This window comes from Lolium rigidum, chromosome 7 (assembly GCF_022539505.1).
Source record: "Lolium rigidum isolate FL_2022 chromosome 7, APGP_CSIRO_Lrig_0.1, whole genome shotgun sequence".
NCBI lineage: Eukaryota > Viridiplantae > Streptophyta > Magnoliopsida > Poales > Poaceae > Lolium > Lolium rigidum.
Window position 1 is genome coordinate 338,110,265 of NC_061514.1, and position 72,089 is coordinate 338,182,353.

Consider the following 72,089-nt stretch of genomic DNA (forward strand, 5'->3'; position numbering starts at 1 on the left):
GCAAGTTTCCCTTAAGTGAATCACCCAAGGTTTATCGAACTCAGGGAGGTAGAGGTCAACGATATCCCTCTCAAGCAACCCCGCAATTACGATACAAGAAGTCTCTTGTGTCCCTGATAACCCACAAGTATAGGGGATCGCGGTAGTCTTCGAGGGAAGTAAAACCCAAATTTATTGATTCGACACAAGGGGAGGTAAAGAATACTTATAAGCCTTAACAACTGAGTTGTCAATTCAGCTGCACCTGGAAAAGCACTAGTAACAGGGGTGATGTGAAAGAAACAATAATATGAGAGCAATAGTAACAGTAACACAGCAACGGTAATAGTAACACAGAGGCAATGGCACCAGAAAATAGTTGATACTACTTCCAATGACATATAGAACGAGTATATAATGATGAGAGATGGACCGGGGTTCCCAACGATCTACACTAGTGGTAACTCTCCAATAAGTGACAAGTGTTGGGTGAACAAATTACAGTTGGGCAATTGATAGGATTGATAAAGCATTAAGAAAGAACATCAATTCATTAATCATGTAGGCATGTTTTCCATGTATAGTCGTACGTGCTCGCAATGAGAAACTTGCACAACATCTTTTATCCTACCAGCCGGTGGCAGCCGGGCCTCTAGGGAATCTACTGGATATTAAGGTACTCCTTTTAATAAAGTACCGGAGCAAAGCATTAACACTCCGTGAAAACATGTGATCCTCACATCACTGCCATCCCCTCCGGTTGTCCCGATTTCTGTCACTTCGGGGCCTTTGGTTCCGGACAGCGACATGTGCATACAACTTGTAGATACAATCTAAGCAATAATATAGAGCTTAAATCTAAGATCATGCCACTCGGGCCCTAGTGACAAGCATTAAACACAACAAGATTGCAGCAACAATAACTTCACAAACTTTATAGATAGACTAATCATAATGTATCATCCATCGGATCCCAACAAACACAACACCGATTACATCAGATGGATCTCAATCATGTAAGGCAGCTCATGAGATCATTGTATTGAAGTACATGGGATAGAGAGTACCAACTAGCTACTCGCTAGAACCCGTAGTCCATGGGGGAACTACTCACGGAGCATGATGGAGGCGAGTGGCGTCGATGGAGATGGCTTCCGGGGCACTTCCCCGTCCGGCAGGGTGCCGGAACAGAGACTTCTGTCCCCCGAATTGGAGTTTCGCGATGGCGGCGGCGCCCCTGGAGTCTTTCTGGAGTTTCGTCAATTGGTATCGAGTTTTTAGGTCGAAAGGGCTTATATAGGCGAAGAGGCGGCGCAGGAGGGGCGACAGGGTGGCCCCACACCAGGCCGGCGCGGCCAGGGTGTAGCCCGCGCGGCCCACATGTGTGGTGGCCCCCTGGCTCTCCTCCGACTCCCCTTCGGTGTTCTGGAGCCTTCCGGGAAAAATAAGATCTTTGGCGTTGATTTCGTCCAATTCCGAGAATATTGCCCGAACAGCCTTTCTGGAACCAAAAACAGCGAAAAACGAGAGCTGGCACCGTGGCATCTTGTTAATCGGTTAGTTCCGGAAAACACATGAAATCATCATAAAGTGCAAGCAAAACATGTAAGTATTGTCATAAAACAAGCATGGAACATCGGAAATTATGGATACGTTGGAGACGTATCGGCATCCCCAAGCTTAGTTCCTACTCGTCCTCGAGTAGGTAAACGATAAAAAGAATAATTTCTGTAGTGACATGCTACTTACATAACCTTGATCATACTATTACAAAGCATATGAAATGAATGAAGTGACTCAAGGCAATGATTTATAGTTGCTAACAAATAGATAACATATAGCAAAACTTATCATGGATAGTACTTTCAAGACAAGTATCAAAAAGTCTTGTACAAGAGTTAACTCATAAAGCAATAAATTCAAGGTAAAGGCATCGAAACAACACAAAGGAAGATATAAGTTTCAGCAGTTGCTTTCAACTTTAAACATGCATATCTCATGGATAATTGTCAACATAAAGTAATATGATGAATGCAAATATGCAAGTATGTAAGAATCAATGCACAGTTGACACAAGTGTTTGCCTCTAAGATGGAAGGAAGTAGGTAAACTGACTCAACATAAAGTAAAAGAATGGCCCTTCGTAGAGGGAAGCATTGATTGCTATATTTGTGCTAGAGCTTTTGTTTTGAAAACATAAAGAGAGCATAAAAGTAAAGTTTTGAGAGGTGTTTGTTGTTGTCAACGAATGGTAGTGGGCACTCTAACCCCCTTGCCAGACAAACCTTCAAAGAGCGGCTCCCATTTTATTTTATTTTTGGTTGGCACTCCTTCCAACCTTTCTTTCACAAACCATGGCTAACCGAATCCTCGGGTGCCTGCCAACAATCTCATACCATGAAGGAGTGCCCTTTTATTTTAGTTTTATTATGATGACACTCCTCCCCACCTTTGCTTTCTCAAGCCATGGCTAACCGAATCCTCGGGTGCCTACCAATCATTCACATACCATGGAGGAGTGTCTATTTTGGTTAATTAATTTGGGACTGGGAATCCCATTGCCAGCTCTTTTTGCAAAATTATTGGATAAGCGGATGAAGCCACTAGTCCATTGGTGAAAGTTGCCCAACAAGATTGAAAGATAAACACCACATACTTCCTCATGAGCTATAAAACATTGACACAAATAAGAGGTGATAAATTTTGAATTGTTTAAAGGTAGCACTCAAGCAATTTACTTTGGAATGGTGGAGAAATACCATGTAGTAGGTAGGTATGGTGGACACAAATGGCATAGTGGTTGGCTCAAGGATTTTGGATGCATGAGAAGCATTCCCTCTCAGTACAAGGCTTTGGCTAGCAAGGTTATTTGAAGCAAACACAAGTATGAACCGGTATAGCAAAACTTACATAAGAACATATTGCAAGCATTATAATACTCTACACTGTCTTCCTTGTTGCTCAAACACTTTTACCAGAAAATATCTAGACCTTAAGAGAGACCAATCATGCAAACCAATTTTAACAAGCTCTACGGTAGTTCTCCACTAATAGGTTTAAACTACATGAAAAAACTTAATCATGATCTACTTGAGAGCTCAAAACAATTTCCAAGTGTCAAATTATCCAAGACATTATGAGGCATTTTCTGTTTCCAACCAAATACAATAAGTATTGTAGCTTCCAACTTTTGCCATTGAACATTAAAAGTAAAACGAAGAACAAGTGTTCATATGAAAAAGCGGAGCGTGTCTCTCTCCCAAACAAGGATTTCTAGGATCCGATCTTATTCAAACAAAAACAAAAATAAAAGCACACAGACGCTCCAAGTAAAGCACATATGATGTGACCGAATAAAAATATAGTTTCAATAGAAGAAACCTGATAAGTTGATGAAGAAGGGGATGCCTTGGGCATCCCCAAGCTTAGACGCTTGAGTCTTCTTGAAATATGCGAGGGATGAACCACGGGGGCATCCCCAAGCTTTGACTTTTCACTCTTCTTGATCATATATCATCCTCCTCTCTTGACCCTTGAAAACTTCCTTCACACCAAACTTCTCATAAACTTCATTAGAGGGGTTAGTACTCAAAAAATTTGAATCCACCTTGGTCCTGTAGTGACACATTGCAAGAACTCCATAAAACATTAGCTACAGCTCTCCACGTCTAGAAAACCTCGCTTAAAGTCCACAAGAGACAATGCAAAAAACAGAGACAGAATATATCTGAGGAACACACACGTAAATTGGCAGAATTTTCTGAGTTACCTACAGAGAACACAGCCCAGATTCGTGACAGATATAAATCTGTTTCTGCGCAGAAATCCAAATCTAGTATCAACCTTCGATTAGAGGCTTCACTTGGCACAACATTGCAATAAAATAAAGATAAGGAGAGGTTGCTACAGTAGTAACAACTTCCAAGACACAACAAAACAGTAGCAAAATAAACACATGGGTTATCTCCCAAGAAGTTTTTTCTTTATAGCCATTAAGATGGGCTCAGCAATTTTAATGATGCACTCGCAAGAAATAAGAGTTGAAGCAAAAGAGAGCATCAAAAAGCAAATCCATAATACATTTAAGTCTAACCCACTTCCTATGCATAGGAATCTTGTACACAAATAAATTCATGAAGAACAAAGTGACAAGCATAAGAAGATCAAACAAGAGTAACTTCAAAATTTTCAGCATATAGAGAGGTGTTTTAGTACCATGAAAATTTCTACTACCATATTTTCCTCTCTCATAATAATTTCCAGTAGCTACATGAACAAACTCAACAATATAACTATCACATGCAGCACGTTTTTCATGACCCATAAACTCATAATTTTTATCAAGTTCAAGAATAGTGGGATTAAAACTTTCAAACACACTTTTATCAATAATATAACAAGATGATTGATCAATCTCAAGAGATATGGGACTCATAGATAAAGTCAAGAACTCTCCAATCCCATTTTCATTAGTAGTACAATTAATATTATCAAGTAACATAGGACCATCATCTAGAGCTTTATCATAAACATTTGCCACGCAAAATTCTTTAGTACCATGCATTTCGACATCGAGCACAAACAAAGCATTATCATAAGATTTATCAAAGTAGCATGGATTATCATAAATAACAGTAGCATAATTATTCTCACAAGTATTACTCATAGGTACTATTTCAAGAGAATCCACAGGAACATAACATTCAACCTCTTTCGGTAAGCATGGAGGACAATCAAATAGTGTAAGAGATAAAGAGTTACTCTCATTAGAAGGTTGGCATGGGTAGCTAATCCATTCTTCCTCCTTTTGTTCATTACTCTCCTCTTCCTTTTCATCCAATGAGCTTTCAGGTTCATCGATTTCCTCCTCTTTTTCATCCAATGAGCTTTCAGGTTCATCAATTTCTTCTTCCATAGGTTCCTGCAAATTGTGAGTGCATTCTTGTGCATTAATGAGTCTCTCTTTATAATCAATGATATAAGGATTATCAATGTAACTTTCATTGCAAAAATTAAGGATAGAAGAGACATAATCTTTAAGGTCCTTACAAACAACACAAGTTTCATAATTCTTAACCATGAAGGATTCTATCTCAGAGGCTCCCATAAATATGATAAATTGTTCTACCTCTTCGAACCCAAGATGAATATAGTTATTCCAATTATAGTTCTTAATTAAAACTACTTTACTAAAGCCACATTGAAATTTAAGATGTTTAGTATCCTCTTTAGAGCAACAATTTATATCATGGCGTTTAAGCAAAATTTTAGCAATTGTATTCAATTTTTCTATCACAACACTCATCACTTTACCAGTTCTTGATTCTCTATAATTATTATAATATTCTATAAGCTCCAAGTAGGTTGTAGGTTCTCCCATAACAGCAGTTTTTAATTTTTAGGTTTTTCAAATTTTTATGGATTTTTGGGTATATGAGAAAAGTAAAACAAGACAAAAACAAACTAAGCAAAAGTAAACTAAGAAAAATAGTACTAGACAGAAATAAACTAAGCACAAATAAACTAGACAAAAGTAAACTAAGCAAAACAAAATAAAACAAAATAAAAACAGAGAGAGAGGTAGAGTGTACTCCCCAGGTGAACTTATGAGTAGAGCTATGCCTCCCAAGCAACGGCGCCGAAAACGAGTCTTGATAACCCACAAGTATAGGGGATCGCGGCGAGTCTTCGAGGGAAGTAAAACCCAAATTTATTGATTCGACACAAGGGGAGGTAAAGAATACTTATAAGTCTTAACAACTGAGTTGTCAATTCAGTCGCACTGGAAAAGCACTAGTAACAGGGGTGATGTGAAAGTAGCAGTAATATGAGAGCAATAGTAACAGTAACACAGCAGCGGTAATAGTAACACAGAGGCAATGGCACCAGAAAATAGTTGATACTACTTCCAATGACATATAGAACGAGTATATAATGATGAGAGATGGACCGGGGTTCCCAGCGATCTACACTAGTGCTAACTCTCCAATAAGTGACAAGTGTTGGGTGAACAAATTACAGTTGGGCAATTGATAGGATTGATAAAGCATTAAGAAAGAACATCAATTCATTAATCATGTAGGCATGTTTTCCATGTATAGTCGTACGTGCTCGCAATGAGAAACTTGCACAACATATTTTGTCCTACCAGCCGGTGGCAGCCGGGCCTCTAGGGAATCTCATCGGATATTAAGGTACTCCTTTTAATAAAGTACCGGAGCAAAGCATTAACACTTGGTGAAAACATGTGATCCTCACATCACTGCCATCCCCTCCGGTTGTCCCGATTTCTATCACTTCGGGGCCTTTGGTTCCGGACAGCGACATGTGCATACAACTTGTAGATACAATCTAAGCAATAATATAGAGCTTAAATCTAAGATCATGCCACTCGGGCCCTAGTGACAAGCATTAAACACAACAAGATTGCAGCAACAATAACTTCACAAACTTTATAGATAGACTAATCATAATGTATCATCCATCGGATCCCAACAAACACAACACCGATTACATCAGATGGATCTCAATCATGTAAGGCAGCTCATGAGATCATTGTATTGAAGTACATGGGATAGAGAGTACCAACTAGCTACTCGCTAGAACCCGTAGTCCATGGGGGAACTACTCACGGAGCATGATGGAGGCGGTGGCGTCGATGGAGATGGCTTCCGGGGCACTTCCCCATCCCGGCGAGGTGCCGGAACAGAGACTTCTGTCCCCCGAATTGGAGTTTCGCGATGGCGGCGGCGCCCCTGGAGTCTTTCCGGAGTTTCGTCAATTGGTATCGAGTTTTTAGGTCGAAAGGGCTTATATAGGCGAAGAGGCGGCGCGAGGAGGGCGACGGGGTGGCCCCACACCGGGCCGGCGCGGCCGGGGTGTAGCCCGCGCGGCCCACATGTGTGGTGGCCCCCGGCTCTCCTCCGACTCCCCTTCGGTGTTCCGGAGCCTTCCGGGAAAAATAAGATCTTTGGCGTTGATTTCGTCCAATTCCGAGAATATTGCCCGAACAGCCTTTCCGGAACCAAAAACAGCAGAAAACGAGAACCGGCACTGTGGCATCTTGTTAATAGGTTAGTTCCGGAAAACGCATGAAATCATCATAAAGTGCAAGCAAAACATGTAAGTATTGTCATAAAACAAGCATGGAACATCTGAAATTATGGATACGTTGGAGACGTATCAGTCCCCAACACACCTAATACACTGGGTGCACTAGTTCGGCGAAGAGATAGTGAAATACAAGTAATATGGATGATTGTAAGTAGTAATTGCAATCTGAAATAAAAATGGCAGCAAGCGAACATGTAGAAGAACTTGTTGGAAATGGTGTTTCAATGCTTAGAAACAAGGCCTTGGGATCATACTTTCACTAGTGGACACTCTCAACATTGATCACACAACTGAATAAATAAATGCTACTTTCTACACTCTCTTGTTGGATAACAAACATCATTCATTGTGTAGGGATACAAAAGCACACCTCAAGCCGGAGTAAACAAGCTCCACAACATCCGGAGTTCATATTTAAGTAACCTCTAGAGTGCATAATAGACCGTTGCAATTTAGACCGAGTACTAACATAGCATACACACCGTCAACAATAGCTATGAAAGGGGGAATAGATCGCATCAATACTATCATAGTAATAGTTAACTTCATAATCTACAAGAGATTACAATCATAACCTACGCCAAGTACTTCATGATGCACACACTCGTCAACATTACATCATGGAGGAGGAATAGACTACTTTAATAACATCACTAGAGTAGCACATAGATTAATAGTGATACAAAGCTCATGATCACATAAAGATCACACCATGGGAGAGAGAGATGAACCACATAGCTACCGGTAGAACCCTTAGCCTCGGGGGAGAACTACTCCCTCCTCATCATGGGAGACAGCAACAGCGATGAAGATGGCGGTGGTGTCGATGGAGATGACCCCGGGGGCAATTCCCGTCCCGGCGGCGTGCCGGAACAGAGACTTCTGTCCCCCAAAACGGAGTTTCGCGATGGCGGCGGCGCCCCTGGAGTCTTTCTGGAGTTTCGTCAATCGATATCGGGTTTTTAGGTCACGAGGGATAATATAGGCGAAGAGGCGACGCAAGGGGGTGCCTAGGGGTCCCACCCCATAGCTGGGCGCGCCCCCCCTCTAGGCCGCGCCGCCCTATGGTCTGGGGGCCCTGGGCCTCCTCTCCGTCTCCCCTTCGGTGTTCTGGTCCGTCTCGGTGAAATAAGATGTTTGGCCTTTGTTTCGTCGAATTCCGAGAATATTGCCCGAATAGCCTTTCTGGAACCAAAAACAGCAGCAAACAGGAACTGGCACTTCGGCATCTTGTTAATAGGTTAGTTCCGGAAAATGCATAAAATCATTATAAAGTGTGAGCAAAACATGTAGGTATTGTCATAAAACTAGCACGGAACATAAGAAATTATAGATACGTTGGAGACGTATCAAGCATCCCCAAGCTTAGTTCCTACTCGCCCTCGAGTAGGTAAACGATAACAAGGATAATTTCTGAAGTGACATGCTACTTACATAATCTTGATCATACTATTGTAAAGCATATGAAATGAATGAAGTGATTCGAAGCAATGGTAAAGACAATGACTAAACAAGCTGAATCATATAGCAAAGACTTTTCATGAATAGTACTTTCAAGACAAGCATCAATAAGACTTGCATAGGAGTTAACTCATAAAGCAATAAATTCTTAATAGAAGGTTTTGAAGCAACACAAAGGAAGATATAAGTTTCAGCAGTTGCTTTCAACTTCAACATGTATATCTCATGGATGTATATCTCATGGATGATTGTCAACACAAAGTAATATGATGAATGCAAATAAGCAAGTATGTAGGAATAAATGCACACGGTTGGCACAAGTGTTTGCTTCTAAGATAGAAAGAAGTAGTCAAACTTGTGGTGACCCAGCGTACCACTGCATGGTGTAGTACACAAGTCGTTGACATAACACAAGTGAAACACCGTTCCACTCATATTACATCTCTCAGAGTGGTACAACAGAAACATATGCGAGTCCAAGGTATGTCTATAGAAGTACACACTAACTGTTTACATAAGATCCACACAGCCTCCTACTTTACAGTGAGGTAAAACTTCAAATAAAGCTCCAGAAGAACGACCCGTAGTCTATCCTATTGCTAACTCAAGTTTAAGAGCTACTTGGCTTGCTATAGAATTCTAGCTACTTAGGTGCTAGGATTAGGGAAAGATTCCCTTCTATTACTAGTCTAAGTTTCCACTCTAGCTGATGCAGAAGTTGACTCCAATGACTTCTTTGATTGGATTCTTCATCTTGTTGCGAGTTGACTTCTTTGTCTTCGAGTTCCACGGTAGTTTCTCCTTCGGTGCCTTGATCTAAGAAGGGGTTCAAACAAGATAGAATGAGTACGAGCGTACTCAGCAAGTTCATATTAGGAAATAGGTGTATCATGCACTAGCTACAGCCATAGACCAGAAAGTCATAGGCCAATGCAAGTTTTCATAAACATTTCTTCAAAAGGTTTATTTTATTCCGAAAACTATGCCCGTCGGTCTTCACGAGTTGACTAGAACTTCGTGGAGTTCCTTTCCTGCCGCGTTCGCAGTTCCCTTCCCGGAACGAGGAGTGACGAGTCACAATTCTTGATACCCTCTGCGAGGTGCGTTACTTTACCCCACAAGAGATCTTAACCATGTTGCCGGCCGAGAGTATGTCCCCGTCCACACTTCCTTTGGTGTGAGGCCCGAGTATAAGATTCAAGCCAATCACCTGCCTTCTCCGCGACCCCGCAAACCCACCCTTTTGTCCAACCGTACACCTCCGGTAGACTTCCCCGATAATACGGCTTTACTCATGGTGTACTCCGGACAATCCATCATAGATCGTAGAGCCATCATCACTAATGGATGGGGATTTAAAAGGCTATCCCAACCTACGGCAGTGCCTCCAACACCCCGCCGGCTCTACCAATCCGTTGGCGTGCAGAAGGGAAAAGATACAGCTGACTTCCCCAGAGCCATTATAGATCTCATGGATAACGCGATTTGTACGGCGCTAGAATCACTGGACGACATTGGTAATTAATCCTAGGGTGATATAACCCATGCAATGGAACCTCCACCATATCAACACATACCATGGTTCCATTGCCCACCACATAGTCATATTCATAATTGTAAAATAATACTTTGCTTTTCAATGCATGAGTGATAAGTATAGTACTTTGCATATAGTTTGATACAAATAATCAAATGACATGAGCAAGCGATGAACTTGCCTTTCTTGACTGCAAGATTATGCGAGGCAAAAGCTTCGATACGTGATAACTCCAAATTCTGAAATACCATCATCGTCCGGTAAGGACAATGTTTAAAGAACTCGGCAAAGATGCTATAATGCATAGTATGAGATGCAATCGTCCCGAGCGTAACCTAACCTCGATGATTTAGGATGTATGAGTTGTAAAGATTTCTTTAGGGTTGGTTGCACTTTTAGAATGGTTCTCAAACAAGGTTCTTATTAGGGTTTGGTTATATTAGCATCATAACCAAGTGATATAAGACATCATAACAAGTACACACATAAAGAATAGTGGTGGAACAATATGTAAAGAACAGTGGTCAATTTTAAGTTCTACAGGACATGGTTGATGATTATTTATATTATACTTCAAAAGAATAACTTTTGAAGAACATGTTAATTAAGAACTAGCAAGTATTTGCAGGTTTATTACTAAGGTTGATGATGATATCATATCAAAGGATGGTTATCCAGATGGTTCTATAAATTAGCTACTAGGGTTTACTATGGTTTCTCATTTGCTTCACTAAATAATCACTAATAGTTTCTAAGCTAAGTGACTTATCATTTCCTAAGTAGGGTTTATATCTAGGTGGCACTAGTGGATCATATAGGTTTTAATTAAAAATAGGGACATGGAATGATAATCTCATGTGACTTGGTGTTTATGCTAGTGGATCATAAGCATGCATTCAATTGTTGCTTATTAGGGTTCTATATGTTAAGTGAATCTCACATGATCACATGTGACACAAAATTAGGGTTTTAGAGTTGCTTCTAAAGTGTAATGATCACATGGATTAAATCCCTAGGGTTTTAGGTTTACAACTACTATGGATGAACACATGAAATAATGAGATCAATGTCTTACTTAAATTAAAACTAGGGTTCTAAATTATGGTACAACTCCTAAAATGATGAGTGGTAATAGAGTTGTGGTTACTAATTACTTTGAATCACAATTAGTAATGGTTTTAACATTTTATTAATTTTTACAAGATTTAATAATTAGAGTAATTCTTATTTAAGTTTAATTAAGAATCAGGGTTTAATAATTCTTATTAGGTTTGAAGTATTTAACTTGTTGACCTAAAATGTTTAAGTAAACAATTGTTGGGTTACCAAAATAATATTGGCTTATAATATTTTCTTGAGTTATACTATTTAAAGAAAATAGAAAATAGTAATTTGCAAATTAGGGTTTATGAATTACCACTAATAATTAAGTTAATGCAAATATAATAAAATTAATCTTAACATTTTACTTAGTTACTGAATAGTTAAAATTTAATTTTCAAACTTCATTAATTATTGAATTCAAATTGTATTGTAAATAAATGAAATGGCATAATTAATCAGGTTAAAAATAAATGGATTTTTATTTTGTCACACATTTTTGTTTTATATTTTATTTGAATAGAGTTTATTTTTGTGAACATTTTGATATCTTATTCATAATTTTTCTGAGTTGATATGAATTTTCTAGAATTTTGCAAAGTTGCAGCAATTTACTGGTTTTTAAATTAAACCTAAATACTAACCGTACCGGTTCATGTCTAGCCACAGAGACAGACAGGTGGGTTCTATACCAGGTCACCTGCCTCGTTGGTAGTGGACCGAGTCAACACTAGCAACGGGTCCCTCCTCCACGTCACCTCGCCGGCGAGCAACGGCGAGGACGGTACAGGGCACTATAGGCGATGATTCGAGGCGCGTTAGAACCGCGAGTTGATACTGAATAGATGAGCATCAACGCCACCAGAGGTAGGTCACCGGAGCAACCCCGACGAGCATCTCTGCGGCGGCGGGCTCCGGCCAAAATGCTATAATAGGCTACAGACGAGGAGGCGATGCAAAATAGGGGTCCATGGATGCGCAATCTCACCCTGGACACGATGGTGAGGTCGGCGATGTCGATTATCGAGGGAGACGGTGATGAATTCGCCATTACCGGTGATATGCTGCAGAAGGGATCGGCGAAATTCATCAGCTTGGGGAAGATCCAGGACGATTCCTTCCTCCCAGATGATCTACGGCGCCAGGCGCTTCTCCTCGACCACGCGCCTGAGGCTGGGGTGGCCTGTACCGCCGTGTTCTTCCTCGGCTCCGGCGTACTGGCGTGGATGGAATTGAGAGCTAGAGAGGGATAGAGAAGATCTGGAGGAGTGGATGAGATCAAGAAGTGCTCGGCGGTGCTTTCACCCCTATTTATAGGCCGAGGGGAGCACGGAGGCTGCGACACGACGACGATGATGGCCGAGAGGTGGCGGTCTCTGGAAGGTGGTCTGGCGAAGATCTTTTTGCTCCTGCGGATAGACTCGGATGCGAGAGACTTAGAGAGGAGTTCTGGAAGCTTCTACGCGTCCGGGACGTCCTTATCGTCGACGAGGATCGTGGCCTACTGGCGCAAGCTCGCTGTCGACGCCGGGGAAGACGACGGTCGTTTTTTCCTCTCGCACGATTCTTAAAGCACTTGAAACGGTATGGTGGTGGGTTGATTTCTTAAGTGGGCTGGGCTGGTACTGGGCTTGGTCGACGTGGTGGTAATGGGCTGCTGCGGTGCTGAGGTCCAGGTAAGTTTCCCTCCACTTCTTATTTCAAATTTTCATTTCCTTTTTCTGTTTTTATTTACTGTTTTGATATTTGAATTCAAATTTGAATTCTGTTTTGTTTTGCAGGTTCTAAAACATTTGACTATCAATATAACTTGATAACAATGCTCACTGTATTGTTTTGTTGTTAAACAATCATTTTATAATTGATTAAATTTGTGTTCTCATGAGACACAATTCAAAATTGAAACTAGTTATAGATTTAGGGTTCATCTCAATTGCTTTGTTAATTAAGGAATTAAACATGTTTTAATTGATTTGAAATTTAGAACATGTGAATGGTGAACATATTCTATTTTACAAGTGCTTAGCCTAGTGATTATTCATATATAATTTGGGTATAACTAGGGTTTAACAAATGGGAAGGAAAATGGAATTGGGTTTATGATTTTATGTGAAGGATTATTTCTTAGGGTTTAAGAAGATGGTTATATAACCTCTATAATTATCAATCAAGCTTTGACTTAAATTATTTAGGATGAATCCTATAATCCTCATAGTTAATTCAATTGCTCTTGTGGTGATTCTATTTTATAAAAATACTATTTCATTTGGTTCCCAAAGCAAGTACTTGGAAAGCCAAATAGAATTGAATGTTTGTTTCACTCTACTCACCAAATGGCATTTAGTTTATAAGTGTATATGGATTGATTTATACTTGTGATCCATGATAACAAGTTAGGACCTAATATTCTATGTGGTGTGAATTCTACTTGAAAGGTTTAGGGTTTTGCATAAGCTTCACTAAATTGAAGTATAAATAGGCATGAGGTATGGCAGGGTTCTAATTATAATCCAAGTTAATCCATGGGTTGGAACTCAAATGTAATTTAGGGTTTAAGTAGTGATCACCAATGTGATACACAACTAGGATTAGAATATGAGCATAAGCTTTGGTTATGTTTCACTAATGGAACATGGCTCTCATCTACAAGATTAAAGGTTGGTTTAAACAAGTAAGATGTAATACTACTCTAAAATTCTCTAAGATAGACATGGCTATGGTTAGCATCTATAATCTCTCTCACTTCTAAATGTATTGTAATATCCTAAAGTCCTACTCAAGAGATGATGATATGATCCTCTAAATATATGGTTTGCCTAGGGATTCTACCTTGCAATATTCTGTAGCTTGTTCTTCAGGAAATCTGATAAACCTGCATCTTGTGGTATGCCTTCACCTCCTAGTTTCTTCATCTTGATCCTAGCTAATTCATATGAAGTGGCTCTATGTGTTTGTTCCCATGTATCATGCTACAAGATGATGAAATGGATGAAGGGTGTGGCTCTATTTATAGGCTTGGGCAAGCTCTAGTATCATGACACATAGGTGGTGACTCTTGTGTTGGTTTGATGAGTAAGGTGCTTGGGTGTCATGCCCTCATCCATAGCAATCCTTTGAGCATGAGGTGGCATAACTTGGAAAGCAAGTCATGTAGATATTTTCATCCTATGTGGCAAGATCATTATCCTCTCATATGATTTATTTTTGGATAGCCAAGTGGCATTTGTTACTAAATATCTTGTGGATGGTTTTATTATTGTGGATGAGTCACTATATCATATTGGATTGGATTTATATTATAATATTGATCAAAAGATCAAGGTTGAAGGTTATTCCTCAAATTTGGATAGTTGGGTTTGATTTCCCCAAGGCATTATCATATGAGTTTCAAAATACTCATAGTTAGTTTTATTCAAATAGTGTGGACTATAATTTGTAATGTAAATGGATTTAGTTTTATGATATTCCATATACTTAATAAGTTATGATTTAAATAATAATGTGTGGCTTTTCTGCACTTTAGACCCTGTGGTTTACCTTATTTGGTAATAAGTTTAGAAGTGAATTAATTTACATACAAAGGTAGTTGCTAACTTTTAAGTGTTAATAAGTTAGGCTTCGATTCTTAAAGAATGTGTTGATATAAATCTAATTCTATTTGATCTAATCCATAGATCAAATCATCTCTACCCAAAACAAGGTTTTAGCAAAGATCACAGTGAAGTTTATAGCGCTTGACTTGATGATCTACTTAAGTTCCAGCAAGTCAAGTGAAACTTCAGTTACTGTGGTAAGTTTTATTTGAGGCGCGAAAATTCCCCGGATTTTCTATGCATGAATGCAATGCACACTTTGGTGTTCTCTCATTTTATTGCCTCTAAACCTGGGATATTACAAAACTGACTCAACATAAAGTAAAAGAAGGGCCCTTTGCAGAGGGAAGCATGGATTACTATTTTTGTGCTAGAGCTTTTATTTTAAAAATATAGAAACAATTTTGTCAACGGTAGTAATAATTCATATGTGTTATGCATAAGACATCCTATAAGTTGCAAGCCTCATGCATAGAATACCAATAGTGCTCGCACCTTGTCCTAATTAGCTTGGATTTCCATGGATTATCATTGCATAACATATGTTTCAACCAAGTGTCACAAAGGGGTACCTCTATGCCTCCTGTAGAAAGGTCCAAGGAGATAGATCGCATTTGATTTCTGGTTTTTGATAGATCTCAACTAAGAACATCCATACCGGGACAACATAGAAAACAAATAATGGACTCCTCTTTAATGCATAAGCATTCAACAATAGATAATATTCTCATAAGAGATTGAGGATTAATGTCCAAACTGAAACTTCCACCATGATACATGGCTTTAGTTAGCGGCCCAATGTTCTTCTCTAACAATATGCATAATCAAACCATTTGATCATGATAAATCACCCTTCCTTCAGACAGGACGAACATGCATAGCAACTCACATGATATTCAACAAAGGTGTAATAGTTGATGGCGTCCCCAGAAACATGGTTACCGCTCAACAAGCAACTTATAAGAAATAAGATACATAAGCTACATATTCTTTACCACAATAGTTTTTAAGCTACTTTCCCGTGAGCTATATATTGCAAAGACAAAGAATGAAGTTTTAAAGGTAGCACGCAAGCAATTTACTTTGGAATGGCAGAGAAATACCACATAGTATGTAGGTTTGGTGGACACAAACGGCATAGGTTTTGGCTCAAGGATTTGGATGCACGAGAAGAATTCCCTCTCAGTACAAGGCTTTGGCTAGCAAGGTTGTTTGATGCAAACACAAGTATTAACCGGTACAGCAAAACTTACATAAGAACATATTGCAAGCATTATAAGACTCTACATTGTCTTCCTTGTTGTTTAAACACTTCACCAGAAAATATCTAGACTTTTAGAGAGACCAATCATGCAAACCAAATTTCAACAAGCTCTATGGTAGTTCTTCACTAATAGGTGCAATCTACATGATGCAAGAGCTTAAACATGATCTATTTGAGCAAAACAATTGCCAAGTATCAATTATTCAAGACAATATACCAATTACCACATGAAGCATTTTCTGTTTCCAACCAGATAACAATGAACGAAGCAGTTTTCAACCTTCGCCATGAACATTAAAAGTAAAGCTAAGAACACCAGTGTTCATATGAACGAGCGGAGCGTGTCTTTCTCCCACACAAGCATGACAGGATCCGATTTTATTCAAACAAAAACAAAAACATACAGACGCTCCAAGTAAAGCACATAAGATGTGACGGAATAAAAATATAGTTCCACTAGAGGTGACCTGATAAGTTGTCGATGAAGAAGGGGATGCCTTGGGCATCCCCAAGCTTAGATGCTTGAGTCTTCTTGAAATATGCAGGGATGAACCACGGGGGCATCCCCAAGCTTAGACTTTTCACTCTTCTTGATCATATTGTATCATCCTCCTCTCTTGATCCTTGAAAACTTCCTCCACACCAAACTCAAAACAAACTAATTAGAGGGTTAGTGCATAATCAAAAATTCACATATTCAGAGGTGACATAATCATTCTTAACACTTCTAGACATTGGACAAAGCTACTGAAAGTTAATGGAACAAAGAAATCCATTCAACATAGCAAAAGAGGCAATGCGAAATAAAAAGACAGAATCTGTCAAAACAGAACAGTCTGTAAAGACGAATTTTTTAGAGGCACTTAACTTGCTCAGATGAAAAATCTCAGATTGAATAAAAGTTGCGTACATATCTGAGGATCTCTCATGAAAATTGGCAGATTTTTCTGAGTTACCTACGGAGAGGCCTACTCAAATTCGTGACGACAAGAAATCATGTTACTGCGCAGTAATCCAAATCTAGTATCAACCTTACTATCAAAGACTTTACTTGGCACAACAATGCAATAAAATAAAGATAAGGAGAGGTTGCTACAGTAGTAACAACTTCCAAAACACAACAAAACAGTAGCAAAAATAAAAACATGAGTTATCTTCCAAGAAGTGCTTTCTTTATAGCCATTAAGATGGGCTCAGCAATTTTAATGATGCTCACATAAGAATGAGAGTTGAAACAAAGAGAGCATCAAAAATCAAGTATGAAACAAATTTAAGCCTAACCCACTTCCTATGAAAAGGAATATTGTAAATAAACAAGTCATGTAAGCATAACACAACAAGCATAGAAAGGCAACACAAGCGCGACTTCAAGATTCTCAACATAAAGAGGGGAAACTTAATATTATTAAGATGCATATAACCATGTTTCCCTCTCTCATAATAACTTTTAGTAGCATCATGAACAAACTCAACAATATAACCATCACTTAAAACATTCTTATCATGGTTCATATTGATGGCGTGTAACTCACACGTTCGTTGGGAACCCCAAGAGGAAGGTATGATGCGCACAGCAGCAAGTTTTCCCTCAGAAAGAAACCAAGGTTTATCGAACCAGGAGGAGCCAAGAAGCACGTTGAAGGTTGATGGCGGCGGGATGTAGTGCGGCGCAACACCAGGGATTCCGGCGCCAACGTGGAACCTGCACAACACAACCAAAGTACTTTGCCCCAACGAAACAGGTGAGGTTGTCAATCTCACCGACTTGCTGTAACAAAGGATTAACCGTATTGTGTGGAAGATGATTGTTTGCGAGAAAACGAGTAGAACAAGTATTGCGAGTAGATTGTATTTCAGTATAGAGAATTGGACCGGGGTCCACAGTTCACTAGAGGTGTCTCTCCCATAAGACAAACGGCATGTTGGGTGAACAAATTACAGTTGGGCAATTGACAAATAAAGAGGGCATGACCATGCACATACATATCATGATGAGTATAGTGAGATTTAATTGGGCATTACGACAAAGTACATAGACCGTCATCCAACTGCATCTATGCCTAAAAAGTCCACCTTCGGGTTATCATCCGAACCCCCTCCAGTATTAAGTTGCTAACAACGAGACAATTGCATTAAGTATGGCGCGTAATGTAACTAGTGACTACATCCTTGAACATAGCACTAATGTTTTATCCCTAGTGGCAACAACACAACACAACCTTAGAACTTTCTGTCACTGTCCCAGGTGTCAATGCAGGCATGAACCCACTATCGAGCATAAGTACTCCCTCTTGGAGTTACAAGCATGCAAGATCATAAACAACACGTAGATATAACTTTGATAATCAACATAACAAGTATTCTCTATTCATCGGATCCCAACAAACGCAACATATAGAATTACAGATAGATGATCTTGATCATGTTAGGCAGCTCACAAGATCCGACAATGATAGCACAATGGGGAGAAGACAACCATCTAGCTACTGCTATGGACCCATAGTCCAGGGGTAGACTACTCACACATCACACCGGAGGCGACCATGGCGGCGTAGAGTCCTCCGAGAGATGATTCCCCTCTCCGGCGGGGTGCCGGAGGCGATCTCCTGGATCCCCCGAGATGGGATCGGCGGCGGCGGCGTCTCGGAAGGTTTTCCGTATCGTGGCTCTCGGTGCGGGGGTTTCGTCACGGAGGCTATTTGTAGGCGGAAGGGCAGGTCAAGAGGCGGCACGGGGGCCCCACACCACGGGGCCGCGCGGCCAAGGGGGCCGCGCCGCCCTAGGGTGTGGCCCCTCCGTGGCCCCTCTTCGTCTCTCCTTCGGACTTCGGAAGCTTCGTGGAAAAATAGGCCCCCGGGCTTTGATTTCGTCCAATTCCGAGAATATTTCCTTACTAGGATTTCTGAAACCAAAAACAGCAGAAAACGACAAGCGGCACTTCGGCATCTTGTTAATAGGTTAGTTCCGGAAAATGCACGAATATGACATAAAGTGTGCATAAAACATGTAGATAACATCAATAATGTGGCATGGAACATAAGAAATTATCGATACGTCGGAGACGTATCAGCATCCCCAAGCTTAGTTACTGCTCGTCCCGAGCGAGGTAAAACGATAACACGGATAATTTACGGAGTGACATGCCATCATAATCTTGATCATACTATTTGTAAAGCATATGTAGTGAATGCAGCGATCAAAACAATGTATATGACATGAGTAAACAAGTGAATCATAAAGCAAAGACTTTTCATGAATAGCACTTCAAGACAAGCATCAATAAGTCTTGCATAAGAGTTAACTCATAAAGCAATAATTCAAAGTAAAGGCATTGAAGCAACACAAAAGAAGATTAAGTTTCAGCGGTTGCTTTCAACTTATAACATGTATATCTCATGGATATTGTCAACATAGAGTAATATAATAAGTGCAATAAGCAAGTATGTAGGAATCAATGCACAGTTCACACAAGTGTTTGCTTCTTGAGGTGGAGAGAAATAGGTGAACTGACTCAACATTGAAAGTAAAAGAATGGTCCTCCATAGAGGAAAAGCATCGATCGCTATATTTGTGCTAGAGCTTTGATTTTGAAAACACGAAACAATTTTGTCAACGGTAGTAATAAAGCATATGCATTATGTAAATTATATCTTATAAGTTGCAAGCCTCATGCATAGTATACTAATAGTGCCCGCACCTTGTCCTAATTAGCTTGGACTACCGGATCATCACAATGCATTGTTTTTACCAAGTGTCACAAAGGGGTACCTCTATGCCGCCTGTACAAAGGTCTAAGGAGAAAGCTCGCATTGGATTTCTCGCTATTGATTATTCTTCAACTTAGACATCCATACCGGGACAACATAGACAACGAGATAATGGACTCCTCTTTTATGCATAAGCATATAACAACAATTAATAATTTTCTCATTTGAGATTTGAGGATTGTTGTCCAAAACTGAAACTTCCACCATGGATCATGGCTTTAGTTAGCGGCCCAATGTTCTTCTCTAACATATGCATGCTTAACCATAAGGTGGTAGATCTCTCTTACTTCAGACAAGACGGACATGCATAGCAACTCACATGAAATTCAACAATGAATAATTGATGGCGTCCCCAGTGAACATGGTTATCGCGCAACAAGCAACTTAATAAGAGAAAAAGTGCATAATTACATATTCAATACCACAATAGTTTTTAAGCTATTTGTCCCATGAGCTATATATTGCAAAGGTGAATGATGGAATTTTAAAGGTAGCACTCAAGCAATTTACTTTGGAATGGCGGAAAAATACCATGTAGTATAGGTAGGTATGGTGGACACAAATGGCATAGTGGTTGGCTCAAGTATTTTGGATGCATGAGAAGTATTCCCTCTCGATACAAGGTTTAGGCTAGCAAGGCTTATTTGAAACAAACACAAGGATGAACCGGTGCAGCAAAACTCACATAAAAGACATATTGAAAACATTATAAGACTCTACACCGTCTTCCTTGTTGTTCAAACTCAATACTAGAAATTATCTAGACCTTAGAGAAACCAAATATGCAAACCAAATTTTAGCATGCTCTATGTATTTCTTCATTAATGAGTGCAAAGCATATGATGCAAGAGCTTAAACATGAGCACAACAATTGCCAAGTATCACATTACCCAAGACATTTATAGCAATTACTACATGTATCATTTTCAAATTCCAACCATATAACAATTTAACGAAGGAGAAACTTCGCCATGAATACTATGAGTAGAAACCAAGGACATACTTGTCCATATGCTACAGCGGAGCGTTTCTCTCTCCCATAAAGTGAATGCTAGGATCCATTTTATTCAAACAAAACGAAAACAAAAACAAACCGACGCTCCAAGCAAAGCACATTAGATGTGATGGAATAAAAATATAGTTTCAGGGGAGGAACCTGATAATGTTGTCGATGAAGAAGGGGATGCCTTGGGCATCCCCAAGCTTAGACGCTTGAGTCTTCTTAATATATGCAGGGGTGAACCACCGGGGCATCCCCAAGCTTAGAGCTTTCACTCTCCTTGATCATGTTGCATCATACTCCTCTCTTGATCCTTGAAAACTTCCTCCACACCAAACTCGAAACAACTCATTAGAGGGTTAGTGCACAATAAAAATTAACATATTCAGAGGTGACACAATCATTCTTAACACTTCTGGACATTGCATAATGCTACTGGACATTAGTGGATCAAAGAAATTCATCCAACATAGCGAAAGAGGCAATGCGAAATAAAAGGCAGAATCTGTCAAAACAGAACAGTTCGTATTGACGAATTTTAAAATGGCACCAGACTTGCTCAAATGAAAATGCCCAAATTGAATGAAAGTTGCGTACATATCTGAGGATCATGCACGTAAATTGGCTTAATTTTCTGAGCTACCTACAGGGAGGTGGACCCAGATTCGTGACAGCAAAGAAATCTGGAACTGTGCAGTAATCCAAATCTAGTACTTACTTTTCTATCAACGGCTTAACTTGGCACAACAAAACACAAAACTAAGATAAGGAGAGGTTGCTACAGTAGTAAACAACTTCCAAGACACAAAATAAAAACAAAGTACTGTATGTAAAAACATGGGTTGTCTCCCATAAGCGCTTTTCTTTAACGCCTTTCAGCTAGGCGCAGAAAGTGTGTATCAAGTATTATCGAAGGGTGGTACTTCTACAGCGGGGTGTGGGCTTTTCTCAACCAGGCATAGTATATTAGATACATAAGTTTTAGCATCTCCCTTTTCATTAGTCTTAGGCGTGCTACTCTCATCAAACAAATTTTCAGGAACAAGCCAAGCATAGTTATTTTCTAGTGCATCATTCATAGCTAGGAGCTTACATGGTATTGGTGCTTTGATCTCCCCTCCATCATCAATATTATTAGTGTATCTTATTCTATCCATATCCATCTTTTCAAGGAGACTAACAAAATTAGTAGGAGAACCAAGCATATTAAATTTAGCAAACACCTTTCTAGCTTCTCTTGCTAGACCACCAAATTCTCTAAGAAGGGTTTCTAATACAAAATCTTTCTTTTCCCCCTCTTCCATATCGCCAAGTGTGAAAAACATGTGTTGGATTATAGGATTAAGATTAACAAATTTAGTTTCCAACAGGCGAACTAAATGTGCAGCAGCAATTTCATAAGTAGGCGCAAGGTCTACCAAGTGTCTATCTTCAAAATTTTCAATAGTACTAACATGGTTGAAGAATTCTTCTATATTATTTCTCCCAACTATAGACCCACGTCCTACCGGTATGTCTTTTGTGGTAAAATTAAAAGGAAACATGATGAAATAAGTAAAGTAAATGCAAGTAACTAATTTTTTTGTGTTTTTGATAGCAAACAAGATAGCAAATAAAGTAAAACTAGCAACTAATTTTTTTTGTATTTTGATTTAGTGCAGCAAACAAAGTAGTAAATAAAACTAAGCAAGACAAAAACAAAGTAAAGAGATTGAGAAGTGGAGACTCCCCTTGCAGCGTGTCTTGATCTCCCGGCAACGGCGCCGGAAAATATGCTTGATGGCGTGTAACTCACACGTTCGTTGGGAACCCCAAGAGGAAGGTATGATGCGCACGGCAGCAAGTTTTCCCTCGGAAAGAAACCAAGGTTTATCGAACCGGGAGGAGCCAAGAAGCACGTTGAAGGTTGATGGCGGCGGGATGTAGTGCGGCGCAACACCAGGGATTCCGGCGCCAACGTGGAACCTGCACAACACAACCAAAGTACTTTGCCCCAACGAAACAGTGAGGTTGTCAATCTCACCGGCTTGCTGTAACAAAGGATTAACCGTATTGTGTGGCAGTAGAACAAGTATTGCAGTAGATTGTATTTCAGTATAGAGAATTGGACCGGGGTCCACAGTTCACTAGAGGTGTCTCTCCCATAAGACAAACGGCATGTTGGGTGAACAAATTACAGTTGGGCAATTGACAAATAAAGAGAGCATGACCATGCACATACATATCATGATGAGTATAGTGAGATTTAATTGGGCATTACGACAAAGTACATAGACCGTCATCCAACCGCATCTATGCCTAAAAAGTCCACCTTCGGGTTATCATCCGAACCCCTCCGGTATTAAGTTGCTAACAACGGACAATTGCATTAAGTATGGCGCGTAATGTAACTAGTGACTACATCCTTGAACATAGCACTAATGTTTTATCCCTAGTGGCAACAGCACAACACAACCTTAGAACTTTCGTCATCTGTCCCGGTGTCAATGCGGGCATGAACCCACTATCGAGCATAAGTACTCCCTCTTGGAGTTACAAGCATCTACTTGGCCGAGCATCTACTAGTAACGGAAAGCATGCAAGATCATAAACAACACGTAGATATAACTTTGATAATCAACATAACAAGTATTCTCTATTCATCGGATCCCAACAAACGCAACATATAGAATTACGGATAGATGATCTTGATCATGTTAGGCAGCTCACAAGATCCGACAATGATAGCACAATGGAGAGAAGACAACCATCTAGCTACTGCTATGGACCCATAGTCCGGGGGTAGACTACTCACACATCACACCGGAGGCGACCATGGCGGCGTAGAGTCCTCCGGGAGATGATTCCCCTCTCCGGCAGGGTGCCGGAGGCGATCTCTGGATCCCCGAGATGGGATCGGCGGCGGCGGCGTCTCCGGAAGGTTTTCCGTATCGTGGCTCTCGGTGCGGGGGTTTCGTCACGGAGGCTATTTGTAGGCGGAAGGGCAGGTCAAGAGGCGGCACGGGGGCCCCACACCACGGGGCCGCGCGGCCAAGGGGGGGCCGCGCCGCCTAGGGTGTGGCCCCTCCGTGGCCCCTCTTCGTCTCTCCTTCGGACTTCGGAAGCTTCGTGGAAAAATAGGCCCCCGGGCTTTGATTTCGTCCAATTCCGAGAATATTTCCTTACTAGGATTTCTGAAACCAAAAACAGCAGAAAACGACAAGCGGCACTTCGGCATCTTGTTAATAGGTTAGTTCCAGAAAATGCACGAATATGACATAAAGTGTGCATAAAACATGTAGATAACATCAATAATGTGGCATGGAACATAAGAAATTATCGATACGTCGGAGACGTATCACATATGCATAAAAGTATCATTAATTTTGGCGTAAGAAAAACTCTTCTCATTAATAGTAATTGGAGCAGGATCATTATCAAGAATTTGAACATGGTAAATAAGTTGCATACTAAGGGAATTGTTTTTGGCAATCCAATCATAACTATTACAAGTTTCATAAGGATAATTATAACCTTTTTCATAGCATTCTTTATAATAATTGTCAAAGATTGGGGGCATAGTGTCATCATAAGAAATAGAATAGTTATCCTCCACAATATGTTCATCTGTAACCTTACCATCATCGTTACTAGAAGGAGATATATCAAACATATAATCATCAATAGCAAAAGGATTTCAAACACCTCATCCCCAAGCTTAGAGCTCTCTATATCATTATGGCAAGAAGCATGGATAATACTAATACTATGGCAATTATTAACATCATCATTTTCAGAATTAGTTTCCCAGAGATTTTCAATATCAAAAGTAGTGTGCTCTTCTAAATCATGATCACTAATGTAGGTAAAGGGCATAGGAAGATCATTGTACTCAGATTCATTATCATAATAATCATTAGGAGCAACATACTTACGGTTACCTATCATTATCTCATACACGCGGGGATATGTCGTTACCTCTTTCTTTTTATTCCTCCTCTTCTTCTTCTTCTTCGCTCCCTTCTTCTTCTTCTTCTTCTTTTCCTTCTCCTCGTTCCCTTTTTTAGGAGGAATAGGCTTGAAGGGAGGCTTCTCCACATAACCTGATTTATTTCCAGAAACAATAGAAGAAACTTGGGAGGGTTCCTCCTTTTCATTAATAAGTTTAAAACACAGATCGATCCTATCATATTTTGGCAAAGTGTCATCTTCTAAAATATTTTTTATGTAAGTATTTGTATGGCAATTATCAATGCAATAAGAAAGAAACCCATGCAGGACACTATTAATATCAAGATCACTCATATCTAACAAAGAAAATTTTCTTGATAACTCTTCACACCACAAAAATAAAGTAAGTTCATCATGCTGATTAGGAGTAATTTCATCATCACAATACAAATTTGCAGCACTCATGGGGTTCGAATTATCATTGGAGGAGCATTGAAAATTAAAATGACCCACTCTATGGAAAAGTTCACAAATAAAAGGATAGAGGGCACAAACTTTTTCACCAAGATCATCTAGAGCCCTAGACCACTTTCTAGTTTTTTCATTCCTATGATGGATACAATATTCATCTTCGATTTGATTAATTCCACAAGGTCTGTGCATTCCATAAAAATTAACATGCTTATAAGAAATAGTATTTTCAGAAGTTTGGGCATGTTTATTGCAATCATTAACAACAATTTCATTTTCCATGCAAGTGTCTTTAAAAGGTTCATGATACATGTACCAATTTTCTTTAGGAACATTAATATGAGAAGAAAAGGCTCTATAGCAATCGACCATAATTTGAGGATCAAGACCATATTTAGCACTAAGCTCTTGAAAATCAACAGTTTCAATGAAAGACTTAATGCATTCCTGTTCATAGTTTATACCTGATTCTTTACCTTTGTCGTTCTCCCAATCTTTAGTATTCTCCTTAATTCTTTCAAGAAGATCCCATCTAGCTTCAACCTCCTTGCTTGTGAAAGATCCCTCCAAACAGGCATCTAGATAGTCCTTGTGGTGTCCTGAAAGCCTTGCATAAAAATTATTAATAATAACATTACGGGGGAGCTCATGAATGGGACATTTGAGCATTAGTGACTTCAATCTCCCCCATGCTTGGGAAATACTCTCTCCATCACGAGGATAAAAGTTATAAATGTAATTCCTATCAATATGCACTTCATGAGGAGGATAAAATTTAGAATAAAAGAGAGGTACAATTTCCTCCCAACCAAGAGATCGACCATTCTTCAGCATCTTATACCATTCCGCAGCTCTGCCCTTCAGAGATATAGAGAATAGCTTCCTCTTAACTTGGTCTTTTGAAATACCTGCACTCTCGAACAACTGGCATAATTCATGTATAAAGAGTAAATGATCACTAGGATGGACAGTTCCATCCCCTTCATAGCGGTTATCCATAACACGTTCAATAATTTTCATAGGTATTTTATATGGAATACTTTCAACAGGTGGATTTAAAATATCATAAGCATCATTAGAGTTATCGCATATGGGAGATAAAGTATTATCAGAGCAAATTTTCTCCCCTAAAGATGGGAAGCTAAAAAGATCATAAAAATTAGCTTCCCCAAGCTTAGACTTCTCCATAGCATTAGCAGTAATTGCGTTCATACTAATAACATTGCTACTAGCATGCAAAAAAGGTTCGATAGGTTTTTAATTTTCGCATCACACAATTCATGTCTTAACTCAGGAAATAGATTAAAAAGCTCACTATTGTTTTCCATTATGCCTAACTAGTGAAAAATAAAAACAAGAAACAAAAAGATGCAATTGCAGGATCTAAAGGAAATAGCTTCGAGCACTCACACACCGGCAACAGTGCTAGAAAATAGCTTAGTAGTCGGAGGATGTGAATACCTTTTACCTTACCTCCCCGACAACGGCGCCGAGAAAATAGCTTGATGTCTACGCACGCTTCTATTCACTGTAGACGGTGTTGGGCCTCCAAGAGCGAGAGGTTTGTAGAACGGCGGCAAGTTTTCCTTAAGTGAATCACCCAAGGTTTATCGAACTCAGGGAGGTAGAGGTCAAAGATATCCCTCTCAAGCAACCCTGCAATTACGATACAAGAAGTCTCTTGTGTCCCCAACACACCTAATACACTGGGTGCACTAGTTCGGCGAAGAGATAGTGAAATACAAGTAATATGGATGATTGTAAGTAGTAATTGCAATCTGAAATAAAAATGGCAGCAAGCGAACATGTAGAAGAACTTGTTGGAAACAGTGTTTTAATGCTTAGAAACAAGGCCTAGGGATCATACTTTCACTAGTGGACACTCTCAACATTGATCACATAACTGAATAAATAAATGCTACTTTCTACACTCTCTTGTTGGATAACAAACACCATTCATTGTGTAGGGCTACAAAAGCACACCTCAAGCCGGAGTAAACAAGCTCCACAACATCCGGAGTTCATATTTAAGTAACCTCTAGAGTGCATAATAGACCGTTGCAATTTAGACCGAGTACTAACATAGCATACACACTCGTCAACAATAGCTATGAAAGGGGAATAGATCGCATCAATACTATCATAGTAATAATTAACTTCATAATCTACAAGAGATTACAATCATAACCTACGCCAAGTACTTCATGATGCACACACTCGTCAACATTACATCATGGAGGAGGAATAGACTACTTTAATAACATCACTAGAGTAGCACATAGATTAATAGTGATACAAAGCTCATGATCACATAAAGATCACACCATGGGAGAGAGAGATGAACCACATAGCTACCGGTAGAACCCTTAGCCTCGGGGGAGAACTACTCCCTCCTCATCATGGGAGACAACAACGGCGATGAAGATGGCGGTGGTGTCGATGGAGATGACCCCGGGGGCAATTCCCCGTCCCGGCGGCGTGCCGGAACAGAGACTTCTGTCCCCCGAAACGGAGTTTCGCGATGGCGGCGGCGCCCCTGGAGTCTTTCTGCAGTTTCGTGAATCGGTATCGGGTTTTTAGGTCACGAGGGATAATATAGGCGAAGAGGCGGCGCAAGGGGGTGCCTGGGGGTCCCACCCCATAGCTGGGCGCGCCCCCCTCTAGGCCGCGCCGCCCTATGGTGCAGGGGTCTGGGCCTCCTCTCCGTCTCCCCTTCGGTGTTCTGGTCCGTCTCGGTGAAATAAGATGTTTGGCCTTTGTTTCGTCGAATTCCGAGAATATTGCCCGAACAACCTTTCTGGAACCAAAAACAGCAGCAAACAGGAACTGGCACTTCGGCATCTTGTTAATAGGTTAATTCCGAAAAATGCATAAAATCATTATAAAGTGTGAGCAAAACATGTAGGTATTGTCATAAAACTAGCATGGAACATAAGAAATTATAGATACGTTGGAGACGTATCATCAACCGTCGAGGAAGCCGGTCAACCGGGCCAGGGACCGGGCCGTCCGGTTCAGGACCCGGTCAGACCGGGCGAGGGACCGGACCAGCCGGTCCAAACCGGGGTAGGGACCGGACCGAGACTGGAACTAGGAATTGACTCTCAGTAGTCCACCCGGATTGCATCAGTGTAGGATCCGGTTGGCGCCGGGGCTCCCGGCCGTGCACCCGGTCGACCGGGCGGCAGACCGGAACCGGCCGGCGCAGGACCGGTCCGACCGGGTCCATGACCGGGTGAGCAGGAAAACATGTTATACAAAAACTGTGATAACTTTTGTGTCCGGATCCTGATTGACATGAAACCAATTTTGTTGGAAATATAGAGACTCCTCACAGAACATTTTAGATGATTTTAGAGAGGGAGTCACCCACCGTCAAGAAACGGTGAAGACGTCCGAACTCGAAAACGCAATAGAAGATGCATGCGGATTCCGTTTTCGATGAACTTGGGCTTGTTGTAAAGCTAGCAACAAGCTCAAGAACCTCTCACAGAGAAACAGCAAGAAGCAATAGGGATATGCAAAGTATGCAAAGGAATGAGCTCCCTAAGATGATGTGATCAAGTTACCCAACCGAAAGCCCCTCTTGATAGTGCGGCTATCTATCCTATAATCCGGTCTCCCATCAACCACCTTGAGACCGGTAAAAGGAAAACCTAGCAAGGCCATACCTTTGCCTTGCGCATCCCGCTTGAACTTGATGATAACTCTTCAAGCTCTACTCAAGCCGGAATGCCACACTTGATCATCATAACTTCGTGAAGACTCACAAATGCTCCCCCATACACTATGATGCGAAAGCTTCATTGAGACACATCTTCACATGTCCATTATCACCAAATGGACGGCAAGCTTCAAGCATGTGATACACTTGAGATGATCATCTTGAACTTGCCCAACTCAACCTTATATCTTCTCATACTCACTTAAGATAGAGCATGGCTAATATTGAGTTCCACATAAAAACTCCATCTTCATTTCTTCTTCTTGATCATATCACATATATGTCTTCAAATCGATGATCTTGATGCCAACACACAAGATGTATCTTTATTTACATGGCATCCATACTTGAATCCAACACATGGAATACAAGTAGAACCTATGGAATATTCCTTCATATAAACTCAATGAAAACATTAGTCCATAGGGGTTGTCATTAATTACCAAAACCACACATAGGGACAATGTACCCTTACAGCTATTCATTGCTTTGCATGATGGTGTAACTAATTGAAGCTATCAAGAAACTCCCGTTGCATGATGGTTAACTCGTATATTTTACCATATGCTTGATTTGGTATGAAGACGAACTTGGATATACTTGGAAACTAGCACCGGGAAATATTTCCCAAATACCTCTTGTCCTAGGACAATTGGTAATCTATTATGAGGTAGATATTTATTGATCATCTTTACATTGGCTCTTGTGTTTAATTTCTTCATTTCTTGCCATGAAATGGTTTTTCATTTGACTCCCATGTGTTTTACTTGCATATTATGGATATAATTTGTGTACTTTTATTATAGTTTTATTAAATAAAGGTAGAGTTATGATCCCATTTTTGTGCATTTTGTAAATACAAAATCCTAAATAATGCACTAATCTTGGGGGAGATCTCCTATTTGTGTTAGAATGCTACTTTTATGATCCTATCATTTCATTACTTGATCTTTATCAAGTATTTGATGTTGCAAGACAAACCTTTTCTTTTTGGTACTTGTGCCATCATGAAAAGTGTGAGGGTCTGGTTTATTTGTTCGAACCTTGCTCTCTTGGGAGTTGGTTATCTCATTGCTTGTTTTGGGTTTAATTAGCTTCTTGTAATGAGATAAGTCTTTGGAATCAATCTTGTGTCGAATTGGTTCTTTAATATAATTTGGGCAACTATTGTTCTTGAATTAATTGGTGTTTCATCCAAATTGTATTTCCGTTTGGTTCTTGAGTGTATCACCATGCATATTTACTATATGTATATTATATGTCATGCTTTGCTTTCTTATTCCAATATATAGGGTAAACTCCAAAAAAATCCTAAATGGGCTAAGATGTGCATGAAATTCAATTTCATATCAATATGCACATGTTTATGTGGAGTTTGTCCTATATGTTGTAGTGTCTAACTACTTTGGACCCAATTAGTTTGGGAACCATTTTGTACTTAGATTTGTTTTAGGTACATGAGGATGCATTGGATGCTTGCCAAATTCATAAGGAAGAAGTGGTTACTAAATGATTATTTAAGGCAAGCTAGGATGATAACCGAAGTCATATCTACCACATACACACCAATGCTATCTTGGTAACAAGTATCTTCTCATGCATACTTTTATTGTATCCAACCTCGTGGTTGCATCTTGGCATGAATCTGTCTATTTGCAAATGTCTTAATGAAACCTCCTTATTGCAAATTGAGTTCTTTCTTTTGGTATCCTTTAGTTGTGATACTTGTTGCTTTTCTCAAGGCATCCCAACTATCTTCTTTCCCTTGTTTACATTTGTGATGTCTTTGATGTGTTTGTGTTTGAAGTTCATTAATATACAATGAGATAAAATCGAGCCTTTGGGCATGCCATTAAGCAAAGATCTTATTTGTATATTGCATGAATTTGTTTTGGATATCATATTTCAATTCTTTTGTATCTATTTTGTGTGTACATGTTTTTTGTGTGGATAAATATCTTTGTGATATTGTATACTTAGAGAAACTTATACACATAAGAGATGATAATTTTCCACTTGATATCTTATTTAATTGTTATATGTTGTTGGTCATGCTAAGCAAAATCACTCTTTGAAGACTATGATGATGCTATTTTATCATCCTTGTATTAGTCTTATAATATGCTTGGCCACGCCTCTAACATATCCTTTTGGTTGAGAATTTTATTATGGTGTCTCTTACTTGTTGCTCAACCATTAATTTGCTCCAAGTGTTAAGCTTAATTTCTTATCTATGGTCTCTTGAAATTGTTTGTGGTTTAAATGGTAACGAGGGAGTGAGAATTTCATGTTGTGCATATTGTATTTAAATCCAACAATCTAATTCATGCATGTACCTTGGGGAGCTTCCTCATTTTATTTAAAGCACTACCTTGCGGCGATCATAAGACTTTATTTCTCTTGGTATCTTTTTCTTTGAATGATATTATGGAAGTGATGATACCATGTTTGTGCACCTGTATTCCAAAAAAATTGTCTATCTTTGTGCACAAACCTTGGGGAGCTTCCTTATGTTATTTAGATCACTCTACTTGATCTTATCATAATATCTATCTTTCATTTGGTTCCATGTTTGGGTTCATTGGATTGCTTGCTTCATGTGTTGAAGTTTATTGACTTTATTATCTTTTTGCAATGTTTGATCCTACATATAGTTTGAATCCCTCCGAGTATTCATCATTGGATACGTGCATTTGATTCCACTCACAATATGAGAAATGCACACATTATGGAGGAATTATCACTATATTGACCTCTCTAGATTTTTCGCCCATTTAGGCCATGGATGCCAATGGGAGAGAGGTTTCGAGGGTTTAAGGGAATTGGGGTTTTATGCTTCTTGCTTTGTGCCAAAGTATTTTCCTTTAATGCTTTGCATCTTGTTGCCTTGCTTGGTTGAATATTGAGAGGAAATTCCACTAGGCTTTGATTGCCAATATATGCAATGAAATTCAAGTTCATTCACACGTGCATATATTATGGGAGAGTTTTCTCTATGTATTCAACTTGTTTGTTACTTAAATTCCTTATATAAACACTCTCAAAGATATTGTCATCAATTACCGAAATGGGGGAGATTGAAAGTGCATAGAGTCCCCATGTGTGGTTTTGGTAATTAATGACAATCCCTATGGACTAATGTTTGCATTGAGTCATAATTGTAGGAGTTGTCTATAGGCAATGCTTGGACCATATGTTGGCTTCAAGGTTGCAATAAGAAGAAATAAAGTGAAAGTTCAAGATGACCTAACTCGAAGAGATCATATGCTTGAAGCTTGCCTTTCATATGGTGATCATGGATATGTGAAGATGCGCCGAAAAAGAAGCTCTCCCATAGTGGAGTATGGGGGAGCAATTAGCAAGACTTCATCAAGCAAGCACAATCAAGGAAGGTGTTCCATCTTGTTGCGGTCAAGATCGTCATCACCGAGCTCAAGTGGAATGCGCAAGTTTAAGGTTTGGTCTTGATAGGGTTTTTTTCTTACCGGTCTCGTGGTTTAGTTAGGAGACCGGGTTATAGGTTAGTTGCGACACTATCAAGGGGCTCTCGATTGAGTAACTCGGTCGTATCATTTGAAGAGAGGTCAAACCTTTGCATCCTTGCATCATCTTTCTTGGTTGTTATTTGGATCTTATCCATATGGTGTTTTAGAGCTTGTGCTTATTCTCATGACAAGCTCTAGTTCATCGAAAACGAATTCCACATGAAATACTTGTTGTGTTGTCGATATTGGAGTTTTTCCCGCTTCTTTGTATTGAGAGGTTTCACCTCTAAATTCATGGAAAAATCTATCCCACATGTTATTAAGATTTTTTATCTATTTGTGGGCTAGCTCTTTTCATCCTATTTCCAACTCATCCTTTATCTAGGGTTAAAAAGGGAAAAAGTGTGACGTGTAGAAGTGAATATAATCTCACGGTGCGTGAGACAACACACATATGAGTACTTTTCATCAACTATGTGTTTTAGGACATGTAGCTTCTATAAACGTTAATGATTAAAGCATGATACGTTTGTGTACTTTTGTCATCTTGTAACATGATAGCCACCATTGTTGGAGAGAGAGAGATCAAGTGAGACCATGAACCTAGATCCATTGTTCTTATAAACCTCCATCTTATCCTCTTGCATTTAGATGATTGATACACTTCTACATTTGTTTTGTTGCATTTTACTTCCAAGCATTAAATGAATCTCCTTGTCTCTTTAACTTGTTTAGTGCGTAGATAACTAGAATTGCAACAATCTAGTTGGAGAGAGTAAATATTTTTTTCCTTCTTTTTCTCTTGCGGATCGATACCTAGACTTACACATTGCGAGGTGCTACAGTGATCTCTTGATCTTGGGGGTTATCAAGTACTTTTCTAGCGATGTTGCCGGAGAGCGTGGCGCTTAAGATTTTATGCGTGTTTTTGCACTAGACATTAGTTTTATTTTTAGTTTTGTATCTTGCATTAGTTTTGTTTTCAGTCTAATTGTTGCATATCTTGTAATCATATAAGCTTAGGGAGGTTTACTTCTTCGACTCACTTGGTTGTGATTTTCTTTACTTTACTTTCATTTTGAATTTTAGTTTTGTTTACTTAATTTAAGTTTTGAATTTACTTTTGTCATATGAAAAAACACATAAACTGTGTGTACCTAACTATGGAGGGTCTTCTTAGAACCTCTCTATGGATGAAAGATCTATGTTAATTTCAGAATATCAAGATTCTAAAGAAGGGAAACACATATGGAGGAACTATTGGAAGTTTTGCATGATATGGCTGAAAGGTTGCTTGAACTTCATGATAAAAATTATTGCTCCGCAATGTTATGTTAAACATTTTCGATTTCAATTTGGCTATTTCATAAAACACATCGTAGAAACCCACCATAAGATGAATGATTCTCATTTAGGGATGAAATAAATAGAGAAACTTGTTGTTTATATGGTTTCCAATGAGATAGACTCTTTTATTGATGCAAAATCTGAAAATTGTGCTTTTACTACTAAATCAAAAGGTATAAGCTCTTTTATGCTTGAATTTGCACAAAATTTTTTAGTGATAATGCTTATGTTGTGTGCTATAAAAATATATCTCTTCTGCCCAAGAGAGTACTAACTTTTTGTAGGAGGAAAATGGTGAAAGCATAAGCGAAGAAGAGGAAAGTGATGAGGAAGAGAGTGAAGATGATGATCTCCCAAGTGAAATAATAGTGCCTATGGCATGAGTGGATAAAAATAAGGAATATGGCAAAAAAAAAAGGCTTGGTGATGCCCATGCAACCCCAAGAATAGGAATACAATAAATAAGATATGATCCCACATAAGCTTGGGTATGTGCAGGAACCTCCACCCTTACCATCAACACATGATATGGTAACTCTAAAACTCAAAATCTATGGTATTTTATGGAGCTTGTTATTATGATGAATCTGATAATGATATGCTTATTATTGATTTTATGGTTTCAAATAATGACTTTGATGATAATGAGGAGTATGTTTTGGATATGCCATATGATAATGCTTTAGATGATGGTCTTATTTTGGTTGATAATCCTCCATGATTAGTAATTGTTACTAGCTTATGGGAGGATAAAACAATTAAACTTGTTGTGTGTGATGATAATATCATTCATGAGAGTACTATATCATTCTTTAGTTCTCCTATTTATACCACATAGGAGAAATATGATCATGTAAGAAATATATGCATGGTTTGAAATTATTATATGGAAATATATACTTGTTGTACCAAGAAGGTTTTATTTTTGTGGTTTACTTGAGTTTTTAATGAAGTACCAAGTTTTACCCATTTTGGATGATAAGGTTGATAACATATGCAGAGCTACTGATTCCTACATGCTGATGTTCACGAAAAAATAGACACGTTGAGCACCTAGGTACTATTTTTTGCATCACCAACAAGCTAGAGAGCATGTCAATGCAAAGAGCAGATCAAGAATGGTGCAAGGACTTCAGCAAGCAGCAAACTACTTCATGATCGACTTGATTGGTCCTAAGAAACACTTGCTAAAGGAAAATCAAAGCCTAGCTAGCGAGCTACTCATCTCCTCATCTCTAGCGAGATCTCTATGTACAAGCGCGTGCGATCGATCGAGATCGAGCTAGCTAAGGTAGCCGGCACTGGCACCCTGGACGGCGACGGCACCAGCACCGCCTCAGGCGCCCTAGACCTCGCGTCCCATGTCATGGACGACGGCGTCGCCGCGCTCTTCCTGGTGCGCCCGCTTCTTCTTGCCGTGGTGCAGCGCCACGCCGAACAGCTTCACCGTGTCCCCGTCATCTTCCCTCGCCGCCGGGGAGTCCGGTCGGTCAAGGTCCAGCTCCAGCAGCCTGCATGAGTTAGACGCTGCGCCAGCGCCAGGGAGTAGCATGTGCCGCTGCGAAGCTGCCGCCGACAACGAGGGGCTCGTGACGGGAGCCACGTGGTTCTGCAGGAAGTAGATGATGTCGTTGTAAAGCTTTTTCATGTGCGCCAGCTCCGACAGCAGCAGCGAGTTGCGCCGCCTCAGTTCACGGTTGTCCTCCGACAGCGCCGCCATGAAGTCCCCGCCACCGCCAACATTGCTGCTAACGCCGCCGTGGGCCGTGGCGGCGGTGGCGGCCGGCTCTTCTTGGAAGTGCTGGTGGTACAGCACCGGCTGGTGGTGGTGACGATGAGTAGCCGGAGGCGGCGGCGGCGAGAAGGTGTTGCCGAGGTGGTAGTGATGGTGGTGGTAGGCAGCATTGTGCGGCACCAGCGGCTGCGGAGGTGGCTGCGACGACTTCCTCCGGTGGATCTCGGCGAGGAGGTGTTTCGCTCCTTTCCTGAAGAACTCGTTAGCGAACTCCCATCTGTCGGCCACTATCTTCCTGAAACCCTGCAACAAACAAAAATTTCCAGATGAACAAACAAAAAACTCCTAAGCTAGTAAATTAACAATCAATGCTTCAAAATCGAGTGATGGTTGGTAGCTGAATGTTCAGTGTTGCTGTTCTACTATGAAGTCATGTCATGCACTGTGTCAACGTATTGCATTGCAGTGTATGTACATTGACCATGTATATATCTCATGTGTGCATAGTGTCAATCTTCTACCAATGATTGGTAGATGGGAGTGGAGACTGTATGCTGAGATGTATATATATGTAGTAATGCTTCAAACGAACAAACAAACAATCCAAACCCTCACTTATTATCTTGTCATGAAACTGATTACAAATTAATGTAGTACCGGAGCCATCTTCTACTTTGCATATATGGCAGTCAAAAGAAACACAGCATAAAAACTAAAAAGTGGGGAACAAGTTTAAATCCCATTCAACAAAAGAACAGTGGCAGATTAATGCGCATATGATCAGCTGGCTTGTCCCAAACTAGGAAACAAGAAATTAGGATTCTAGTTGGAAGGTCACACTCACACCTGTATAGTAGCTTTACAAGTTTCCATGCACATCGCAAACAAAATCTTATAAAAACAAGAAACTTTTGCAAACACCTAGCTGGTCACATTCTAGGAAACAAAATATTTATACCAACGGAACAAATATTTGAATTGAAGGCCATGCAAATCTGCTTTGACCAAAGTACCAAACCACAAAAGAACTTGCAAGGAACACAAGCAACATATGCATCATGGACACATGCTGCATCAGGCTCGCTTACAGACCCTAATTGACTGACTAGAAGGAAATCCAAAAAAAAAAAAGCAACTTGCTAGAAGATTACACACATGATATATAATAGATGTGGATGCATGTACATACATAGGTGTTGAGCTGCCGGACGAAGCTGGAGAAGTTGTTGTGCTTGAAGTAGTTAGGGAGGAGGTCCCTGGCGAACTCGGGCGGCCTCCAGACGACGAAGGTGGCGTCGTCCTCCCCCCACGACACGATGTGGTCGGTGCAGGGGTCGTCCACCAGCTGGTACGTCTTGGTCAGGAACGGCGCCGGCACCGGCTTCCCACCGCCACCATGTGCCGCGGCCGCCGAGCTCATCTCCATGGACACCACCATCTCCCCGCACCTCTCCACAAGAAAAGCCATGGCCTTGTGCTTCTAGCTAGCTCAAGGAGTCAAGGTGGGTGGAGAGGAAGGAGCAGCAATATAAGCTAAGGCAGGAGGAGCAGGGAGAGAGAGAGAGTGAGCGAGAGGAGGGAGAAAGGCTGCCTCTCTTTAGCTATATCTCCAGTCTCACTGTCTCGCACTCACACACATAAACACACACATGAGTCATGCCACGCCCCCACGAACGCCTCCAAATATTCTCGTGTGGGTCACGCACGCAGCAGCTGCTGCTGCCTGGACCGGCCTCTTTCTCTATTTCTCTCTCTAGGCTAGAACTAGATCAGGAGAGCCCCCTCTCTATCTCATCATTATATATGCGTATGCATGGATATCCGTGCACGAGCAGTGCTGTGTACGTGGGTGTGCTTCAGAGAGTTCAAAGTGATGTTGGAAAGGAGAAGGAAGGATCGATATTATAAAAGCATATTTATGCAGGTTTGTTATATTCCTAATGTGCTTCATGTTATATTAATCATTGTGGACCAGCTTTGGAAGAATCGTCCAAAGACAATGAGACTGATCAGATCTCTCCAGAATTATATATGGCTGTATCCTGTAGAGTATAGACACATATTCTGGTAACACTTCTAGTTTCCTCCTAAAATATAATGCAAATTTTTTTAGGGTTCTTCGATACCGCCTTTCTTCGCCAGAAGGAACCACGATTATATACATAGGCTAACGCAAGATGCACTTCTGGTTGTAGAACTTTTCCTGCCAATTTGATCCACGAGGTGTGGGCCGTCCAGATTGAAAAACAAAGGAATATGAAAAATACATGATTATAGTGGGGCATGTCTACCTAATTTAAACAAGATTGTGTTTACCCAAAGCCTATTAGGTTCTATCACAACAAAAACAAAGAATTTCCCAAGAGTTTCAACAGATGGAAATTTTCCTATGAAATATAGGGTATGCGATCCTTAGAAAAAATTATAGGACGATTCGGTGGTAACAATCAAGCAACCCAAGTAGAAAAACTTCCTAGGGATTCTAACTATAAAAGGATTTTGTATTGATCACACTAATTGATTGCAGAACGAGGAAAACAAAAGATGCTTTTACAAAAGGTTCAAGTGGGTGAAAAATTCCAGGGCAATGTAATGAAACGGAATCCTTTATAAAACACATGTAGGATTTAACCCTACAAATCAACCAACTCATTTTTAAAACATTCTGACAACTCTAAATCTCCAAAATTCTTAAGAAAATACTTCGAGTCAAATAGGCCATAGCTAGGATTGGAGAACTATAAGAATTAGCATCACATGGTATTTGACACATTAAAGCAAAAAAAAAATCGTAGCACGTCATTTAGTGAATAGATATTTTTCTTCTACATTGAGAGCAAATGAACCCTTGGAAAAAATAAGGAAATGTCACTAGTAGAAACAAGGGCTTTGGTTTTTTGCCCCAAAGAGCTTTTGCACCGAATTTGGCACGAACCGGTGCTAAAAGGGATCATTAGCACCGGTTCGTGCGGTCCAGCCGTTCGAGGGACCTTTAGCACCGGTTCCTGTTACGAACCGGTGCAAATAAGCTATCTTTAGCACCGGTTCACGCACCTACACCCCCCCCCCCCCCCCCCCCCCCGTGGATCGCCTTTTTTAACACTGTAAAATAGAAAAGAAAATGATAGAAAATTCAAAAAATAAAATCTCTTGAGATTCCTATATGTTACGCAACCTACTATTAGGGAAAATTAAGAAATTTCAATTTCAATTTTTTTTGCAACAAAAGTTTGAAAAATGGTAAAACCGCATTAACTTTTGCATACGACGTCGGAGAAAAACGTATAATATATCAAAATCATCGTGGGAAAAAACATCCCAATTCACCCGGGTTTACCCGGTTAGCCAATTTTTAGATTCTCAAAATTCCAAATTAAAATATGAAAGCAGAAAGATTTTAGTTTTTTCTAGAAATTTAGGATTTTATATATTTTTTTATTTTTCAAAATTAAAATTTATTTATTGAAGATTATTATTATATAATTACTTTTGTTTATTAAAAGAATTATTTCAAATTCGAACAATAAAGAAATATGACATCGACCGATATGTTAATAGGATTGATATGATATTAATATCACATACATGCGCGCGAAGCACTTGGATGCGGAATGGAAAGGAACTTGGAAGTTAAGCGTGCTAGTGCTAGAGTAGTGGGAGGATGGGGGTGACCGAGCGGGAAGTCTGAGCACGAGTAAGTAATTAGACTAGAGATAATGGTAGTTAGAGACTAAATTTGTGAAATAACTAAAATATTAGAAATTCTAAAAAAAGAAAAAAAGGAGGGAGTGAAAAATAATTTGAATTTTTTTTACGGTAGCAGGGTTCTACCGCGGCAGCGTTTTGGGACATTTTCCTGCCGCGGCAGACCCGAAGGGCCTTTTGCACCGGATTGTTTGCACCTGTTCACAATCCGGTGCATATGGCCCTAATGAACCGGTGCAAAAGGGCCCGTTTCCACTAGTGTGCAATGAAAAGTAATCCTTCATAAAAACTCCTTAAGGATCAAATACTAAAATTTATTCTAGAGGACTATAATTCTCCAAAATTCTTGAGAAAATCCTTTCGTCATAGGATTTGAAAACTATAAAAATAAGCATCAAATGGTATTTGACACATTAAAGAAAAAATAATGAAACTGTAGAAAGACATTTTAGAGAATATAAATTTATCTTCGACATTGAGTGCAAATGAAGCCTTAGGGAAAAATTCTCTATTAATCGAACAACCTATGTACGAGATATTTCGAGGAAATTAAACCCCCCCAAAAATGAAGTAATCAAAAATGACCTTCATAGAGTTAATTATCCAGGATTTTAGCCAATAATTATGATTTTAGAAATCATATAAAATGTATATCCTGCCACAAAGGAGCGATGAAGCACCGGAAGGATAAGCAGAATTTTCTTTACAAGAGGATGGATAAGTGCATGAGATGCACCAGAAACCACCTTTCTTCACCAGAAGGAACCACGAAAACATAAGCGCCATGGCCAAGGTATACAAAGACTAGTGTGACATGCTCTTCTGGTTGTAGAATTTTTCATGCCAATTTGATCCATGAGGTTTGGGCCTACCAGATTGAAAACCAAAGAAATATGAAAAATACAGGATTGCAGTAGCATGTCTACCTAATTTAAACAAGATTGTGTTTACCCAAAGCCTATTAGGTTCTATCACAACAAAAACAATGAATTTTCCCAAGAGTTTCAATAGACGGAAATTTTCCTATGAAATATAGTGTATGGGATCCTTAGAAAAAAAATTATAGGACGATTCGGTGCTAGCAATAAATAATCCAAGTAGAAAAACTTCCTAAGGATTCTAACTATAAAAGGATTTTTTTTATCACACTAATTGATTGCAACACGAGGAAAACAAAAGATGCTTTTACAAAAGGTTTAAGTGTGTGGAATTTTCCTGGGAAATGTAATGAAAATGAATCCTTCATAAAACTCATGTAGGATTCAACCCTACAAGTCAATGAACTCACTTTCAAAACATTCTGACAACTCTAAATCTCCCATATATTTTTTAAGAAAATATTGAATCAAATAGGCCATAGCTAGGATTGGAAAACTATACGAATTATCATCACATAGTATTTGACACATTAAAGAAAAAAATTAAGGAAATCATAGCAAGTCATTTTAGTGAATAGAGATTTTCTATTCGACATTGAGAGCAAATGAACCCTTGGAAAATATAAGGAAATGTAATGAAAAGGAATCCTTCATAAAAACTCCTTTAGGATTAAATCCTAAAATTCATTCTAGAGGAATCTAATTCTCCAAAATTCTTAAGAAAATCCTTTGGTCATAGGATTAAAAAAATACAGATTAGCATCAAATGGTATTTGACACACTGAAGAGAAGACATTTTAGTGAATACAAATTTATCTTCGACATTGAGTGCAAATGAACCCTTAGGAAAAAATCTCTATTAATAGAACGACGTACGAGATATTTCAAAGAAATTAAACCCTCCAAAAAGGAAGGAATCAAAAGGACCTCCGTGGAGTTAATTATCCAGGATTCTGGCCAGTAATTATGGTTTTAGAAATCGTATGAAAAAGTATATCCTGGCACAAAGGAGCGGGGAAGCACCGGAAGGATATGTAGAATTTTCTTTAGCAGAGGATGGATAAGTGCATGAGATGCACAGAAACCAGAGTAAATGGGCATTAAACCCATCACCCGTTCAACGGATAGCTCCAAAATGAAAGTCTCCGTTGGATGTACGGGCGACGACGGATGTGATCACACGATGGAACAGGAGAACATTTTGCAATAAAGGTCGATACACGTCATATCCATCCATGGGTGGAGGCAGGCTGATCATCAAACAAATAATATATTAGTAAAAAGTGAGAGAGAAAAGTAAGATCTCTCTGCTGCGATGCAAGAGGCTGGAGGAGATGGAAAAAGAAGAGAAGAGAAGAGGGATTGTACTGCACGGCCGGCCGGTATCCTCGTGGTATTTAGTGACCAAATTGTTCTTCTTCTCCCTCTCTCCAGCTGCACCAGTGCCCCATGCACACCACTGCAGGCAGCAGACATGTACACATGTCTAGTTGCGAAACAGCCAAAGATACTTTCCCTGCCCTGTGCATGGTGACCGGCACCTCTCAAGGCAGGCCCGTGACTTGCATCCCACAGCAAAGAAAAATGCAGAGAGAGAGAGAGAGAGAGGAGTAAATATACATGCAGGTGACTGGTGAGAGAGTAGTAACAATGGCGATATCTGATCTCAGGGCATCTCCAACGGGGCGACCCATCCCGCGCCCGCGCGTCCGGATGGGTCGATCCGGACAAAAACCCGGCCCAACGCGGGGACGCACCGCAAAAGCGGACGGCCGCGGCGTCCGGAACGACGCAAACCCGGCCCAAATCCGGGCCGGGTTTGCGTGGCCGCGGATGGCACGCGGCGTCCTCGCGTGTCCGCCCGTCCGCGTGGCTGGCCCACTCGTCGGTGCCCCGGTCCTATTAAATGTGGATCGGGGAAGTGGACTGTCCCTATCCGGTCCCCACTTTCCACTCCGGCCGCACGCGCGAGCTCGAAGCTTCCGCGCCGCCATGGCCCCGAAGCGCGAGTTCTCGCCATCCGCCAACGACCACGAGGCCGGCGGCGGCCGGCCGGTCGCGCCGGCGCCGTTCGCCATGGGGCCGCCGGCGACGCCCGGACGCGACCGGATCTACGTCACCGTAGCGGTGGCGCGGATGTTCGGGGACGCCGGCGTCCCAATGCCGTGGGGGACGTGCACCTCCCCACGGCCGGCACCTGAGCCCGGATCGGGTTCCGGTGCCGCCCATCCCGGCGTCCGGCCGCGCCCGCTACGCCGAGATCCGGAGGCGCCGCGCTCGGCCGCCGGCGGACCTCCGGCAGGACCCCGCGTACGGCGACGCAAGTCCCAACCGGGACTTGTGGTTCGAGGTGGAGCACGATGCGCGGCGGCGCACGTGCTTCACATCCGCGACGGCGCGGCCTCGCGCGCGGCCGAGCACGGCCGCTAGGCGGGCCGGCCGCCGCCCGGCGGCCTCTACATCGGCGAGCCCGCGCCCGGCCCCGGCCCCGGCCGCGGCCGCAGCCCCGGGAGGAGGAGAACGACCGGAGCCGCAGGGCGGCGCTCGCGGCGTCCCGCGAGCAGCGGGACCTCGACGAGCCGGCCAAATGGCCGCTCCTCGCCGAGACGCCGCGCACCTCCGCGCCGGAGGAGGCGGCCGAGAAGGCCCGGGAGGACGCCCGGGCGGACGCGTGGGCCTTCCTCCAGCCGGCGCGCTCGGCGGAGGAGGAGCGCCCGGCCACGCAGGGCGGAGGAGCGGCTCCGACGAGGAGTCCGCGCGGAGGGCACGGCCGCGCGAGGCCGGCGAGCCCGCCGAACGCGCACTCCGCCCGGGAAAGGGCGCGGTGGGACCCCCGGCCGGAGTCCCGGTGCCCTCCGGCGTGTCGAGCCGGAACAGCGCGTCGCCGCCGGGCGGCGTCGTCGTCATCGACGCCGACGATGACGAGTACTACCGGGGGTAGTACTGCCGGCGGCCACCGCGAGCTCGCAAACCCTGGCTAGGGTTTGCTTTTTTTTTAGTTTAAAGCCATATATGGCTTTCTTTTGTGTAAAATTTGCCCAAAATAGGGCTAAGTTTAATGACCAACTAGTTTAAATTTATGTTTTGTTCTTTTCCTTTTTAATTTTCATTTCTGTTTTATTTTATTACCAATGCGCTGCGTCCGCGCGTTGGGCGCAGCGTGCGACCCAAACGGACACGCGGACGCGGGCCGCTGTCCGGGTGTCCGTTCGGCCACGCAAACGGCCCAAAACGGACGGCCCAGCGCGTCCGTTTGGGTCGCGCGGTTGGAGATGCCCTCACTGACTGGCCTCGCTGGGGATCCACTTTTGATGCAACTTCATTTTCCATCGCCACTTCATCATCAGCTAGCTGCCACTGGCCGCAGCATTGCAAGGCTGCTGCTCCTGCTACTGCTGCTTCCATTAATATCATCATCAATATCAATGTGCAAGCAAACAAACATTCCTCTACCCCAACTTTTCAACCACAGCATTCAAAGGAGCGGAGGACCAAAGCTCTTCACTCCCGACGTGCAAACACCACACACACACACACATCATGTACTGCATCTGTATGTGCACAGTGACCAGTGAGTAAAACCCCAAAGTTCAAAGGCCTTGTGAGATCAGATCACTCTGCATGCAGGGGTTAGCTGGATTTGTGCATGCTCCTCACTTCTATCCATGGTACAATCCCTTTCTCCACAGTTCCAAGCAAAATAAAGCAGTGAATCGATGAAGCACCAGTTCGGCTCAGTCAAACTTGCCCAAGATCCAGCCCAGGGCTGCCGTGCAGGTGGTATAGCAGATTCATAGATAGACGCAGCGCTGCTAGTAGCTAGCTTAGGGTTTTGTTTGGCATGCAAGTACTCATCAAGATGCCACCGGCTGCAAGCAACATATACATATGTGTCAAAACAGGTTGCAGCTACATATATATAGCCTGATTCAGTACACTACTGGTACTGCCCTGTGGCTACATATGAGTACGTGTGTGCAACAGCTATGTATATAGCACTATAGCTTATAGCTTTAAGTACCAAGAAAGAAAAGGCCAACATATAACAGGAAGGGAAAGAACTCATATATAACTAGCAAGAAGCAAGTTACAAGACTAGCTAGGAGTGAAGGGAATACAGAGAGATGATTAGACCTAGAGGCAAAAGCATGCATATATATTTGCTTTATAGTGTGCAGTGATGTTGAGATTGGCTATGGAGTTTGAATATTATGGAAGATTCTGTTCCATATATGACAAGCTGTGCTCTGATGATGTGTTTGTAGTAGACATTTTATGAGTACATCACATGACCTTTCCCCATCCCCACATGTGGCCCACTGCATTTGCGGCCAGGTCTAGATCTATCTTTGACTGGGAAAACATACATAAAATAATCAGTAGGGGCAGAGGGAGAAACCTGATGAGAGAGAGAAAGATCATCAAATTTCATATAAAATATATATGTACAACGTAGAGACAAGTGAGATGTGAAACAAGAAAAGAATGTCATGTTCTTCTCTAGATCAGGCCCACATTATCTCATCATCATCCTGATGACACCATGCATACATGCTAGGTGCCGTTAAAAACCAGTTTTCTAGACAATATCGTGCTCCACAAATGTCTGTCGTTTCAAGATTCCTCTGAAACCATTCAGTTGTTTATCATATCGCGCTATTGCATGCAAAAGATACTGTGCATGGTGCTTAATTATAAAAGTCTGTGCATGCGATTTGCTGCAACACTCTTGTCTTCATGTTAAACAACACATCTGTATCCGTGTAATGAACTGAGAGATGATGCTACTAGAATAATGAAGACGTATATAATACTCAGCGAAGATGCATGGTAGCACCACCTTGTAACCAGCCGTTTGGTTTTTCCTAAGCTATGTGTAGAGCTAGCTCATGTGATCAAAGAGGCCGGCCGGAGACGTGTATATGCCTGCCTTCTCAGTCCCAGCTCTCAAGGCTGCATAGAAAACAGCTGCATCTTGGACTTTAGCATGATTGCCACTCACAAACCTGCAGTAACCTTGTGGAGGATTAGACAATCAACTAGATGCACTCGATTAAAGAGAGATCTAGATGTTTATGCTGTCCTACAGCTAGCTCAATGAACACATAGATTAGACTTGAATGGTTATGTACAGCACAGTACTGGCACATACTACATGCACAGATCTCAGACGTGCATGTATAGGTCCACAGCTAGTACATCTTTCCAGGTTTCTTATTAGGGATGTTTGTATGTTTGTCCCTTGGTGTGTACTGCTAGCTAGTCACTACTACACTAATGCATGAAACTCTAGAACTAGAGCTAACTGGGTAGATGCATGGACGGAGAGATCATCAAATCTTTTGCCGTGGTTGCATTGTGTACAAAAGGCTTAGATTCTTCTTTCACAACATCTATGCACAAGAGCTCTTTTATCTAGGAAAATGGAAAAGGAGAAAAAGACACTCCAAAGACGGGGAGGTTTGATAGACAAAGGAAGCTTTTCAGAGAACATTTTCCTTCTTTTTCATTCCCAGAGAGAGGAAAGATGAAAGAGAGGAGGAGGGGTCAGACAGAGGTCAGAGCATTAAGGTGGAAACTGATTAAAGTCGATCGATCTGTGCATGCATGCATATAAAGGAGGGCTGTAAAGATGTGAATTTACCACCACTCCTCTATATAACTTTTCCCCAAGGTCTTACACATGTGGATGCTACACATCACTCTCCTCTGTCATGTTCTGCCATGGGTGGGTGGTGCCTCTGAACACTAGATTTAGATGTTTCTTTCTACCTAGATAAGCTAAGGCTGTGCATGAATGATTTATCTTGTGTACATGTGACGGCAAAAACATAGCTTCTGGATATGAAAAACGGCTTACGTGCATACCCAACAACCTAGAGGCTAGAACGCCCCAAATGATATAGAACTTCAGGGCCTATTGGTTCAAAGGAGTTTCATAGGCATTTTAGAGAATTATTATTTTTCTTCCATGTAGTTTGTTTTGTTTGTAGAATTAGAACATGTGCAATTTCTCGCTATGATCAAGTTTTTATGCAAATCCAAACGACATATATTTCGAAGAAAAATTTCCCTTAGATTGGATTGACAAATATCGCGCACACAAAATCGGAAAACCCTTCAGAAAAACCCTCCCATTTCTCCTTGGACACAGCCAAACGACATATATTACACATTCTTGTGTTTTCAGTTTTCATGGGATACGTGTCATGATATCCTATTCATACGCTTCTCTTATTCATGTGTTTTGGAAACCTTCGAACCAAAGAGGCCCTTGGTAAACTTAGTTCACATTGATCTTTCAAACAAACAAACAAACAAACAAACAACATAAATTCCTTCATCTAAAGCATCAAAACAAGAACCGAAAGCTTCTAGTTGGCTAAATCTCGCATTTCCTATGGGGGCAGGACGCGGACAGGCTCATATGCTGGTCGATCTTATTCATGTATTTTGGAAACCTTCAAACCAAAAAGACCCTAAATAAACGCAGTTTGCAGTAATCTTTCAAACAAACAACTAAGCAAACAGACAAACATAAATGTCTTGATCTAAATAATCAAAGCAAGAACTGAAAGGTTTCTAGTTTGCTAAATCTCGCATTCTCTACTGGACAGCATCGATGACAATGGCCACAAGTCTTTTGTTGCACGGCAGCGTCATCCGCCATTTCCTACGGCTTTGAGGCGGGCAGGGCGCAGAGGCAGCCGGTGGGACGACTGCCTGCACGGCGCGAGGTGGCCGGAACAATCAAGCCCATCATCTGCCTGCGGCTGCGGATGGCCCTGCGTCATGGGCGTCGACGCAAGGGAGCAGAGCATGCGTGTCCAGGCTCGTGCACTGCACACGTGAGTGCACGCCAGGGCTCGCATCCGTGAAGCTTCCAATCTCTACTATCTCTCTCCTCTCATTTAAACTCGAGCTTGCGCATCCTAGCTACCAATCTGGAGCACTGCGTGGCCTGTGGGGAGTGTTGCAGTCCAGTGCAGTGCAGTGTATCATCCTCTCTTTCCCTCTCCCCTACCCACACACAGAGACCACAGACCAGTATGATATGGGTGTCTCCTCTCTCTCTCTCTCTCTCTCTCTCTCTCTCCACACACAACACACACACACTATCGTGCATAGTGTGGTACGCTAGTATATCGATCTCAGCCAGGGTCACAGCACAGCTGCATGGCCAAGGACTCTCGCTGCCTGCTCGGTCTCCTGTTGCTCCCACATGGTGTCACATGCGCCAACGCCTCCTCCTCTCCTTCCCTTCTCTTCCATCTCCTCTCTTCTCTGGCCGCAGAAGGCAACAGTTTCATAGGTTTGCTCATGTGCCTGTGTATTTACTGTTTGGCCGGTCTGGCCTGGATGCATCCATCCATTGTAGTACAACGGAAAGAAATAAACAAGTTTTTTTACTGTTCCTACGGCCACATGCCCCATGCATAGAGTTTGCTAGCCATTTCCTACCCCTTCTTGCCGAATCTAATCATGCTCTTCTTGCATTGGCTACTCTACCTATCCTAACTTTCTTCTACCCTAGAGGAATCACCGTGTGCTGGTAAAAAAAAGAGCTGGAAAGCCTGGAAATGAGCGGAAACTCAAAATGCACCCGGTATTTACAAAACATATTTCAAAGAGTTAAAAATTTAGAAAAACAAATCGCATGTAGGGGCATGTTCTATGTGTGCACGTAAAGTTTCACATAAAATCAACATTTTTTATGTCTTGTGTAAAAAAGACAAAAAATGTCTCGACAAATGGATTATTTTAGCACCAAAAAATGTCTTTTTTACAAGTACACAAAACATGTCGGTTTTCGCTGAAACAACTTTGTGAGCATGTAACATGTCAAGATATACACAAGACATTTTTAATATTTTTAAATATGTTTAAAATGCATTTCAAATAAAGGGTGCATATGCACCCGGGTGCAGAAACGCCCTGTCCGGAAATGAGAGTAAACTATATATGCAAGTGGGTCAATATTAGGGTACCCTCTACCTTCTTTAGCTTAACAAAATGAACTAACGTTTGTCATCATTTTGCAAAAGTTAGTTCATTTTTTGCAATAAAGATGGTAGAGGTACCCTAATGTTGACTCGCTTCCATCTCTACAGTAAACAGTAAACAGTACTCCTTCCGACTTCCATAATTCTTGTTCGTGGTTACAATCACGACAAAAATTATGGAACAAAACATAGTAGTTAAAGTCGCAAGCAGGGTTTCAAAAAAGTACTAACACATAGATAGCTCCTAGATGCAAGATCAGCTTTAAGAGCACCAACCACTACCAGTCAAAGAAACATATATGCATGGACTCAGTGAACTCAGGGTTTAAGAAAAGGAGCATCTACATATTAAACTGTGAGCACCATGACAGAAAAATGTGCTTGAATGTTCCAGCTTATACAAAATGGCTAGTGGATGTATAGATGCAAGACCATGATTCACAAAAAGACCATGTTCTTAAGAAGCATGTAGGGACATTTAAACCAGGCAATACCCATTGAGCAAATTTATTGAGGTGGGAAAGAAGAGCATTTTCAGAGCACTTGTATCGGTGTAAGTTCAGAGCTCATGAGTTGCATATCTGGAAATGGAAGTAAATGGAGATGCTGCACTTGCTATGATTCGCGGTGGTGGTTCCATCACATAATGAGCCCTGAACTGCTCTGAGATGCCTCAGGCTTGCCTGCTTGCTGAAGTAGTAGTGCTAGGTGGATTAAAAGCCGCAACATTCAGCGCCACAGCTGCTGTCTAGCTTAGTAGCTGGTCCAAACGGATACAACTTTTTTACTGCAAGCTGAAATAGCAGCCTGATCGGCCAGCCTACCGCATGGTCCTCGCGATGTGAATGTTTCTGTCTAGCTCCTTGAAGCACGCATTTCCAGATCAGGGTCTTGCATGTGTGTGCAATGCAAATTTATCATGGCCTGGTAGTTTACTTATATTTGTTTGGCATTTAGGAAGTTCGGCTATCATCCTAACCTAGTCTGCATGCGTGCGCAATATACAGTAACACAGACAACGAGCTTTCTTCAAGAGCTATATGTACAGTTCTATCATAAGCATGAACAACTGGTTCTATTAATGAAATAACACAGTACAAAACAATTCTAACGAGTCGGAAAGGCAAGCAAGTGGCACCCAAAGGGTAATACTGGCAATGCCAATATACAGCAAGAGCAGCAGCAACACTAACATGGGATGCTTCTCTGAAGCACAAAAGAGACTAGGCTCAGACCAGTGGCTAGGCAAGTGCATATGCAGGGAATTAACCAAGTGATGGAGGAATGTTTCGAGCAATGATTGTCCTAGCAAGCTCCTTTGACACATACATATGTCTCACTAGATTCTGATGCAAAGGTTTAGATCTCCACAGGTAAAGCAGTCAGCAGTAGTAGTGAGAGGAGCAGGGGGAAAGGTAAGAAAAGCTAATGGGGGAATCATTAGAAGTTGCCAGCTTTCAGAACCCTGTGGGTCCAGCTTGGATCAAGGAGAATCATGCATGCATTGCCCCAAACCCTCCAAAGATGAGGAGATTTCTAAAAGCCTGTAGAGTCCATACTGTAACTTATCTACCAAAAGAATGTCTGTCTTGGACATGGTACAGAAAGATGGTGGCTGTCTTTATAGGGAAAAGGAGCAGCAATATATGCTGTACAGCCACACACTTTAGTTAATCATCTGGTAATTACCAGCAGCAATCCTAAGTAGAAGGATCCAATGTGCTGCTTGCAGCAACAACTGATTAACCTCATTTTCTTCTTAAGAAAATATCCCCCTTGAATTCCAACATCTTATACGCAAGTCTGCACCATGTGTATATCTACTGGTTGTCCTCTGTGGTCTACATGCATGTATGACTCAGATTTTCAGGGAGCTCAGATGTATATGCCCTGAGTCGTACAGTACAGCTCTACTCTAGTCTACCGTCTACATGTACAAGACAGATTATTGCATTGTAGGGAGCCCAGATAGATACGTACGTACCTACCACGATGCAGCCCCATGGGCCATGGAGACGACAGAAGCCAATGGTAAATCCAAGCAGAGCTGACAGATTCCTCCTCTAGGTCCAAAAGCAGCAGCAGAGGTGGTAAGTAAGACGACCGGCTCTGAAGCTGGAACGTGAAGCAGTAAACAACAAGAGAACAAGGCAATCTAAATAAGTAGCCTGGGATTGGGAGCCCGCATACAGGAACAATTCCGTCTTCCGTCCACCGATCATGTGCTCGGGGAGCAGGAAACCATTATCACGCCGTGCCGTTGTCGACAAGAGAGAACTGAAGAGGTAGACATATGATACCTCAAAAGTTCCTCAGGTGTGGAGGATTTCAAAGGAAGCAGTAACTAACCAGCTGAGAACAATGGAGATGTATATTATGGCAAGGAAGAGCAGCTATTCAGCTCCAGGGCAAGCAGCTCGTCAGATTGCGGTTAGCTTTTTATTATGTTGAATGCTGCAATTAAACCTATCACTGAGGTTTTGGGTCGTCTACTTTTCCACGGATTGAAAGCTCTGATCTGGTGTTTCAAATATGTTATTGCATGATGGGCAGCCACACTTTAAGGTGGTTCATTTCAGTGTTTCAGGTGAGAAGGCTTACATGTAAATGCAGATTGTAGTCCCAAACAGCTCAGGTACAACTGGACCATTTGAACTTTTTCTTGGCCAATTGCATCCAGCAGCTTGTCAAGTCAAACTGTCACACCGATCATCTGTCATCCTGCAGGAGATGCAAGGCTACCATTAAATAACCTCTCAAATGATGTCATTTATCATAGAAAATAATAATACAGGTCTCCAAGATATAACAGGAATACCCAACATGATGAGTCAAGGCCGATCACATAAAGCTTTCAGGAAGATATACTAAATGTAGAAGTTTACAGATGAATATGGATACATGATTCGATGTTCTCATAGAGATCATCGAATAGGAAATATCTAGAGCTTCAAGCACTCCCTATACAGGGAAACAACAGTACTCCCAGGAAATAATATGTTAAATGTGCGATGAAATGAGATGGCATATTTGGCTTCCTCATTTCCTTCTGTGGTGCCTGGTTCATCAGACTCAGTGCTTGTTGCCTCGCCTTCTGCTCTTCCTCCGGCCGCCCTTGTCATCAGAATCAGAATCTGAAGTGGATTCAGAGTCAGATGACCCTGATGATGTGCTGCTCCTTCTGTGCCGTCTCTTCTTCAGCTTCCTTTTGTGTCTCCGCTTCTTACCCTCCGAGTCCGAGGAGCTGCAACTTGAACTACCTCTTTCAGAAGAATATTCAGAACCGGTAGCTGATGATTCAGTGTCGGTGTTGAACACCGAAGCCTCACTGCTATTGTGATCTGAACCACTCCGCGAAAGGTGTTTTCTCCTACGTTTTGCCTCCCTTCTTTCAGACTTTCCCTTCTCGATCTTTTCTTTCAGCAGCCTCCTCTCCTCTTCCCTCTCCTTTTCAAGATCAGGATTCACAAATTGACAGGACTCTAACAAGGTTGTCTTCTTCAACTTGGGGTTCTTAATCTGCTGCGTCCTTGAAGGCCGCGATATGTAGGTATGATCGTTCTTGCACTCGTATGTCCAATGCCCAAGCTGAAAACACTTCTGACATTGGGAATATGCACCACCAGAAGAGGTTGGTGAAGCTTTTGGTTTCACACCCAGTATTGGAGGCTTCTCTGTACTCCCTAGATACATCTGTCTCTTGGCTTCCTTCCTCTCCTGCCAGCGGCTTGGACCCTCTTCCTTCTGCCCATAGGCATTGACATTGCGGGCAGCAGCTGCAGCTGCCCGTTCAGCTTGAGTCCTGCTCAATCCCTTTGCAACTAATAAGGCCTGCGCCTTCATTCGCTCAGCTGCAAGTTGAGACTTGTAATCATTTCCAGACATCTTGATTTGCTCACAACAACAAACTTGCCAACCAATCTCAGTATCCTGTAAGGAAATCAAAGTATATTGGTTAGTCGTGAACTCATGATGCAATGAGGTTATTTCATAGCGAAAAAACAATGAAGTTCTGGAATTTAGGTTCCACTGTAACTGTAACATAAGGAAATTCCGAGATAGTACTCGGTCGTTATCGTTGCTAGGCACAACATACAGATTTCTGGAGCTACGAAATTGTAGGCAAGACTGTATCAGAGAATTGCAAACAATACTGCTTAAAAGTAAACAAATCCAACACCAATCCACAAACAGGCAAACCTTCTCACATATGAGCTGGAAAAACTGTAGCAGAAACTGTTTTTCTTGTGACTAACTAATGTAATAAAACGTAAGATGGTGTATTAAGCTCAAGCAACACCACGGCAATTTAAGAGAACGCATTAGCCATCTGAGTGCTTTTCATGTATAGAAAATGCAAACACTTCCAAAAGGGTCCTTTAATGAAGAGAACATGTAGTAGAGCACCCCAGTTGAATTACACATACATAATCATCAACCTGCAACCGCAAACCACCAATATATTGCCTAGCCTAGAGGAATCACCTCTTGACAATGGTTGACAGAATTTAGCACATATTCAAGCCAGTTTTATCTAAAACCAGAGGTTCCACTACATTCATTCACTGCAGATACAAACTAACTGGATTAATATTGTACACCAAATTAGATCTGTCGCGGAACAAAATAACCCGGACAAGTTAACCAGCCAAACCAGACCAGGAATTAACCTACGAACCTAGTTAGTTTTATCACTGAACCAACCCATAACCAACCAAATTAACACAACGTTAATGTCCCCGCACAGAAATAACAGAGAGTACCCAGCTTAAAGCACAAACTGGTTACACGAGCCAAGTCTACAAAGGGATTAGCGAGCCAAACCTACCCACAGACCACTTCTCACATCTGCGGCCGTTGAGCCGACGGGAGCACGGGCAATCAATGATGAACCCGCTCCCACCAACCGAATACGCCGCCCATCTACGGCCAGGCGGCTCCGAATGGACCACCGGAAGCCGGCGAATCCCTCGTTTCCGTGGCCTAGGTAGGGTTTCACGACGACCGAGTCGGGGGCGCAGCAGTTGGAACGGAACTGAGAGGATAATGTACAGGATGGGAAGAAGATCGCTTACCGATGGGGTCGCGGCGGAGCCCGAGGCCCGAGGATCGCCGGGAAGAAGAAAGGCCGGCCGCCGTCCGGATTTTGATGAGGACCCCGGCACTGGGTTGCCAAAACGGGATTCAAACGGGGAGAGTCGGAAACAAAGTCGGTTTACATGTCGACTGATAAATAACGATTTTTTTAAGCCATCGGATCAACATCCGACCATCCAGCATTATTTCAATATAACCTTCATCTCTCTCTATAAACAACTACTTCGTCTGATCCAAATTAATTGACTCAACTTTATCTAGATATGTATGTATCTAGAGGTAAAACACATCTAGTACCTCCATTCTATAAATTTTTACTTAAGTCAAATGATGTAGAGTTCTCTTTTCGTGAGTTTAAGGTAGTCGATATGTGCCCCTCGAGTACCTTGAGTAGATAGGAAGAGTGTTATGCACAAAATGGTCTAGTTTAGAAGGGACAACGGTTTTAAAAAAACCACATATTGCCCTGTTTATAAGATAAACCAAGCCGAAAAACCACATAAGCGCGGAGCACCACTGTCTGCACAATGCAGCCACCGAACGCAGCAAACACACGCCTCAAGCTTTGGGGCTGCAGCCCTAACTTACACCACCAGACACCAAAGCCGCACATGAGTCGCAATGCCGCATGACCTAGTTGTCCCGTCGCCTCAATACCCAACCACCGTCTGGGGCCGCCGCCCCGATGTCTCCTACCCTCAACCACAGAGCCATCTACCAGCCGCCACGAACCCATTACACCGCAGGGGTCAAGAGCTCCAAGGCGATGCCTCCAACAAGGTAGTGATGTGTCTTTCACCGCTACCCACTCGTTATTGAACTTAGATTTTTCCCCGGAGAACCTAAAGCCACTTCCGTCGATCGGGATCGAAACTGCCCAACAATGCCAACAATAAGGAATATGACTTCCGAAGGCGTCGCCGTTGTCGGCACCAACAGGAGTCGGTGCAGGGCGTTCACCAGGAGGTCGACCTGAACGCGAAGCTCAGGGATCCACATGAAGGCAGCCATACCATGACGTCGACCACCGAGCTCCACCGCAACACCATCCACCGTTGCACCTCACGCCGCGGCGAATGCCCTACCTAGCCATAGTTGTCGCCCCGACATCCTTGCCCGCACCTGAAGCATGCGAGCCAGAGAAGGACCTCCTGAACCAGTGGTCACCACCCTTGCATATCCTCTAAGCATAGGACCTCCTCGCGCCCGCCCCTGCATCCTCGTCCATGGACCTAGCCGAGACCGCAGCTCCCCCTCCGCTAGACGCACGGCGTGCCTCCTCTTGGCGCCCCAGGTCCGGCCACCAAGCAACAAAGACATTCGCCTAGTAACCACAACGGCCGTGGCTTGCCTTGCCCGAGCCGAGCCTAGATCAAGCCCGGGTCGCTGTGGCTGCGCTCGTGCCGTTGTAGGTCTCCTCCACCGCGGCATCCATTGTTTTATATTTTAGCTATTTGATGTTATATATGTTGTTACTTTTCTTAACAAAGTTGGTCCAAGTTGGCATCCATTGTTTTTACCTATTTGATGTTATATATGTTGTTACTTTTCTTAACAAAGTTGGTCAAAGTTTTAAATTTTGTACATACGATAAAAGTTAAAATTACACACATTTGAGAACAAAGGACAGGGAAAGTATGGGGAAATGCACTTTGGCTCATAGGAGCATATGCTCCCATTATGTGAATCCACATTTCAAAGTATTAAAAGATTCTAAACTAAATTTTTACATGTACATCTAGACATTTTATGTTCGTACACAAGTTTTCAAAAGAAAAAAACATTTTTCTGTGGCTCCTGTAAAAAAGACAAATTTTAATGCTGTAACACGACTACGTACAGAACATTTTTTTGTCTTCTTTGTACACACCACACAAAATGTTATTTTTCCACGAAAACTTGTGAACAAACATAGGATGTCACAATGTATAAGAAAAAATTTATGTCAGATTTTTTTTGACATTTCTAAAATTGTTTTTTATTATTTTCTATAATGGGTGCATATGCACGCGTGTGCCAAAATGCCACCTCCGAAAGTATGATGCTATACAATATGAAAACTTATGTCGTTATGTATCCAATGACCGATTTGGTTTGGCAGATCAGATGTTGATAGTTTTACTAAAAACTTGATCGAAGTTTACATAGTTTGACTTTTCAAAAATAATGCGTTATTTTATAAACGAGTAGTACAAACTATATACTCCCTCCCTTCCGTAAGAGATGTATAGATTATGTCACTTGGTGGGTTAAAACTTCTGGGTTTTTCGTGAATTTATTTGACAACTGGTTTTTCTTGAGTTCATCGTTCCTCCGGAGAGTTTCGGTCACATGTACCCATCTCCATATAAACTCCTTCCCGAGGTAGCATATTTGTGCACTTACAAAATTCCTAGAAGAATTCATTGGTGCACAATTTTTCATAATGAAAGTCATCACAAATTATTCGTGCTTGGGACCTCGACATGATCTTTGCCGGTTGACGCGCACAACACCAGCGACCATTAGCAGCTGGGCCAATGATTTTATTTCCTAATCCCTGTACCATTTGCGCCATATATTCTGCTATCTAGGCGCGCCCAATCTTCTCCACCAGGCGTCTCTCGATCTCCATCCTCTTCTGCATGAGCAATGTATACTTCTTCAGGAGCTCCTTGTCCTCCCCGTCGCCAGGGGCTGGGACTGCCAGTTTTGCGCCCAGGGAGGTATTCTCCAGGTTGCCCATGTACATGCAGGAGATGGGAACAAAGCCTCCTTCCTTGTTGCACAGCCACCCATGGGCAGCTCTCAGTGCCGCGCCCAGCGAAGCCGAATCTGTTCCAAAAACATCAGTAATTCTCACACATCCGTGGCTGCATTACGAGTTTGTGCAATTGCGCAAGAATGAGAGGGAGTTGAGTTGTCATACCAGGTCTCTCAACTGTAAAGACAGGACAGCCAAAGATTTGTGCGATTGACTTGAGGATACTCTCATTGGACGATGCCCCGCCAGTTGCTATGATCCTCTTGGGGGGATTGGGCATGCCAAACCGCTCGGCATGGCCTCGCATCGACAACATTTGACCCTCAATGATGGCACGGACCTACGCCCAAGGAGTGATGAGTGTATGGCTCATTTTTCTTGCCTCTAGTATCAGAGAAACAGACATATTTTTACACATACCTCAGATGGTGCATCGAATTCTTGCACCTCGCGCTCCGTCAGATTGTCAGCTGAGGCATCATTGAAATTCTCGACGATGTATCTGTGGAAACCAACTGCATGGAATAAACCAACTTATGTGAGGTTATAACTTACAAGGGGAATGGAAAATGTTAAAACAGTATTACATGATTACCTGGAAGAGGAGGCAGGATTTCATGGTCCTTGTAGTAAAATCCTAACTTCCCACCTATATGAGAAAACAAAAATATATACCAGCATGAGGCGGCTGTTAGCAATGATAAAACTATAGGAAACAGAAGGCTTTAACAAATCAAAGTTGTTATAGTAGTGATCAACTCAAATTGCAAATTTATATGTGCTGAAACATCAACAATAACATTAGAGAAGACCGATACAACTTCTGTAAGAACGTACCATTCAGAGGGGTTGTTTTCTCTAGGTAGTTGTTGAAAACATCCCACGATTTTTCTGCGCACTGATTTCGTACATCTGAAATAACATTAGAAGTATTGTCAGCAAAGTTATAGCATACTGTTGCACATACGTCCCAATACAAATAGAAGGGAAAAAGTTTTATACCTTCCCGGGTCAATGAACCATTTTTGTAACATAGCATAACCATGTAACCATCTGGTTCAACAGGGTTGGGAAAAACATGGCCTTCAAGGCTTGGTTTAGCTTCGGCAGTAATCCCAAAAACCTAAATTGCAATTACTAGGAGATAAGTACAACAGTAGCTTGAGAAATAAAAGCCAACAAAACTGAAATAGGATTATTGCAACTCACTGTATCACTAGTACCAAGGCTAATTGCAAGATCACCAGGTGTATTCAGAGTTAACCCTACAACGGATACAACGGAACAATGGAATGTTAATGAAGAATAGAGGAAACTAATGATCACTTCGTGTTCATTGGGTTGTGATTGTTAAATGATGTAGCAGCTGCATCGAAAATGAGAACACCAGCAACTTGTGAAAGATCAAAGAAGCGACAGTGAAGTACCTGCAAGGCTATTGGGATTGTCTCCTGACCATTGAATAACCAAACAGTTCTTATCAAACTGATGCCTGCACATACATAATGATCAGTGTGTATGGGATGATATTGCAATTGATCGTCATTTATTATGCCATTAGGAGGCATTTGTTGTAGCTATGATTCAGCTAGCTTGCCAGACAACATATTATTTCTATAATCTATTAATCTTCGGTGCCTAAAACAATTAGTAATAAATTACCATGACAGCAAAAAAAAGAGGATTAACAGGAACCATTGGAGTTATAGCTTGGCCAGTTCAGATCTAGTGGCATAAAGAGAACCTAGCCAATTTTTCACAGAAACCAGTCACATGCACATGTTGAAAAAGAGTGCAATGGAATAACTTCATTTGGCATGAGTACAATGGTAAAAGAAGAACTCACCTTTCTACAAAATAAGGAGATATGAGACCAGCAGTGGCATAGGCTGGCGCCAGATTTCCAAGCTTCTCTTCAAGAACAGGAGCAGTTGCCTGGAGGAGGAAGCGCAGAGTTTGATATTCTATTCTTACATAAATGTGAAATTATATTTTATTTTACATTTAAGTCATTCAAGAAATTTTGGAGTGCATAGCTGAACAGACGCTAGGGACAAACCTCTAAAACAGTTTTTGACCAGGTCTTCTTGTTTATATCCATCAAGTTCATCCCAGCGCCATCAGTTTCATCAATACTTGCATAGCATCCGACAAGGATCGACGCCATGAATGAGCTCACCAAAGATATCCTCTCAGTATTTTCATAAATATGAGGCGCTGCTTGGTAGATCTTCCTTATCTGAGGCCCGGTGAATCTCTCATAGGCACGAGACCCTGTCAGCTTAGACAACTCCAGTGCACCTCCCACTGCATTCTCTATTTCCCTGCATTGCTTGGTGGTGCTACTGTCCATCCATATTGGTGAGTCCATGGTGGAAAAGGCATCCTTAAGCTGGGACACCAAGCTCTTACTAGGATCCAGGGAAGACAGCACGGCTTGACTGCCCTTCTTCCAGTACACGCTGCCATGTTGTTGCCCACTCCCTGAAACGGCCACAACCTTACTGAAGTCGGTCTTCAGTTTTAATTTCTCAAGAAGCAGCTCCAAAGCCTCCACCCACATTATGGTTGGCGAAAATATGCGGCCATCGTCTGAGGGGTCTCTGTGAACCCCGCCCTCGGTTTTGTAGTGCGGTAATTCAGAGTCGAAATTAACAGTTTCAGAAGCTACTATTGTTAACCCATTGTTGAGCACGGTGGCTTTCACAGACCTGTAACATAACATTTGCAGAATTAGACCCCAATTTGGTGGTAAAGAACACGATTATCATGATAATGGAAGGAAAAGACATGACCGCGTGTGAAGCAAATTGTAGGCGTTTTGTATGGTAAGGCGATCATATAGCTTTAAGGGCATCTACAATGCGGGCGCTAACAACAGACGCTAGGGTTGATTTCCTGGCAGTTAGCCCCAATTCCTGGCCGATCCTGGGATTATTGTTTGCGTCGACTCCCAACTAATCGCCGGCGCTTGCACTTTCATTTCCCGCACGAGCCGCTTTGACTAGAGGCGGACGCTATCCACGACGCTAAAAAATCTGAGGCTTCCTTCAACTGACTCAAGAGAATCAATCAGAATATTAGCGCCCAGGCGTTGGACGAAAGGCGCTTCAACACCCGTGGTAGCGCCCAAGAATAGCATCTTGCGTTGGGCTCCTAGGCGCTTAGGCAATAATCACATTTTCTGGTATTATTTTTTCTCCTCTAAGCGTCTGACTAAGCGTCTAGCGTTAGACATGCCCTAACAGGCTGGAACCAGGAGCATATGTGATTAGCAGAGCCATAGAGCTGAAACCAAAAGGCTGGAACCTCACACACAAGTCTCCACGCTTACAAGACTGCCAATCTCATACTCCCTCCGATCCATATTAACTGTCACATCTAGACACATTTTAGTTTAAGATGCATCCATATTAGTGACAGTTATATGAATTGGAGGAAGTATTAGATCCTGACGCCTACTTTTGTCATTGCCATTTTAAACGCTTTGTGTTGAAAAAAAAAAAACGCTATCCATGTGTAGCCCACTGTATTGCATCTTCAGTTAGACACGTAAATTCTAGAGAATCAGATAAATAGTACGGAGTAGTACAATTCTAATCGACACCATTCCAACCCTCACACTTACTCGTCCGCACCATCCCCATCGACTAGAACAACATGCAGTTCGCACGAATAAGGTACTACACGATCCAGCCAGCGTCCGAAGAACCCCAAAAATAAAGGGAACGAGATGGACAGGAGATAAGGAGAGAGGACTCACTGGGTGGAGCTGTCCAATCCGAGGAAGAGAGCCCCATCCGGGAGGGAGCTCCGCCCGACCATGGCTGCCGCCGCCGTTCCGCGGTTCCGCCCGCCTGCCTCGTCGGCCCCCAGGCGAATCCCGCTCCTCCCGATCCGGCAGCAGGCGAGACGCAAGAACGGGGAGGAAGAGAGATCGGGATGGATCGGAGAGGAGAGGGAGCAGATGGTGGAGGCAGAGTGGACTGATCAACAAGACAAATGATTGCTCGGATAAGGACGCCGTTATCTAGGATGGTGGATGGATCAGGATACAGGAGGAGCGGCCATGCAGGAGCCATTCCGTTTCGGGGCTCGCGCGCGCGAGGATCGCGCGCGTCATTCATTATCTGCTCATCTGATCCACCCAGCATGATCATGGACAGATCGGCTGCGAACTTGCGATATGCTGCGTTCGATGCCTGCGTGAGCGGCTTCTTCCTTTTTCCCGTTCAGGTCACTTGCATGTGGGACCCGCCTGCAACTTTGGTCTATGAAAAATCAGACAAATTGCATTTATTAGTACTACTTAAATTGGTAAACAACCAATCCAAACTATATTGAAAATAGTGACTCCAATAGATAAAGGAGAACCACTTCATTGACTAAAATCTAGAATGTAGACTATTCTAGAACAAATTTATGCCTAGAATGCAGAGTTTTTCAGAACGGAGGGAGTATTTTTCAAAATGTACATGCCTAACTATAGAAGACTTTATTATTATTCTAAATAGGCGGCAATAGGTCCATCGAGATAAAGTATGACTAATAAGCGGAAATTCAATTCGGCTCCCGGATGCGTATGCTCCCTCTACCACAAAAACATATTTCGAAGTATCGAAAAAATTTGACAAAAAATTCTACATATACATCTTCAGAATATATGTGCATTCGTCAAGTTTCACAAAAAACCAACATTTTTATGGTCTATGTAAAAAAAGAAATTTTATCTTGTGAAAAGCATTATTTTTTGCACTGAAATTTGTCTTTTTTATACACATCACATAATAAGTCGAGTTTTTATGAAACGACTTTGTGAGCGTATAGCACGTGAAGATGTACGTACAAATTTTTCGTTTCAATTTTTCTGAAGTTCAAAATCTGTGTAAGATGCATTTCAAAATAGTGGGAGCATTATGCTTAAACGAACCCGTCATTGGCTTGATCCATCTCACCACCTTTTCCTTAGCATTATGCTTTACTACACCGAAGTTTGATGTCAAAGCCTGAATAGCAAATGCAGCGCTTACCGGGGTGGCCATTGAATTCCCTTCCTTGCCACCAAATATACCAGGATGAAACAACGAATGATTCTTTTAGCCCAAGATGATTCAGAACCGGAGCTTGCTTCGAATCACAAAGAATGTGTTCCAGCACAACTGAACCAGACCTTTGTTGCAGTGGCTTCCTTGATGAATTCCAGAAGACCTAGGTTCTTCCATACCTCACGAGCCCTAGGACAATCAAACATCAGGTGCTTTATGTCCTCTAGTGCCAAATGACAAACCGGACACTGAGGGTGGACTTTAATGTGACGAGCATCCAGAATTCATTCCAATGCCTAGGACAATACCGTGCAAAGCCTTTCACAAGATTTTTTTTTACTTTACCTAGAACATGAAGCTTCCATAAGATGCCCTAGACCGGGTTAACACTCGAGGAACCCTGCCCATCAATTCTCCTTACGTTGTTACCGAATTGGTGCTCCCACTCAACATAATAAGTAGAACAAACTAAAAAGCAGTGGATTTATTCTTGTGCCATGCAACAAAGTCGTCTGCAAGATTTTCACTTAGACGAATTCTCGGAATTCCTTGAGCGTCAAGTGGCATGAAAAAACTCTGTTATCAAGCCCTCATCCCCAACTATTTATCCTTGTACCTAAACCCACACGCCATATGTTCCCTCCTTTGAAAGATTGAGGGCCTGCAGTAATACTCCATGTGAAAGAATATCCTTTCTTTGGTCCAGCTTTCAAAATATTTTCATCGGTGTAATACTTAGCCCTCAAAACTCCAGTACATAGAGAATGAGGGTTTTGTAGCAATCTTCAAGTCTGTTTTGCCAATATTGCAAGATTGAAAGAACCGAGATCACCATGCCCATACCTCCAATCTTCTTAGGAATACACATGCGCGCCACCATGCAAACCAGTGCATCTTTCTTTTGACTCTTCAACTTCAAAGCAAGTAATAGAGAGGGAGATAGAGAGCTAATTCATGTACAACATGGCCACGTGGCACGACCAAGTTCTGATCGGACTCCACCTGCATATACATGACGGATACCACTTGAATACATGGACTATATATACCAGGACTCTGATTATTTGTAGTTATCGACAAACATCTCTGATCAAGATAGATTCAAGCAATCTCGAACCAGACGCGCTCCCTGTACGTGCAGGACAAGGCGATGGCGATCAAGGAGCTTCTGGAGGTCGACCCGTCCCTGGAACAGCAGATGGCAGACGAGGCGGTTCCCGAGGAAGACGACTACGAACATCCGTACCCATCCCTGGAAGAGGAACTAGAGATCGCCAAGGCGGCGCTGGCAGCCTTCCCCGAGGCCGCGGCATTGGAGCCCGGTGAGCTAGAAGCTGCCGCCGGCAGGCTCGTGGAGCAGTCCAGGCCCGAGCACTACGCCGGCCAAGCCAAGACCCGGCTGTCGCACGACGACATCTGGCTGATCCTGGCGCTGAAGCAGGACAAGGAGCAGGATGAGGCCACAGGCAGGGCGTACCTCGACTCCCTCGAATCCATGCTCAGCGACGAGGCGTCCCGCGGCGCGTTCCCGGAGGGTTGGCTGGAGGACAGGAAGCGGGAGCACCTGGAGATGCTGCCATTCTCCGACAAGGTCCGGCAAGACTTCCAGGCCTTCCAGGCCAAGGTCCGCGGCGATCTGATCCGCAAGGGCTTCGTGGAGGTCGACGAGGACTACTGGGAGAAAAGGGCTACGATGGAGGCACTCTTCAGGGAAGAGTGGGAACATATAGAAGAATGGAGACAGGTAAAGACTTATTAGGCCGCATCAAGATCGTCAAGCCAGAGTAGGAGGTCGTTCACCACCAAGCGGCTCTTGAATCCAATTGACACGAGGGTTCATTTGATGATCCAGTATCTCTCTGTCTATCTGAAGTTCTGAACTTAGCTATGCCCGTCTACTCCATCCATGTCTGTACCTATTGTTAACTGTGGTCTACCCCTGCCAAATACCTACGATGAATTGGATGCAAGTAAAATTATTATTATTGTACCAGTGTCTCTTTGTTTTCTATCAATTGCAATGTGCTTGTTTGCCGTGTAAGGGTAGCTGCTATTTGATAGTCTCATTGCGGTTGTTTTTTTTTTAATTCTATATATCTCTGTTATATTCGCCATTTGTGTTCGATACGATTTTTTTTGTGCATGTCCCCCTTGGTATGAAAATTGAAAATGATTGATAGAATTGGGTACTCTGGCAGCAAAAGCACTTTCATTGTTCTTATTTTCCTGTTAGTCCAATCTTATAAAGCAGCAGTGTGCCAAGTTACATGGTGGCTTATTTTCATCTTGGTCTATCTGATTATGTTTTCACCTTAGCGTGAATTGGACGCATCTTAGCATTGTTACAGCATACTCCATCCCTCCCATAATATAAGATGTCATTACTGTACAACCATTACATAGTTAGTAGTAGTAGCTTGTAATAACATCTTATGTGACAGGAGAGAGGGAGTATGAATCTAACTCGAGACTCAAGGTAAACTTGCAACCAATTGTTGTGTTGCTGTCCATCCTATGCTTTTTTTTTTACTGGAAATTGTGTAGCCATGTAGCAAAATGGCGATGAGAATCTTATTGCAAAAGTTGTAGACACGTCAACCATGAGTATGTCATATACTCGTACAAATCCACATTGTTATGACGATTATTTCTTGTAGGAAATGGGTACAATGCCATAGGCCACTGGCTAGTTACTCCTGCTAAATCTGGAGAATATTAGGCTTTTATTGTACATGTTACATTCGCTTTGGTTCTGTTAAAACTTATAGTTATGGCTTATATCCAAGGATCCTAATATCCTATGGTAGCTTGTAGAGACCTTTGACTGGAAATTTCGGGGAAATATATTTCATGATTTACAGTGGTCTGTGGACAATGCTACTCATCTATACAACCTAGAGGGCGCTAGAAGTTGGGTTACCGTTTTACCATGCCTTGCTTACGAAGATTCATTCTATGAATAATTAGCTGCCCTTTTCAGTCAGACTTCGATCGTATTTGTAAAACATGGCCAAGGGCATCTATCTTAGGAAGACGCGGCAGCAAAACTGAAGTAATCGATTATGTTACTACCACCAGCATGATTTTTTTTTGGTTAATTCTATTCTTTTCTCGCTTGGTATTCAACTTCAATACATTCTGTATCACTGTGGAGAAGTTGAAGGCCTTCGTGGCTCGAACAACTCAGGAACTGAAATGTGCGACAAAAAATCAATCACAGTGCTTGGAATATGAGCTCCAGGCATTCAGGTTTTCAAACAAGGCATGTTGACCAGCTTGTTGAGCTCAACAGAAGTCACATTCTCGGAACAATCACAACGAAGTCTGGCCTTGCATATGCCATGATCTTCTAACCCAGACAAGAAGCCATATAAGAATATATAAGAAGCTACTATCAGATCCTGAACAACAGCTCTGAAAGTAGAGCAGTCCCCGGGTTACAAGCAATTTCACTAGCAACAGCATATAATTTGAGTCAAGAGGGTGGAACAGAACAAAGTAAAACCTCCAGTAACAACAAATCGGGCTGGGCTGGGTAGGTTTCTCAGCGTCTTTATTAAGAGCGCACATGTCAAAGGGCACTTCTACAGAAATGTGAAATTTTGTATTGTTGCCCTGGGATCTAGTAATTGCTGGTGTAGAATTTCTTCAGGAACTCAGAGCTCCCTTGGTCCTTGGAGTCCAGGTCCTGCACCAGACCCTTATGTCCAACCACATACTGGCCGATGATGTGGTGGCGCTGCTTCGCGTGCTCAGTAATGTTGTTCAGCTCCTCCATCCCGTTGAAGAGAAGCATATCAATGACCTGTTTGTTTGACCCAAAGGTCAGCTCAAATGAACAGAGATGTTTTCCAGGAATTGCAGTTTCGCTATAGCAAATACCATAGGGATGGTGCTAGATGTTTGTGAAAACCATAAGTAGTACCAAGTATGGAAGAGTACTAATGTGATCCGAGGCACTCCTAAGGCAAAATTAAGGTCTCAGGTAATTCACTGACTTTGATTACATAACTGAAGTTTCCACAAATAAATGGCCCAAAATTCATTATTTGCCCAGATAGCAGAAACTTCGCTTTTGATAGCTGTAGTTGAATACATCAAATACAACTTTTCTTGATAATCCTACAAGATGATTCTAAAGTTTTAAGAAGTAAAAGAAAAGAATCCTAAATCCAAATGCCTTTTGACTAACCTCAGTACTCTTGAGTATCAGGTAAAGAACAACCAAACCATATTGAGTGTAATTCGTAAGTCGGCACATAGTACTAGCACAAGAGGCAAATAGAACAAAGCAAACTGGCATAAACGGTTGGAAAACAGGAATTGTTATGAATCGAATATAAGTGCAGCAAACCAGACTTGGGCACTCTTTCTCAAACAAACTGGCCAAACCCAGCAAGCAAAAAAAAACTAATTATATCTCCAACTAAATATCATGATTTTGATTACTCATCATGAGGATTAAATTCGGAAGACATACAAAAGACAGATGGATAATGTAGCCTATAGACTGCATATATCTCTATTGTTCTATCAAATATGAGTATATGCCAGAGTTATGATTGATGCGTGTAAATCCTATCTGGAAAAAGATATATAAACCTTATTCTTCCACATAGCGTACACAATAGACATTGTTTGCTGCAAATAAAACTCAAACCGAGAATGATAAAATGGAATACTTAGTCAAAGAGGAACTGATTTTATCTCTAGTTTAGTAGTAGTTGCTCTCAAATCTAAATCAAACATAAGGAGTCTCAAGGTAGATTGATCCGCTACTTTCATTTGGTTCGACTAAGCCAAGTAATCGGATTACACCACTCTTCCCATAATCACTCTTTTCCGCTCGGGGTTTTACCACCATGGGATGCCTCCCTCCCTATCTAGCACGAACTTACAGCTACAGCTCTGATGAGTTTACCTTCACTACTCATACCACCAGTAGCTCCACAGAGTCAGCCACAACAACGACCCTGTGAAGACCAGCCGATTCAGATTTTACTTAGTAGACAGTGACTTGATCCACTGTAATGCTAAGAATTCCCGTGCAAATCCTCAAACCCAGTTCTTGACTAAAGTTACAAGAACCTTGCACAGAAAACCGAACTTTCATCAGACCTGCTGTCTGATTGTACAACTACACCTAGTACGTGCATAGCCATAGGTGAAGCATATAATGAAGTCAAATTTTATCTTGTTCGAAGAAGCAACGAAGTTCAAGTTCTTGTAAAGCTAATATTCAGTAAGCATCTATTTGGTATTTCTTTTCTTGCGAGGCCACAGTGATGCTCCTACCCCACAGTCCCTTTAAGAAAACATTGCTTCATCAGCTTCTCGCCTCCCTCGACGAGGGCATTTACAAGAATTTGTGGCTATAAATCACGCCGCAACACGCAGGGCATCTTCTAGTTGAATATGGTACGGCCACCAGCCACCGCCAGCATGAGTAGGAAAGATACTACCAATCACCCCATGGTAATGAACTATAAACATCACCATTTCAGATTCTGTAGCCCTGGCAAAATCCAGAGCCCCAGGGCAGTGGATACCCCAATGCGAAATTGACCACCCATCCGTGGACAAATTACTACCCACAGAGCATCGTTACTACTGGTCCTGGAAGAGCAAGGTTGCCATACTGCAGTCTAATTCCCCACTACAAACAAGGAATTGTCAACCGCTTGTCCTGCAGAAATGTCCGGCTAGGTTAACTAATACCTACACATCGAACAACTACCACACATGAAGCATCAGCGATTTCTAACACAAATTTCAGATTCGGCAGAAAGTACCCCCCTCCGATGCATCTGGCAAGCGCCTGGATCGGAGAACACGGCATGCCATTCGTCCATCTCTTCTACAGCTATCCATCCGGGAAGAGTCAAATCGAAATGGGGTGGGAGGTGGGGGCACCTTAGGGTCGGAGACGCCCTTGTTCTTGCGGATCTGCTGGGAGATGCTGGAGCGGAGCTGGGCGGGGGTGACGACGTCGTCGAGGTTGTAGATCTCCATGACGGAGGGGATGGAGCGGCACGCCTGCCTGAAGAAGTCGAACACGCGGTGCCGCGCCTCCTCCAGCGACGCCGAGTTCGGCGGCACCTTCACCGCGCGCTGGATGAACGCCATCTCTTCCGAAATCGGCCTCGCCGCCCCCTCTCCGGCCGCCGCGCTCTCTCGCTCGCCGACGGTCCTCAGGTGGCTCCTCCGCTTGGTGGTGATGGTGAGATGAGAGGTAGCTCGCTCTGCAGCTGCGCTCCGCTTGGCCCAATAGCGGGCCGGCAATCAGCCTCGAGATTCGTCGGATGAAGATGGGCCGGGTAGTACTGGGCTGTCCTTGAAGTCGATCAGCCCAACTCGCCTCCTTTCGCTTCAAAATCAAAAAGAAGAGAACTATGGCACCCACATTCATGAAGGAAAACTTTGTCCCGCACAAAAGTAAGTACAGTTGACAAGTGTCAATCCCGCGTGACACGTCCGCTAGTGCGAGTAGAAACGAGAGCAAACGTCTATACTCTATACGCGTATAAGGGCATCTCCACGGCGCGACGCACTTTGGTATCCGCTAGCTGCCATTTGCGTCGCACGGCGGACGCGAGACATACAGTTTTTGTCCGCGCGTCCGTTTGCGTCTAAGGGTGCCTCCAGTGGTCCGACGCATTTCCGTGTTTGCATCAATTATGAAGTTTCCAAACAACAAAATAAAGAATTCAACGAAGTCATAGTTATTACATTCAAATTTTGAAAAGTCTACATGAAAATAAGATAGTATTCCTCTAGGCATGATCTTCATGGCCAGCCAATGTCCACTGATGCTTAATCAGATCCATCTGCAGCTGTTTGCAGACGTTCTCGTTAGTGACTTCTACATTCATATGTAGATAGTCTTCCCAAGATAAAGCCCCTGGGAGTGGCGCAACTAGCTCACCTTGGAAGTTCCAGTGGTTTTCATTGCGGCCATTAGGATGCTTGTTCTCAACGATCATGTTGTGCATGATCACGCAGCATGTCATCACCTCATGCATGGTCTTCAGCGACCATGTTCTTGCCGGGTGACGGACAACTACCCACCAAGCTTGGAGCACACCAAATCCGCGCTCCACATCTTTCCTGCAAGCCTCTTGCATCTTGGCAAACCTCCTCGTCTTCTCGGAGTTTGCAATACGAACAGTCTTCACCAGTGTGGCCCAGTCAGGGTAGATGCCACGGCAAGATAATATGACTTGCCGTATTCATTTCCATTGATCTCGTAGCTCACCCGGGGAGCTTTGCCTTGCATGAGCCTGTTAAAAACTGGTGATCGGTGCAACACATTGATGTCATTGTTGGAACCGGCCATGCCAAAGAATGAATGCCAAATCCATAAATCTTGAGATATGACATGTCAACACCCGGATTTTTAGGTCCAGATGCCTATTATATCATACATCGCAATCCCAGGAAGATTGTTTTTGCGAGACATAATAGTTAAGTAGCATAGAGTCATCATTTATTACAACACATACTTGTCTTACAACAATGGATCACATGATCCAATATTACACAAATAGATTGTTCAACAACACAAATAAGTAGCGGAAGCGAAGTAGTAGTGGACTATCTATTCCACAGGCAACGCTTGACGTTAGAAGATGCTCCTAGTTATCGTAGACGTCTTGTTGTCCGTCATCCTGATACTGTTGCTCCTCTTCAAAGTCTGGCATTTGAATAGCCAGGGACACAGCCGTGAGTACTTTAAAGTACTCGCAAACTAATACTAATGTAAATACTTAACAACTTTAATAAGGGGTGCTAAGCTCTAGGTTTATTTGCGTAAAGCCAAGTTTAGTTCATAAACATTTAGTAAAGACTCCTCCTTTTTGCTAACTAACTCAAGTGGGAACATTAGTGTCATTCCCACCATTCAATTGTGATTCAGGTCAAGTCACCCTTTCAAATTCATCATTCCTTTTTAAGACAAAAGTTCTGACAACGGAACAGTATGGCCTTTCCAATCCTCCGTAACCGTGGACACGGCTATTCGAATAGGTTTAACACTCTGCAGAGGTGGTACTCTTGTGCCACAACTTTTGATTACATCCGTCGAGGATAACCCCGAATCATCGTAACTCAGTGCGCGGATCATCAACCTTAACCTTTCACTTATATACCCTAGTATAGGCACCTCTCCCCATGAGCTTGGCCTCCCGGTGAAAACCAACTGTCAACCCGGGAACTGCACAGGGTTTGGGTCGTACATTCACCTCATATTCACATCATTTCACTTGTAACGGAGGCAGCCTCGGCATAACCCCTATGATGCTTGTTAGAGGGAACCCATACTAAGACACACAAACTTCCAGTTAAGCCCTACTCATAATCAGGTATTGTGGGGGTACTTGTATAATTGGAAAGGTATCGCATTCAAACCCAATTATCAGTTTTCATCAAAATTCACCAAGTCATTCATGTCACCTTCACCTTCATCTCTTTCAAATTCATTTCACTTCACATGTTCCCATCTAGAGTAGTCAAATTTTATGTTCTTAGCACTAGCAACTATTTCATGAGGGGTGCTATCTAGCCTTGATTTGTTCTAAGCTACTTGACTCTTGTTCTACTCTAGACCAAGTGAATCATAAATCAAAAAGTACTTTGAAATACCATAAGCAAAAATAATTGCAAGGTAAAAACATGGGATAGGTAGGACATAAAAATAAAGTGTGATGGTGCCTTGATCTTGTAGAGCTTTGCATTATGGTGGTTGGCAAGAGTATTAGCTTACTTTGAGCAGGTTAGTGGTCAAAGTTTTCCTCCTCCTCCTGGGAGTAGCCTTCCTCCTCTTGATACTCCTCGTTACTAGCGTCTATATACGAATACGAGGTACACAATTACCAAACCAAACTTATATGCTAGACTAAACACACCAAAGATTCATACAAACCTATGCTAGCATTACATCATTCATAGCATGGTGATTTACTTGGTTTTCCGATTTAAGAGAAAATAATTTCCTCTCATTAAATCCTATTAAGATTTAAGCTCCTCAAATAATAATAAGGTATGAAATATAAGTTGACCAAGGTCAACATTTCATATCTATTATGTGGGAGTATAATTTAAATGAGGTGCTACACCTCATGCATTTTAAGAGTAACATAGTAATGATTTAAAATCACTAAGTAATAGAATAAGAGGTTCATTAGCCTAAGGTCATTACCTCTTATTAAATCACTTAGGATCAAGATTTAAATGAGAGAGGAGCTCTCATACTATTTAGAGAATTTGAATTCTAAGATTTAAATGCACTAGAAATGGATCCATAGCCATTATCTTGATCTAGTCCATGATCATGCAAACAACTTGGTTATCTTTTTGCATAATCAATTAGAGGACACCATTTGTGATTTATGAGAGTTGTAATCAACTCAAAATCAATTATGGTTGAATTTTAGTTAAAGTTTCAATTTGTAAAAGTCCCTTCCTTGTCATTTTTATCAGTTGAAAACTACTATTAAATTGGAGGTGGGACCAGTGGCATTGGTTAGATAATTTCATGGGCTTTCCAGAGATATAAAGTTTGCTAAATTTGGTGCAATAGATTTGAAACTATTCAAATTTGAAGTGGACAGCAGTATTTGAAAAGAGCTGAAACGAATTAAACAGGATTTGAATTATTGGGCCGCGGGGGAAAAGCCTACGGGCCCAAAACGGTTCAAACACAAAAATCCAGCCCAGCAACGCATCTCGTGCGAGTGGGCCGTTCTGACGAGGTGGGGCCCGCTATCAGCGACGTTTAAACGCCGAAGCGGTATGGGCTAGCGTGGGACGTAGGATTAGATTGGAGATCGACGGCTCACGATCACTGATACGTCTCAAACGTATCTATAATTTCTTATGTTCCATGCTACTTTTATGACAATACTCACATGTTTTATACACACTTTACATCATTATTATGCATTTTCCGGCACTAACCTATTGACGAGATGCCGAAGAGCCAGTTGTTGTTTTCTGTTGTTTTTGGTTTCAGAAACCCTACAAAGCAAATATTCTCGGAATTAGACGAAATCAACGCCCAGGGTCTTATTTTTCCACGGAGCTTCCAGAAGACCGAAGAGCATACGAAGTGGGGCCACGAGGTGGCCAAACCACAAGGCGGTGCGGCCTAGGGGGCCCGCCCCGTCCTATGGTGTGGGCCCCTCGTGAGCCCCCCGACTCTGCCCTTCCGCCTACTTATACCCTCCGTCGCGAAAACCCTATTACCGAGAGCCACGATACGGAAAAAGTTCCAGAGACGCCGCCGCCGCCAATCCCATCTCGGGGGATTCAGGAGATCGCCTCTGGCACCCTGCCGGAGAGGGGAATCATCTCCCGGAGGACTCTACATCACCATGATCGCCTCCGGATTGATGTGTGAGTAGTTCACCCCTGGACTATGGGTCCATAGCAGTAGCTAGATGGTTGTCTTCTCCTCATGTGCTATCATGTTAGATCTTGTGAGCTGCCTATCATGATCAAGATCATCTATTTGTAATGCTACATGTTGTGTTTGTTGGGATCCGATGAATATGGAATACTATGTCAAGTTGATTATCAATCTATCATATATGTGTTGTTTATGTTCTTGCATGCTCTCCGTTACTAGTAGAGGCTCTGGTCCAAGTTGATACTTGTAACTCCAAGAGGGAGTATTTATGCTCGATAGTGGGTTCATGCCTCCATTGAATGCAGGACGAGTGACGAAAGTTCTAAGGTTGTGGATGTGCTGTTGCCACTAGGGATAAAACATCAATGCTTTGTCTAAGGATATTTGTGTTGATTACATTACGCACCATACTTAATGCAATTGTCCGTTGTTTGCAACTTAATACTGGAAGGGGTGCGGATGCTAACCCGAAGGTGGACTTTTTAGGCATAGATGCATGCCGGATAGCGGTCTATGTACTTTGTCGTAATGCCCCGATTAAATCTCATAGTAGTCATCGTGATATGTATGTGCATTGTTATGCCCTCTCTATTTGTCAATTGCCCAACTGTAATTTGTTCACCCAACATGCTATTTATCTTATTGGAGAGACACCACTAGTGAACTGTGGACCCCGGTCCATTCTTTTACATCTGAAATACAATCT

The 72,089-nt window shown here is 42.1% G+C and overlaps 4 protein-coding genes across 4 annotated transcripts; all 4 read right to left on the bottom strand.

Annotated features, from left to right (window-relative positions):
* Positions 1-35,117: 35,117 nt before the first annotated feature.
* LOC124669820 (heat stress transcription factor B-4b-like) lies at positions 35,118-36,975 on the bottom strand. Its single transcript, XM_047206361.1, has 2 exons — positions 36,697-36,975; positions 35,118-35,810 (listed from the first exon to the last, which is right to left on the bottom strand). The coding sequence occupies exons 1-2, from the start codon at positions 36,973-36,975 to the stop codon at positions 35,118-35,120; spliced, it is 972 nt and encodes a 323-aa protein (XP_047062317.1).
* Positions 36,976-50,987: 14,012 nt separating this feature from the next.
* Positions 50,988-51,978, bottom strand: LOC124669623 (zinc finger CCHC domain-containing protein 10-like). Its single transcript, XM_047206204.1, has one exon. The coding sequence runs from the start codon at positions 51,976-51,978 to the stop codon at positions 51,166-51,168; it is 813 nt and encodes a 270-aa protein (XP_047062160.1). The 3' UTR covers positions 50,988-51,165.
* Positions 51,979-55,517: 3,539 nt separating this feature from the next.
* On the bottom strand, positions 55,518-59,926 carry LOC124675065 (xylulose kinase 2-like). The gene is made up of 11 exons (XM_047211126.1): positions 59,697-59,926; positions 57,993-58,644; positions 57,780-57,868; positions 57,361-57,425; positions 57,143-57,198; positions 56,936-57,056; positions 56,771-56,845; positions 56,529-56,582; positions 56,354-56,448; positions 56,099-56,273; positions 55,518-56,004 (listed from the first exon to the last, which is right to left on the bottom strand). Exons 1-11 carry the CDS (start codon positions 59,756-59,758, stop codon positions 55,760-55,762), a joined length of 1,689 nt encoding a protein of 562 aa, XP_047067082.1. The 5' UTR covers positions 59,759-59,926; the 3' UTR covers positions 55,518-55,759.
* A 4,423-nt stretch (positions 59,927-64,349) lies between these two features.
* Positions 64,350-67,160, bottom strand: LOC124676826 (NADH dehydrogenase [ubiquinone] 1 alpha subcomplex subunit 6-like). The gene is made up of 2 exons (XM_047212851.1): positions 66,892-67,160; positions 64,350-64,783 (listed from the first exon to the last, which is right to left on the bottom strand). The coding sequence occupies exons 1-2, from the start codon at positions 67,102-67,104 to the stop codon at positions 64,601-64,603; spliced, it is 396 nt and encodes a 131-aa protein (XP_047068807.1). The 5' UTR covers positions 67,105-67,160; the 3' UTR covers positions 64,350-64,600.
* Positions 67,161-72,089: the final 4,929 nt, after the last annotated feature.

What these genes read in the sequence shown, in the direction of transcription:
- LOC124669820 (XM_047206361.1), bottom strand. Translation starts at nt 36,975, where the DNA reads ATGGCTTTTCTTGTGGAGAGGTGCGGGGAGATGGTGGTGTCCATGGAG. An exon ending in TCCGGCAGCTCAACACCTAT is followed by an intron (nt 35,811 to 36,696) that starts GTATGTACATGC and finishes TGTTTGTTGCAG; the next exon opens with GGTTTCAGGAAGATAGTGGC.
- LOC124669623 (XM_047206204.1), bottom strand. Translation starts at nt 51,978, where the DNA reads ATGTCTGGAAATGATTACAAGTCTCAACTTGCAGCTGAGCGAATGAAG.
- LOC124676826 (XM_047212851.1), bottom strand. Translation starts at nt 67,104, where the DNA reads ATGGCGTTCATCCAGCGCGCGGTGAAGGTGCCGCCGAACTCGGCGTCG. An exon ending in AGGGCGTCTCCGACCCTAAG is followed by an intron (nt 64,784 to 66,891) that starts GTGCCCCCACCT and finishes TCAAACAAACAG; the next exon opens with GTCATTGATATGCTTCTCTT.
- LOC124675065 (XM_047211126.1), bottom strand. Translation starts at nt 59,758, where the DNA reads ATGGTCGGGCGGAGCTCCCTCCCGGATGGGGCTCTCTTCCTCGGATTG. An exon ending in GGTCAAAAACTGTTTTAGAG is followed by an intron (nt 57,869 to 57,992) that starts GTTTGTCCCTAG and finishes TTCCTCCTCCAG; the next exon opens with GCAACTGCTCCTGTTCTTGA. An exon ending in CAATCCCAATAGCCTTGCAG is followed by an intron (nt 57,199 to 57,360) that starts GTACTTCACTGT and finishes TATCCGTTGTAG; the next exon opens with GGTTAACTCTGAATACACCT.